Source organism: Heterocephalus glaber, unplaced genomic scaffold (genome assembly GCF_053883595.1).
Source record: "Heterocephalus glaber isolate CG9 unplaced genomic scaffold, H.glaber_assembly_v1.0 deba00001733, whole genome shotgun sequence".
Lineage (NCBI taxonomy): Eukaryota > Metazoa > Chordata > Mammalia > Rodentia > Bathyergidae > Heterocephalus > Heterocephalus glaber.
In genome coordinates, this window is record NW_028258444.1 from 17,843,993 (window position 1) to 17,915,196 (window position 71,204).

Sequence of the window (71,204 nt, forward strand, 5' to 3'; positions counted from 1 at the left end):
CAAAGATTCTGACCCAAGGATCAGTGGAACACATTAGAAGACTCAGAAACAACTCCAGACATACTCAGCTACCTTATCTTTGACGAAGGGGACAATTACCTCACTGGAGGAAAGATAGCCTCTTTAATAAATGGTCATGGAAAAACTGGATTTTAACCTGCCAAACACTAAAACTAGACCAATATCTGTCACCATGCGTTAAATTAAAATTGAAGTCAATCAAAGATCTAAATATTAAAACAAACACTAAACTTGCTGAAAAAGAGGTTAGGTAGAACTCTTGAAGACATTGGTGTAGGAAAAGACTTTATGAACAAAACCTCAGTAGCACAGAAACTAGCTCAAAGAATCAACAACTGGGATCTCATCTTATTAAAAAAAACTTCTGCACTGCAAGGGAAATCACCAACAGAGCTAAGAGACAGTTTACAATGTGGGAAAAAATTTTTTACCAGCTGTTCCTCAGACAAAGGACTACTATCTAGAATATATAAAGAACTTTAAAAAATCAGACCCCCACAAATTTAAAGACTCAATTCACAAATGGGCATCTGAAATGAACAGACATTTCTCAGACAAAGAAGTAGAAATAGCAAATAAACATGAAAAACTGTTCAACATCACTGGTCATTCCAGAGATGCAGATGAAAATAACACTGAGATTCCACCTCACCCCAGAAAAAATGGCTGCTCTCAAGAAATCAACCAACAACAAATGCTGGCAGCATTGTGAGGAGAAAGGAACCTTCTCCATTGTTGGTGGGAGTGCAGACTGGTGCAACCACTGTGGAAATCAATATGGAGATACCTCAAAAAACTAAGATTAGAGGTCCCATTTGACCCAGCTATTCCCCTGCTGGGTATCTTCCCGAAAGAATTAAAAGAATCATACCAAAACATTATATGCACACCCATGTTTATAGTGGCACAGTTTGTAATAGCTAAAACTTGGAAACAGCCCAATTGCCCATCAGCTGGAGACTGGATAAAGAAGATGTGAAGTTTTTTTTAATAAAATGGAGTACTCTTCAGCAATGAAGAGTGAGAAAGTAGAGACATTTATAGTTAAATGTATCCACATTGAGATGATACTCTTAAGTGAAATAAATAGGACACACATGTGTAAATACCAAACTGTCGGGAGCAATGCTACATAATTTTAGGGAAAAGCCATTTGATTAGGCCTATTTCTCCTGCCTATAGGCCAGTTATGGCATTTTGAGACATAATTCCATTTTGGCCCCCAGTCACAACTGAGACCTCAATGATCCGGTGATGCTGTGATTCTCCAGGACAAGATTACACCAGTTGAAAACATCCAGAGAGAAACACAATCTTCATCTACTCAGTTCCTCATTGTTCTTGGATTGTTACACTTTGTTTATCCTGATGTACTGAATAAAAGGTGCAGTAAGCTGGGGGCTTTCGTCTTTGCTGCCCAGAGTAGCACTGATCAGGCCCAAAGCTCAGCTTCTTCTCAAAGTCTCATTTTTTTTACCTTTCCTGTATAATAAGTTAATTTGCCTTGTGCTGCCATGGCTTTCAGGAGACTAGGACTCACAGCAGAGGTCCTAGTACTGTCTCCTTTCCCTGTTCCCTACACCAAATAGTTTCTCTGATATGAGAAACTGAAAGTGTAAATAAGGAATGAAATATATAATAGATAATGTGAAATAGGAAGTAAAGTTGCAAAGGGGAAGGGGATTTGGGAGGGGTAGGGGAAAGGAAAGAAGGGAAATGAAAAAATATGAGAAAATGAAAAAATGGAAACAAGGTCTTTGTAAATAGGGAGGGATGCAGGGGTTGAAGGGAGGGCAGGGGAATGGGGAAAAAATAAGAGCCAAGATACATTATGTAAAGGTACAAATTCCCAATGATGAATGTCACTGTACTGTGTACCTAAAATGTACCAATAAACCTAATGAATAAAAAAATTATCAAGAGTCTTATTCATCTTCTTTGTTACTTCCACTGCCACCATTTCAGAAAATTCAACTGGATGGTTTTTCATTTCTTCCACCTCAATGCACCCTGAATTTGTTTTGGGTGAGTTGGGTGTTTTGAGTGAATTTTGCTTCCATGTTTCTCATTTTCAATTTATTTTGTTTATTTTCTGTGTTGAGACTTATGCTTATAGTGGGTAGCTTTATTCCTAATAACAAGACCTCTTTAGGAAATAACTACTTTTCAGAGATGTCTTATAGATGAGCTTTGGCTTTTGAGTCTTTACCAAGATCCTGCCTCTTCAGTTTATTAAGGATGAGAAGTTGCAGTCTCTGGCCTACTGTCCAGTTCTTTGGCTGGACTATGTGGTATTGTTTATGACCTCCAGACAATCTCAGTATTGGCATACAGGGAAGGACAATTAATCACAATAAATATTTCACCTTGGCTAAAGTAGTACAATCAGAAATAATAATAGCATCAAGTACGGTCTAGAAAATGACAAACTATGGTAACTATTAATTTGCCACCTTAAACCATGGGTACCAGATTAATAGTTATGAGCCAGGAATGTAGCACAGCAGTGCAGCATCTGCCTGGCAAGCACAAGTCCCTGAGTTTGATTCTCAATACCCCTCTCAAAAAAAAAAAGGATTAATAGTTATATAATAAAATCTAAAACAAATCAGAAAACTATATACAGTTAATATCTCCTCAATAAAATTATTTCATCCTCAGGGGAGAGAGTTAAAAAGAGATAAGAGGAAAATAATAAAGAAATAAAAGAAGTAGATTAGAAGCAAGGCTGAAGGACAAAGGAAGATGACACAAGATTTGGGAAACTGGTGAAGAAGACAGGAAGGAAAGAAAGAAGGAAAAGAAAAAAACAAGAACTAAACAAAACCCAAAATACTAAAAGCAATATTTACACTCATGAAAAAGCAAAAATGGGAAAAAACAAAGAGAAAAAGAGGTAAAAGAAAAAGATTTCTCTGTGATTTCAAGCCTGTGGTTATCTTCTGGGCTCAATAGTTTTGTGGTAGTATCTAATTCATGGCATGTCTCTGCTGTCTCTGATAGACAAAGGAAGCAGACAGAGCCTAGATCTGTCCTGGATGATCTCAACAAACCTGAAATAGGATTGGGGTGGGACACTGGATTATCTCAAGAAACCTGCTGTCAGAATAGGGCAGGGTGCTGATTCTGTTACTCTCAACTTTACAGAAGTTCAGGCTGATCCTGACCTCTGGTTGTGGGATTAGAGGCCTGAGTTGCTCAGCCTACAACACTCTAGGTGTCTCTTACTGGCCTGACCTTGGCTCCCTGGCCCTGGAGGTCTCCTTTGGGAGTCTTACCCAGTCACTGAGAGCCCTGAGAAAGAGCCAGCCCACAACTGCTCTGAGTCCCAAGTTCAGTTGGCCTCTCCCTAAAATGGCATCTGGCCAACCTCCCTCTCCAGGGGACACTTCTACGAGAGTCACTCACCAGCTGTTGTAGTTCACAGCATCCATGGCTCCTTTCCACCAGTGCATTTCTCTGTAGAGGTCTCTGGAGTCACTTGCCTTCACTGTGTCTCTGTAAATTCAAACCTCCACTCACACAAAAAGCCAGAAGTCAGTAAGAAAGTACCCCTCCTTTTTCTGCATTGAGGTCTGTCTCTCCACTTTCCCTATGGGCTCTAATTGACCCTTCAGATCTTTCTTGGGTCTGAGGGATCCACTTTTTCTTCCCCAAGTTATATTCCAGGGTCTGGATTCTGAATCTTGGAGAGACTGACCCGCTGCTGCCTACTGCTCTCCCATCTTCCCAGAAGTCCTGTGACCATTGCTATAGTCATTACAATTTGGATTTCCATAATTCTCAAACAGATCAGCTGATCATCCAAATGATAGTGAATTAAAATTTTTGCTCCAAGAAAAGAGATGGTTGTCTCTCTTGGTCCCCACAGGAAAGTTCCTCGGAGACTAAAAGCAAAGGACGTATAGGGACAAATTGTCCATAATGTATACTGATTTCACTGAGTCCGCAACCCAAGAACATTCCCTATTCCTGGATTAGAAAGAATATTTCTGGATGTAAAGAGTGCACATAAGAGATTGGTAAAACTGTTAAATACCTAGGATATAGCATATCTTCTGAAGACTTAATTTGGAGGGTGAGCAAACAAAAATATCCTAGACCAATAATGGTGAACCTTTTAGAGCTTTCAGTGATAACAAACAGCCAGTTGAGCCACACATGTCATAGATTCGCTACCACTGGCCTAGACCAACTACTCAAAGATAATTAAGAAGATTATTGGAGCCAGACATGTTGTTGCATGCCTGTAATCTCAGCTACTCTAGAGGTTGAGGCAGGAGGATCTCAAGTTCAAGTCCACCCTGGTCAACTTGGTCAGAGCCTGTCTCAAATAATAAAAAGGGCTGTATACTAGAACACTTGCCTAGTATCCATGAGGCCCTGGGTTCAGTTCTCAGTACTACACAAAATAAAGAAGATCTTGGGAACTGAAAAAATACTGTCTCAATTGCGTTAATTATTCTTTGATTGCTAAGTCATTATTTGAAATGCTGCACATCTCTATGCCATACCCTTTAGCCTGGTCTACAGAACAGCTCCAGGCTTTTAAGTCTTTAAAGGAAACTTTGAGCAACCCACCAGCCTTAGCCATCCCAACTGTGATTTAAGTTTCTGCTTATTTATTCATGAATGGGATAGCAGCACTTTGGGGATATTTATCCAAAACTATAGAGGATTTCATCAGCCTCTGGAATTTAGGAGCCTTTTTTTTTAAGTCCTCTCCTCCCCAACCCATGTCAAGATGAGTAGTGGGGAACAGGAATCCCCACCCAACTCAATCAAGAATGCCTCTTGGCCCAATCCCCCTTTAGTCCACAAGGTTGACACTCACCACATCAGGCCTCCTCTCACTGTGCCCTATCACCTTCAAATTACTACTTGGACCCACACCAACTGGACCCTGGTGCATATGTACACCAGGCCACAACACCTCAAGTCCAGGGCCATGTAACCAATATGCAAAACAACCAGCCACCCCTAACAGCCACCTTGGGGCCTTAACAGCTGCACCAGTTGAGACCCTTCCAGTTCCTGGGCTTTGGTCTACAGAGAACACAGCTTTGGAGAGAGTTAATATTATATTAGAGAGAATGGATATTATAGTGATCAGCTACATTATTGTGACGGTGCCAGCCGTCACTAGTCGAACAGTACCTGAGAGGAGGGGAAAGGATGAAAGAAAAACAAAACCTCTGAGGAAAAAAAAAAGGAGAGAGAGGCGGAGGAGAGACCCCTCTTCCCACTTTATTGCCCTTTATATACCTTTTCCACAACCCCCAACCCCTCCTCTGCACATAATTCGGCAACTAATTATTTTCCAGGGAAAAGGTCAAATGTATCTTTACAACTCCGGGAATAACATTCCCTTGCACTGCAGACATTCGAACTCTTTCTATTTAACCACTCTCGTTACAAGTAACCATCCTTGCTTTTGTGCCAGCTGCATATCCAGGATTCATTATGTTCTCAAGAGACTCAGAGGTCTCTCAAGGTTATTTCAACCTTTCGCTCTCCACACATTATAGTGTATAGCACAGGGAAAGTCTTGCTAAGGAGCTGTTCCTGCTACTGTCCTTTTAGTAGATGACACTGAAGACGTTGTTGTAGGCATCCCTTTAGCTCTCCATGTTCTCTATGCAGTACTGTATGTAGAAGCCTCGCTTACTTTCATCACGCACACATCTCTCAGACAACTGATGACTTCACACAAGATCATCCTCTTTTTAGCAGTCCATACCACTATAATGAGATGTCACATACTCAATACATGTGTGAGATTGCATTTTATTAACTGACACCTTTTCACTTCCTATAAAAGATTTAACAGAAGCTCCCATACCTGCACCAAATGGGTCCTCGTATATTGAGGGTTCTTATTTAAAATATAAACATGAGAAATATACTACTGGTTATGCAATTGCTAATTTATTTAAAGTGACTGAATCTGATCACTTACCACAAGTTACCTTAACGTGAAAAGCTGAATGTTATGCCTTAACATAAACCTGTATTTGAGTTAAAGGACTAGTAGCAAATATTTACTCAGATTTTGTTATGTGTATGGTGTGACCCATGATTTTGGAATGTTATGAAAATAGAGGATTTATCACTGCCCTTAGGAACAAGATTGAGAATAATACTTTTGTATTGGAACTACTGAATGCTATTTTGCTGGCCAATTGGTTACCTATTGAGTATAGGGAATGGGAAAGGGGATATTACCAGATCCCCTATAATGGGTCCTAATCTCCTGTGAGCCACTACAACACACACCTGGTAAGAACAAAGACAAGAAATGAGACTTAGAGAAGAAGCTGGGTTTTGGGCCTGATCAGTGCTGCTCTGGGCAGCAAAGACAAAGACAACCTCAGCTTGCCACTATTTATTGGGTTCATAGGGAGTATCAGATGAGTCAGATGGCAATGATAATCCTAAACTGACAAGAATCTTATAATCAGAGGAAGTATCAGATATCTTGGAGATCGGTAATAATCCTATGCTGACGAGGATCTTAAATCAATGAAGAGTTTAAATTGATTAGGACTGTGAGATGAGCAAAACATTCTTATAATAATAGGTAGGATGAGTTAATCTGATAAAGAATGTGTCCCTCCTCAGGTGAAACCTTTCTCTTTTTGAATTACTACTCAGTTTTCAAAGAACCAGGATGTCTTCAGATGATATACTCTTGCCCTTGAGTGTCATAGCGTCACAAAACTACTGAGGCCTCAGACAGCCCTAAACATAATTTAATTGTAAAATGATTTTCCCCCAAATTATATAGAATGGCTCCTGACAACTGAGACCGAAAGACATTTGAAATTACAAAACAAGCTTCTTAAAGAAAATCAGTTAGCTGATACTGCTGCAAAAAGGGCAGCTCGAAATAAAGATACTGCTGAGACTAAAATCCCTGCCCTGACATTACATGTCCTAAGAAACCCTTGTGCACAATGAAGATTTACTGGAATCTATATCTAGAGCTCAATTTAGTGCCCCTAGTATTGATAATTCTTTGGCAAACTCAGAGAAAGTTTCTAGACTCCAAGAAGAACCTTTGGTATAGACTAATAAATTCCCTATACTTGTTTCTCTGGAGAAAAGAATGTTCCAAACTGTATACAATTTAAATCATTGGCCTAAAAATAACCTGTTGCAAATTTGCCAAGTAATATTGGTAAGGTTGACAGCATTCTGAAACTGCTATTTCAGAGTACATTGCATGCCCCACCTATCCAAAATACAGTTCAAGAAAACATAGCAAAAAGCATATTAGAAAAATTTAAATTGGGCCAGAGATTTAGCTCAGTGGTTCTGCCTCCTGCCTCACAAGTGTGAAGTCCCAAGTTCAATCCCCAGTACCAAAAAATAAAGAAAAAACAAGAAAAATTTAAATTTCTACAGACCCATTTGAAGTATAGCAAGTAAATTTTACATAGCTGCCTCCCCACAATGGGCATTGGTACATTACTGGTAATGGTACTGAATCTTGCTATGCATAGCTCTTAAGCTTATTTAATAGTTGCTATAATCATTTTATTCTTGGGAATATTATTAATTTTGACCATGCTACGTGAAGCCGGTCAGCTTCTTTGTGTTTTTAATCATCTATTTTAAGCCATTATTGTCTTAATCACTATAAAAGGAAAGAGAAAATCACTTATACATAGTTATTATACTTACTACCATTACTAAAGGTAAATGGAGAGATAATTTTTAGTCAGAATTTAACAATATCCAGAAACTGCTAGAAATTTAGCAAAATGTCAGATATGCCACCCCAGGCTTCCTACTTCCTATGATCATAATCATTGGAACATTCTGCTTTAAATTTTAACTATATTCCTGAATGTGTGGTCAATCAATCTCTGTTGGATATAAACTCCTCATCAGCTATCAGGTTCATCTAGCTTATTCCAGGCAGCCCACATCATGTTTTTACAAGCACACTTGTGTTTTTCCTCCAAATTTTATCCTCACTATCATTGAATAGGTCCATACTGAAGTAGAAAGTTTAATAAAGTTATACTACTAACCCATGGTTTAGGGATCATCATTAACAAAGTAGACAAAACTTTAATAAGACATAGGACTTCCTGTAATGATTTCAAAGGAGGAAATCCTACATTGGATGGCAAATTTGAATCCATGTACAAAACAGTAAATATTCCAGTCCTCATTTCTATAACTGGTAAGTGGTCCTAAATTCAGGTGATCACATCTCGTGCCATCCCTGTGAGGAAGAGGAGTGTTCATGTGTTTCAGAAAAGGTCGTGTGTACAAGTCAGGTGCTCCTGTGCTAAGGAGCTTTCTTGGACCTTGGTGAGATGATAAACCCAAGGATGGGGCTGAATCCTCCCCAAATTCCTGAAATTAGGCTGGTATGTTTGCAAAGTACTTTATTGTCTTCAGAGCACATTTTTTATTCTGGCTCCTCCACTTAGGAGCTCTATGATCTGCTTTGAATAGTACCCTGCTTCCAGGATTTTTAAGAATCAGTCTGTGAAGTTATGGGGGAAAGCATAGAACTCTCCTAGCACTGCACCTTGCTATTCTCCTTTGATTTTCATTCTTAAGATTCAGCCCCAACTTTGGGTTTATTAGATTTACAAACTGATTCCTATAACTTGTACGGTTTCATGGGTCATCACAGAGAGACTTAGAAATTCCTTTTGATGAATTCATCCACGGGTTAAGATTTGTTTAAACAAACTCAGGGTAATCAATTAATGAGAATTATATATAAATCAGAAAGGACTTTTTATATTATAATGGAGATGGGTTCAACTTTGCCATCCAATGCCTTCCAATTCCAAACGCAATTTCAAATGCAAAAAAGCCACATACTGCTAATAGCTACTATATAAGAGAGCAATGATTTAGATTCTCTAAGGCTTCTGGATCAATGTTCAGTCTGTAGCCTCCAACAATGTACTTCAATTAAACCAATCCATTCTAATACAACTCAACTCACTCATGTTTACTGAAGTATTGTTTTATGACCTCCTACCATAAGTTCAATGATCTGGTCAACATTTTAAATTCTAAGAGCAATACTGAAGAAGCTGGGTCAAGTATTTGACAGAAAGTATAGATCAGGAAAATATGTTTTATTAGTCTGATTTGATATGAATAGAAATGAGATATTGGGGCTGGAGATTTAGCTCAGTGGTTCCATCACCTGCCCCACAAGTGCAAGGACTCAAGTTTGATCCCTGGTACCAAAAAAAAAAAAAAAAAATGAAAAAATGAGATATCTTGACTTTGATAATCTGTTTCTTAAGGTAGATAGATGAGCCTTAGAAAGAAATAGGTGTTCACCTTGTCTCCAAATCATAAATTTCTCATCACTGGCAACACTGCAAGCATTTATTTCTCTAACCATAGCATTACAAAAGATTCACTTCAATATTCGTCTGTTTTCCATTGTGTTTTTCCCACAGAAGACCTCAAGTGTCTGGAAGACATCTTTCCCCAGATTCTGCACTTTGAATGACTACATATGCTTTGCACTGATGCTGGAGACCCAGAGGCTTCTGACGGCTAAGTTACAGCTAGATCTGCAAGTTACAGACCAGAATTGGGTCCAATACAATGACCATGGTTCATTTTTCTGATATTTACTTTAGGAATCTCTTTCCAGAAGGGCTACTGCTAAACAATCTGAAAAAGGAGCACAGTCATCTGAAGTTTCTCTCATTGAACCCTCTACTTCCAATCAGGACACAAAATTGTCGCAAGCAGGTACCATGGGTAAAGAGGACTCGGACTCGGATGGCAATTCACACACTTATATTAGCATAATTCATTTCAATACAATTACCATACAATATGCAGTTACCACACAATATTAAGTCTGTCAATTACCATGTCCCTGTACCTGTACTGCGCAAGTCCTTAATGGGAGCGCGACGTTTCCTCACGTGGGGTCAGAGGGTCCGATCCGTAGACGAAGGGCGTCGAGTCGGCGCTAGGCTGTCCGCCTCTCCTCTTGCCTCGTCCTCTGGTCTCGTCTGGTCCGCGGCGATGCTCCTCCCAGTGGGATCAAGTGTGCAGATGTCTCGGTCGGTAGTCAGATCATCAGATTGACTGGTCGACTGGTCGGTGGGACGGATCGTTGACTTGCTTGGGGTCTTCAGCTCCTTTTATACTATTCTAACTGGGCGTTTGTGGTATTGGTTTAGACTTATCACACTGTCCACTTCGGGGCACACCCTGTCCAGTTCCATACCGCTTAAGGTTCTACTTTCATATCTTAGGGTTACACATCACTCTTAGGATTGTGTTATACTTAGGTTACAGCACTCTTAGAGTCACAGCACACTTTAGGATTATACAATTTCATCTTATTTCAAGGTGTTCTCCACAAAATTATCACAGCAAAGCAGTGTTTGGATTGTTTCATTTCTTTGTTTGGGTTTTTCCCCCTTCCATCCTTTTCACACTAAGATTAAATGGCAGATCAAAAGAACTAAAGCAAAAAATAGTACATTTTGAGGCAGCAGTTTGGTAATGTTTATCAATTTTTAAAATGTGCTTATCTTTTAAATCACAAATTCACCCAGAGTCCACTGTGTACAAACATTTAAATAAGAAAGAAATGTTTATGCAAGTGATTTTGCAGCACTAGTTTTTATTTAAAAAAAAAAAAAAAAAAACCTAAGCATCTACCTCTAAGGAACCCATTGAATCTTACTTCTATTCTGTAAAACAATCTATTACTGTAAAAAGAATGAGATATATGGGATAGACTAACTGAAAAGATATCCTTGAACTAGAAATAATAAAGAAATTGATTCATGTCTGTTACATAATTTGAATTTATTTTTAAAGATGTTCATGTAACAGAATGCTAAATAATACTCTTCTCTTGCCTTAGAACTTCAGCTAAGTCCTGAAAGGTTTAAGACATTAAGAGATTGTGGAGAACAATTTGAAATAAGATGGAATTGTATAACCCTAAGCGTGCTGTAACCCTAAAGTGTGCTGTGACTTTAAGAGTGCTGTGAGTGATATGTAACCATAGTAACCATAAGATATAGAAGTAGAACCTTAAGCGGTGTGGAATTGATAGGGATGAACCTCGAACTGGACAGGGCGTGGCCCAAATGGACAGTGTGATAAGTCTGAACCAATACCACAAACGCCCAGTTAGAATAGTATAAAAGGCGTTGAAGACCTCAAGCAAGTCGACGATCCGTCCCACCGACCAGTCTACTAGTCAGTCTGTTGATCTGACTCCCGACCGGGACACCTGCACCTGATCCCGCTGGAAGGAGCATCGCCGCCGACCAGACGAGACCAGAGGAGGAGGCCAGCGGAGAGGCGGACAGCCTAGCGCCGACTCGACGCCCTTCGTCTCTGGATCGGACCCTCTGACCCCACGTGAGGAAACGTCGCGCTCCCATGAGGACTTCCGCAGTACAGGTACAGGGACGTGGTAATTGGCAGACTTAATATTGTCTTATTTAATATCGTGTGATAATTGCATAGAAGTGAATTATAATAATATAAGTGTGTGAACTGCCATCCGAGTCTGAGTCCTCTTTACCCGCGGTACCTGCTCGCGACAGAGATAAACATTCTAGTATTCTAAAAAGAACACCAAGGTGCTACCAGGTACCATACTCATGATTTAATAAAAGATAGAGAACAAGTCTGGAAGCATTGACCCCTCAACACTCCAATAAGCTTGTGTGAAAAGAAGAAAATTTAATTGAATTTGCTGATAGAGGTACAAAGCACTCTTTGGGGTAGGGAGTCCATGCAGGAAAGGACTCTAGCCTTTCTCTTCTCCTCCCCATGCAGAGAGAATTTGAGGGGAAGATCAATAAAATAGACATTTATCAAGAAATATTAAGATCAAAAATATGAAGTCCTACTCAGCCATAAACAATGAGAAACTAGAGACATTTGTACCTAAATGGATGCACATTGAGGCGATACTCTTAAGTGAAATAAATAGGACACACGTGTAAATACCGAATAGTTTCTCTGGAAAAACTGAAAGTGTAAATAAAGACCAAAAGGTATAATAGAGAATGTGAAATAGGAAGAAAAGGGGCAAAGGGGAAGGGAAAGGGGGAAGGGTAGGGGAAAGAAAAGTAGGAAATGGAATTAATATGAGAAAATGAAAAAATGGAAAAGTCTTTGTAAATAAGGAGGGTTGGAGGGGTTGAAGGGAGGGCAGGGAAATGGGGAAAAATAAGAACCAAGATATATTATGTAAAGGTACAAATTTCCAATGATGAATGTCATTATATTGTATACCAAAAATGTACCAATAAAATTAATTTTTAAAAAATAATTTCAAAAATACATACATAAAGTACAAACAGAAAATTTAAACATAATAAAGCATATGATTCAAAAAACTATATGCTAAGAATTGAAAACCTAAACCTATATCCCTGGGGTATAGCTCAGTGATAGAGTTCTTGTCTAGCATGTTCTTGTTTAGGCCCTGGGTTTCAGTCTCCAGCATGGGAAAAACAATAAGAACTGAAAACCTAAAAATGGATAGATACTTAGGAAAATTCAAGTGTCAACTTTGGCATAAAAGTAGATGATTTATTAGACTAAGGAGTATTAAAGAGACAAAGACTAGTCCTTAAAAACACATAAACATAGATGGCTATTCAGATGAATTCAACCATACTTACAGTAAAATAGGTATTTCCTCTGTTACTCCAGATAATTCCAGAAAATAGGAGAGGAATAAGTCTATCAGCCTTATTTTATGAGGCAATGGTAATCTTCATTTCAAAATTAGAGAAATGAAGTACAAAAAAGAAAATTAAAGTTCCATTCCACTTATGAATATAGCCACAATAATCTTACAAAATACCAACTAGTAGATGCAGCAAAATATTAAGAAAATAATACACTACAACCATGCAGGATTTATCTTAGGAATGCAAGGGAAGTTCAACATATGAATATTTATCACTGCAATTCACACTAATAGACAAAAGTAGAAATATCATATTTTCCCAATCTATACCCTAAATGCTTTTGATGAAGTTCAACAATTATTTTTTAACTCTAAAGAAACCAGGAATAAATGGGGAAAAAATAAGAACCAAGATGCATGATGTAAAGGTACAATTCCCAATGAGAAATGTAAATGTGTTATATACCTAAAATGTACCAATAAAAGAATTTAATTAAAAAAATAATAATAAAATTTTAAAAAAAGAAAGCAGGAATAGGGCCGGGGATTTAGCTCAGTGGTTCTGTCACCTGCAGCCTGCCTCGAAAGCTCAAGGTCCCGAGTTTGATCCCCAGTACCAAAACAGAAAAAGGAAAAGAATGGAAATTTTAAAACTTGCCAATTTCCACCTCCAATATTTAATAATATTATTATTACTACTACTTGTTATTATTGTCTGGAAAGTTTTTATGAGCTCATTATTACCCAGTGGTATAACCATCTCTTAGGAAACACAATATAACTCACTTCTAAAACTAAAAAGAGAGTTTAGCAAGTCTTATAATTGTAAAATCAAATTACCAAAACTAAAAATATGTCTTTACACCAGCAATAAGCAACTATAAAATGTCGGGAGCAATGCTACATAATTCTAGGGAAAAATCATCTGAGTAGGCCTAGTTCTCCTTCCTACAGGCCAGCTAGGACATTCCAGACATAATTGCATTTTGGTCTCGGGTCACAACTGAGACCTCAGTGATCCCGGGATGCTGTAATCTCCAGGACAAGACCACACCTGCGGGAGATGCCAGGGAGGAACCAAATCTTCGTCTGCATAGTTCCTCATTGTTCTTAGATTTCCACCGCCCCCCAGCCTTCTGTTACACCTTGTTTACCCCAATGTGAAGTACTGAACTCTGCATTTCACTTGTTACATCTGTTTCCCCATGGACTGAATAAAGGGTGCTGCAAGCTAGGGGGGTTTTGTCTTTGCTGCCCAGAGCAGCACTGATCAGACCCAAGGCTCAGCTTCTTCTCAGTCTCATTTGTCTACCTTTCCTGTGATTTGCCGTGTGCTGCCGTGGCCGTGTGCTGCTGTGGCTCGCAGGAGACTAGGACTTACTGCAGAGGTTCTGGTAATGTCCCCTTCCCCTGTTCCCTACATTAAAACATAATCAAAAATAAGATGCTATTTTCAAAAGTTATTAAATTTCTAGGAGTGAACCTACTATAGAGGTTATATGTATTATACTATAGAATACATAAGACCTCAATGGCTAAAAACTTTTCTCCTTTACATATTCTCATAAAGGGATATCAAAGATTATTTGAATAAAGAAACACCTCATGCTTTTGGATGAAGTGTTTGACCACTATAAATACTTCAGTTTTTCTCTCAGTTAGCCTATAATTTCAATATGAAACCAATGCAAATTTCAGGGGGGTCTGTTTGTTTGTTGTTTGTTTGTTTCGGTACCAGGGATCGAACTCCGGACCTTGCACTGCAAGGCAGGCAGCAGAACCACTGAGCTAAATCCCCAGCCCCAAAATTTCTGCTTTTCAAAGATCTAAATAAATTTCCTGTACTATTTATATAGATTTATAAAGACTAATTGTTGTGTTTTAGGTCTAGATATCTGCCCAAAGCCTCATGCGTCATAGGAGGGTGAATCTAGAGTGTGTAATGCTAGGATTAAGGGTGTGTGATCACTAAACCACTACTGTGAGGGATTGGTTTGGCACCACTCTAATCCTGGTAGTCTGAATAAGATAAAAGGAGCAGAAAGATGCTGTTAGGGTCTCTTGTTGCTTTTGCTGCTTCCACCACCAGGAGCTGTTGCCCCTCTGGCACCCTGTCTTGGAGCCAGTTCATTGTTGACTGACTGAAAACACTATGAACTGTAAGCCAAAGAAACCTTTCCTCCTTTAATTTGGGTATCAGGTATCTTGTCTCAGCAACAAGAAAAGTAACTAACACACTAATGATTAGTCACATTAACATCTTCAACATAAAAAAGAGTTATAGTAGCAAGAAAATAGCCTGCACTTTGGGAGATCTTACAATGTTATAGAAGATCTAGGTAGACAAATAGAAAAGAAAGCTTAGAGAGATAAGTTTGCCACCAAAATCAATTGGAAATGTGTAGGCTGTATAGGAGGTGGTAGAAAGTCTAGCTCAGTATATGAAGAAAATAAAATTAGATGCCTACCTTTTTTGGTACATTATTTAGACTGTCTTTTTGAAATGAAAAAGATTCCTTAGGGTTAACTAACACTTGTTAATTTCCAGACTTTTAAATGAGTAAATTTAAATCAAATTCTAATTGTTAAGTAAGTTTCTTAGCTCAGACTTAAATTTGCATTTGTCGCCATGAAAAAGAATCTCCCTTTTCTAAGAAAGACCCCTGGGTTAATTTCAAGTAATTAAATATAGACAAGCTTGACTTTATTTATTGAGGTTACAAGTGAGTGATCAGATGATGCACAGATTTAATTTTAAGCATCCCCTAGTAGTTCATAGGCTGAAGGCTTGATTCTCAGCTGATGCTACTTACTGGAAAATGGTAGAAACTTTAAGACATGGAGCCTAGTGGGCAATCTTTAGCTTATGAGAGCCATGCCTCAAGGAATTGTGGGAACCCAGTCTTCGTTTTTTCCTCCTTTTCACAATCCATCCTTGAGATGAGTGATTTTTGCTAGGCTATACACTCCTACCATGATATTCTGCCTCACCACAGGTTCAAAGCAACAGGGCCAATTGATTATGGACTGAAACCTCCAAAACCATGAGCCAAAATAACCCTTTTCTCTTTACAACTTGATTGTCTCAGATACTTTGTTATAGTAACAAAAAGCTGCCACAAATTAGAACTGGTCCTGGGTTTAGTGATAGTTATCTTGTCAAAAATACTGAATTTTGCTCCTTATGTTACTGAAGAAGTATGTGACTTGAGAACAGCAGGTTCTTCTGAGTTCCTGCATTGTTGCTATGCTTGCATAAATTCTAATGTTTGACCAACCCATAATCCAATTGATTGAAGAGATTGTAGTGTTATGATTGGAGTACTGATTTATTATTGCTTTGTTTACCACCACAAAAGTAATCTACAACAAAACAAATTGAGAGTTGTTTTGGCTTCTTAAACTTTATATTTGAGTAGGCTACATTGCTATATGTGTTCAACATGAATGATGTTTAAGTTGAAAATATTGTAAAATATTTTTTCAAAAGCACTTTTAGCTGGAGAAGATGTGGAACAACAGAAACTCTCATTCCTTGCTGGTAGGAATTCAAAATGGAACAACTTTGGAAGCCAGTTGGCAGTTTCTTAAAAAAAAAAGCTACCTCTAACCATATGATCCAACAATCACATTCCTTGTCAGTTACACAAAGGAGCTGAGCACTTATGTCCATACCAAAAAGGAAAAAAAACACACACACGCTGCTTTCATCAGCCTTATTCATAATTGCCAAAGTTTTGAGACAATCAAGCTGTCCTTTAATAGGTAAATGGATAAATTTGATACACAATGTCACACAATGACATCACTTTGCACTAAAAAGTTGCTGGGAACACTGTGCTCCAGATCACTATGGCCAGGCCTAACTCTCCTCCTTCTGTGGATGAGGCAGGGCCCCAAAGGAGGAGAGCAGGTGAAAAGAGGGAGTGGTGGAGCCAGGCCTGGCAGAGAAGAGGTCTGTCTTCCTCCCATCCCATTCATCAGAAAACCATCAAGCATGATGTTCTGCAAACCTTAGCTACTCTCCTGGCTCTGGTTACAGACCAGGCCCTTTTACCTCCCACTGCACTTTCCTTATCTCTACCACTATAAATAAACCACTCTGCCTTTGCCTGGGGTCTTTTCTCCCATCCGGAGTTAGAGCCCTACCTGGCCCCACCTTATTTCTCCTTCTTTTCTTAATCTCCCACTGTCATTTCTCACACCATGAATCCTTCAGCCACTTGGAAAAATGTCATGAGCCATCAACCATGAAAAGACATGGAAGACCATTAAATGCATATTGCTAAGTGAAAGAAGCCAGTCTAAGATGGCTACAGTATGTCTCCAAGTCTATGACATTCTAGAAAAGGTAAAACTAAAAGGACAGGAAGATCAAAAATTGCCAGGGGTTCAGGGAGGGAGGATTCATTAGGAAGAGAATGCATGATTAGAAGAGCAGTGAAACTACTCTGAATGATACTATAATAGTGGATATGTGACATTAGACATTTATCCAAAGTCACAGAAGGCCTGACACCAAGAGTGAGCCCTAATGAACATGAAAGACTTTGGATAACAATGATGGGTCAACATGGGTTCACTGATTATAACAACTGGACCACTGTGAGAAAGGATGCTGATGGTATGGGAGGCAGTGTATGTATTAAAATGGGGAGTCTCTGCATGACAGGGGGTATCAAAATCCCCAACACTTAACTATACTACAAAGCCACTGTGATAAAAACAGCATGGTATTGGCAAAGAAACAGACCTGAGGATCAATGGAATAGGTTAGAAGATACAGAAACAACTCCAGACATACCCAGCCACCTCATCTTCAACAAAGGAGCCAACCATCCTCACTGGAGGAAAGATAGCCAACCTCTTTAATAAATGGTGTTGAAAAAACTGGAGTTCAACCTGTCAAAGGTTAAAACTAGACCCCTATCTTTCACCATGTACTAAACCAAAATTGAAGTCGATCAAAGATCTAAATATTAAAACAGAAACAATAAACTTACTGGAAGATAAGTTCGGTAGAACTCTTGAAGACATTGGCATAAGAAAAGACTTTATGAACAAAATCTCAGTAGCACGGGAACTAGCACAAAGAATCAATTGGGATCTCATCTTATTAAAAAGCTTCTGCACAGCAAGAGAAACCACCAACACAGTGGAGCCGGGGTGCTGGGGCGCTCTCAGCATGGTGGTGTTTTCTGGTCCTGCCGCACCAATTCTGTCTCTGAACCCCCAGGAAGATGCCGAGTTTCAGAAGGAAGTGGAGCAGATTTGGCGTCGCGTGACCCAGCAAAAAAAGAAAGAAGAACTTATGCCTGGAGTAATTTTTGTGGGTCTCTTATCTCCAGTTCTTTTTGAATCCCAGATCAAAGAATATTTCTCCCAATTTGGCAATATTACAAGATTCAGACTGTCCAGAAGTAAAAGGACTGGAAATAGCAGAGGCTATGCCTTTGTGGAGTTTGCATCTGAGGATGTTACCAAGATAGTGGCTGAAACAATGCACAACTACCTCTTTGATGAAAGACTCCTGGTCTGTCGTTTTATGCCACCCAAAAAGGTACATAAAGATCTTTTTAAAGGCTGGCAAGTTCCATTTCATCATCCAGTATACCCAGCAGTGAAACGGTATAATCATAAGCGGACACTTCTACAAAAGTTGTGGATGGAAGATTGATTTAAAAAGAAAGAAAAATTACTAAGGAAGAAATTAATTGCAAAAGGAATTGATTATAATTTTCCTTCAATGGTTTTATCTATCAAGAAGAAAGAGGTTTCAGACAAAAAAGAGATTTCTGCAAAAAAGAATAAGCTTCAGGCATACCTAAGGAGAAGAAGAAAAGGGTTTCAGAAGGCTCTCTTGTCACTCCCGATAAGACTGTGGATAGCCAGAGGGCCACACCAGCTTGTACACCAGCATTTTTGGAGAAACGAAAATCTGAAGTGGCTAAAATGAATGATGATAAAGATGATGAAATAGTCTTCAAACAGCCGGTATCCAGTGTAAAGGAAACACCAGCGACTCCAACACCCACTCATTCAGGGAAGAAAAGACAAAGGCGAAGAAAAAGCAAACAGTGATTCTGAATGTATTGTGTGCAGCATATCTTACCAGAAATTGTGATTTGTTATAAGGGCTGACTCCTGTATTACACTAGATACAACCAAATCAACTATTAAGACTTTCAGAGGAAAACATACTGATTGTTCCAGGTCTGTAAGGAGAGCAGTGAGTAATTTTGGCTTATCTGCCCTTGATGAGATCTGGGAAACATTGCAGCCTGCAGTGCAGGCTCACAGTGCCTTTGTCCTGGTCTCCTACTTTTGTGTTTAGCTCCCCTTGGTTTACCTTGCCTATATGTCACTGTTGACCAAAGGTTGAAGTACTGAAGGGTTGTGGCCTTTTGTCACCAGCAAATAAAGTTCATCAGTCTTGCTTGAAAAAAAATAAACCACCAACACAGCTAAGAGACAACCTACAATGTGGAAAAAAAAAATTATCAGCTGTTCCTCAGACAAAGGACTACTATCTAGAATATATAAAGAACTTTAAAAAATCAGACCCCCCAAATATAAAGACTCAATTCAAAAATGGGCATCTGAAATGAACAGACATTTCTCAAAGAATTAAAAGCAGCAAATAAACATATGAAAAAATGTTCCACATCACTGGCCATTCCAGAGATGCAGATGAAAACAACACTGAGATTGTACCTCACCCCAGAAAGAATGGCTGCTATCAAGAAATCAATCAATAACAAATGCTGACAGGGTTTTAGGGAGAAAAAAACCCTTCTCCGTTGTTGGTGGGAGTGTGGACTGGTGCAACCGCTGTGGAAATCAGTATGGAGATACCTCAAAGAACTAGGATCAGAGGCCCCATTTGACCTAGCTATTCCTCTGCTGGGTATCTTCCCAAAAGAATGAAAAGAATCATACCACCCCAATATATGTGCACCCATGTTCATAGCAGCACAGTTTGTAATAGCTAAGGCTTGGAAACAGCCCAGTTGCCCATCAACTGGAGACTGTATAATGAAAATGTGGTTTTTTAATAAAATGGAGTACTACTCAGCCATAAAGAACGAGAAACTGGAGACATTTATGGCTAAATGGATGCACATCGAGGCCATACTTTTAAGTGAAATAAATAGGACACACATATGTAAATATCAAATAGATTCTCTGGTGTGAGAAACTAAAAGTGTAAACAAAAATCAAAATGTGTAATTGATATTGTGAAATAGGAACAAAAGGTCTAAAGGGGTAGGGGAAGTACGAGGAGTAGGGGAAAGGAAAGATGGGAAAAATATGAGAAAAGAAAAAATGGAAACAAAGTCTCTGTAAAGAGGGAAGGGTGGAGGGGGTGGAGGGAGAGCAGGGGAAGGGGGAAAAAATAAGAACCAAGATACACCATATAGGGGCCGGGGATTTAGCTCAGTGGTTCCTCTGCCTGGCTCACAAGCGCAAGGTCCCAAGTTCGATCCCCGGTACCAAAAAAAAAAGATACACCATGTAAAGGTCCAAGTTCTCAGTGATGAAAGTAACTGTATTGTATACCTAAAATGTAACAATAGACTTAATGTGGGGGGGAATGGGGAGTCTCTGAACCTTCCAATCAATTTTTATATGAACCTAAAACTATTCCAAAAATAATAAAGTGTATTACCCTCTTGAAATACTTTTACCTATAATAGAACTAAAAAATAAATTATTTACCAACCCAAAGCCCTCTTATATGATGTAACCCACTGAAACAAGAGTAATGCAGAGGAGGAGTAGCTGGCCCTGGAGAACCCACTCAGAACAGGGCAGGCCTCCTCCTTAAGCATTTCTCCAGGGACCTCCCTTACTCTCCAGGGTCTGGAGCTGAGCTCAAGTCCCTCTGGCCATTGTTATTTGGAAAGCAGAGTCAGAAAGACCATGGGGCTCTTGTTTTGCTCATAAGTTCTTTGTCTACATCCTCTAAAGGAAGGATAAAGTCAAGAGAACACCACAGAACCCTAGTCATAGCTGTGGTTTTTTGCTCCTGTGTTGGAAAAATGCCATACAAGAGTCCTTTACCGAGGACAGCTGTTGTTGCCCTAGAGAGTCCAGGAGAAGATAAATCTCATTGAAATCCATCTTCTTAAAAACTACCTACTCCTGGAACCTGTGAGTGTGCCCCATAAATAGAAATTATATCTTCATTTATAACCTCCCTGAGTTACCTATCATGGGGAGGGAAAGTGGCTACTTTACCTTCCTCTGATCTAGAATAAACCCTATAGCTGTACATTTTACCAGGTGTTTATTTCTCCTCCTTTTTTTTGCAAGGGGTGGGTGTCTCTGTAATGCACAAAAGTTGGTCCAAGTCTGATTTGGCTTTATCAAAACCCACTGGTACTAACTCAGGAAATAGCCCAAACTTTGTAGACTTGTGTTAAGTCCTGTGGGGTCAGGATGAAAATAGAAGGACATCACAGATTCACAGAGACCTGAAATGGAAAGGTCGTAGACTGCCTGTTGTGCACAGCCCTCACCTCTATTTTAAGGGCTTTCTGCTCTCTGGCTTCCATGAAAACGGAACAGTCAGGTGCTATGGCCACCTGTGTTAGCACAAAAGAGAAGAGGTTTATATTTAGTACCAGAGACACTGCAGGAAGATCATTTTCCCACCTTTAGAACTGTTAAGATAGAATGGACTTTGGAAAACATCAAACTTTCCCAATTGTATAAAATAAAAAACTCAAATGACTTATTCACACCTTTGTATGGAGAAAGGATTTACTCCATCATCAGGTGTCATAAGACCTCTACCCATCATTTAAACTTTCATCATTGTCTGTCAGGCAGAAGGTCAATCAAATGTTTGTTGTTGATTCACTATGCCAGTCAATGTGCCTGTGGGTTGAGCTCAGTTTCCTCCGGAAGCAGAGAACAGAACTTCTTTGGATCCTGGGGTCTCTCCTCAGCTCCTTCCTTTCCTCCTCCAGTTAGAGTAATCCTTGTTCTCATCTCTTTCCCTTCTAGGCCTAATTCTCTACCCTCTCCCTCTGCACCTCCTCCTCTTTTGCCAACAGGTAACTGCCCTGAACTAGGAGGTGATGACAAGGGCTGACATGCCATGGTGGCCTCTGCTGCACAATCTGTCCTGGGTCAGTCCTGAAGCTTTACTCACAATGCCTCATCTCCAGACATACTCTGATACTGGTATCCCATTTGAGCATTCTTGCCAGTTCTTGTGTCTCTGAAGGGATTCTTGAATGCTCCATGGAAGTTGGCAATGAGACTACTGTTACTGCGTTTGTTCTCCTAGGACTATCCAGCAACTCTCAGATAGAAGGACTACTCTTTGTGCTATTCCTCATAATTTACCTTTTGACCCTCATAGGGAACCTGCTGATATTGCTAATTATCTGTATTGATTCCCAGCTCCATACTCCCATGTACTTCTTCCTGAGACATCTTTCCTTCCTGGATGCTTTCTATTCCTCAGTCATTGTGCCTAAACTGCTAGAAACCCTTCTTTCTAAGGAGAAGACAATATCCTTCCATGGATGCTTTGCCCAGATTTCCCTGATCATATTTTCAGGGGCCACTGAAGCCTGCCTCCTTTCTGTCATGGCCTATGACCGGTTCCAGGCTGTGTGTCACCCGCTGTTGTACGTGGTGACTATGAACAGGAGGGTCTGTGCTGGCCTGGTGGGTGCATCCTGGGCCATCGGAATGAGTGCCAGCCTAGTTAACACTCTCTTACTAGCTCAGCAGCACCTGTGTGGTCCCAACCTCATCCGCAATTTTGCCTGTGAGCTACCTCCAGTGATCTCGTTGGCCTGTTCTGACCCCTACAGTAGTATCATCTCCATCCTGACTACCATGGTGGTCCTTGGCCTTGGCACTCTTGTCCTATTACTGGGTTCCTACAGCCGTGTCATCATGACAGCCCTGGGGATCAACTCTGCCACGGGTCGGGGCAAGATCTTCTCCACCTGCTCTTCTCATGTCCTTGTGGTCATCATCTTTTATGGTTCAGGAATTTCCAGGTATGTCATACTATACTTCCTAAATGTACATGTGGCTTATTTCTCACTCTAAGTGCCTTTAGTCTGTAGAACAGAGCACAGAGCACTGCAAGGTAGCAGGAAAAGAACCATACTAGAATTCAGGAAGCCTGAGCTCTAGCTTTGCCTCTCCTGTGGACTGGCTTTGTGGTGTATAAAGAAACCCTTTTCTTTTTGTAACTCAGTTGACTCTTTTGAAAAATGACTTTAGAAAAAGATTAAAGATTTTTCTTTTTTTTTTTTTGGTACCGGGGATGGAACTTCGGTCCTTGTGCCTGCAAGGCAGGCAGCAGAACGATTGAGCTAAATCCCCGGCCCCAGATTAAAGATTTTTCTACCTTATTAACCTCTGTTTTGGAAGTTCTCAAAGGGAAGTTAGAAAATCTTTGGTATGATTTTATTTAGTGCTAGGCAAAAATATAAAACAACATCCTTGGGGCTGGGGATTTAGCTCAGTGGTTCCAGCGCCTGCTTCACGAGTGCAAGTTTCTGAGTTCAATCCCCAATACCAAAAAAAAAAGCCAAAACATAAAACAACATCCTTGAAATAGATACCATCTGTCTTTCCTACTGGAAGATGATGTCCCCAAGGGTTATGTTATAACTATTTGTGAGGCATCTATTATACACCAACTTCTTAACATGTCAAACTCAATTTTAGTATGCATCTCACCATAAGAGTTAATATTATTAATTCAGATGTGGTGGTGCATGCCATGAACACAGCACTTGGAAGGCAAGAGAATTGTCATGAGTTTGAGGCCTGCCTGGGCTACATTGTGAGCTCAAGGCCAGCCTAAGCTACATAGCAAGACCAAAAAAACAAACAAACAAAGAGTAGTTAATATTCTTAACCTTGTTATTCTGTTTTCAGGTACAGAACTTCAGTTTTGGAAGTAATTAGGAAATTTCTCAAAGGTCCCAGAACAAGGTAGTTGCAGGGCCAGCCGAATGAAGTCTCATGCTCTTTCCCACCATGCTTCTCTCAAACATAAACGACTTTAGCTAAGCAGCCCTCCCTCTCCAGAAGAAAGAATAAATTATGTGTGTGCTCTCTATTAGGGAACTGGAAATGAACTTGGAGAAATTGCTCAATACTTTTCTCATCTTCTGTGACTTGAAGGGAAATAAGAAGGTAGAAGTGGAAAATAAGGAATAATTCAGGAGAGTTTATGTGAGCCAGAAGATTAATCTCTCTCTAACTTTTCATATCCCTTAAAGAGACAATAAGGCTTTTTCTACTACTTTACAGAAATATTAGAAGGGATAAATTAGATAATATTTAAAACTCAGGAAAAAATGAATATCTTTTAATCAAACACATTAGAATCCATAAGGAACATTCTTAGTACCATCTATATTTATTCCAATGATGATAGTACTACTGAAAAAAATAATAATAATGCTTCTTTGAGAAATAGCCCCAGTGCTATTTAACAGGATGGGTCCCAAAACTTAATCTTAACTTGGATCTTATCTTCTGCATGACACTTGTATTTCCTACTTTATTTACCAGCCATGGCTTCTTTTCCAAACAAACAAAATGCAACTAAAAGAACAAATACTTGGCCTGGGGATTTAGCTCAGTGATTCCTTCACCTGCCTCGAAAGCACAAGGTCCTGAGTTCAATCCCCAGTACAAAAAAAAAGAACAAATATTTGTTCCACTAAGTATTTCAAGTTGTTGTTGTTGTTTTCTTTTCTTTTTCTTTTTCTTTTTTGAGACAGGGTCTTACTATGTAGTTCAGGCTGGCCTTGAATTCACTATATAGCCCAGTTTGGCCTTGAACTCACAGTGATCCTTCTGCTTTCCACACCCAGCATTCCACTAAATATTATAAAAATTGTATGTTACAATTCTGAGGGTAGTTCCCAGAGCCATAAATGTTGGGGAAAATGGCAGCATTGTGAACTAAACATATGGCTGTGCAAGGAACAATCATCACAAGATCAGAACATAGTATATCTTTACAAATGAGTACATAGAGGGCAAAAGAGGAAGTTTCATATTGCCATTATAACTATTGGGCAAGAAGCTGTGAAAAGTATGGAGTGCCATAGAAATGCATGAAATTATTTTATTATTTCTGTTCTAACCTGTAGCCCTTTATAAGCTGCAGAACTTCTCTTTCCTTATGGCAGTTCCTATAGCTTTCTGCACAAGATCACTTGTGTTTGGGGGCATTTGAGAGCAGAAATGACTGATTTCTCACTGATCAGTCATTTCCATATGCTACCACCAGTGATGGTCAGCTCAGCTCCGAGGATTGCCTTTGCAGTCAGCAGGGATGGAATGATCCATTGCTGCCAACTGTACTGTGATGATTATCCTGAGCTCGGTGTGCTCTATCTACTGTGCAACTCCCTACAAGGTACATGACTCCAGCTCCTGGCTCAGCGTTGGAGCAAGTGTTATCCATGCAGTACAGTGTGGTGACCCCCCTGCTCAACCCCTTCATCTACAGCCTGAAAAACAAGGAGGTGAAGGCAGCTCTGAGGAGAGTGCTGGCCAGAAAGTCCAGGCTGATCTTCTAACCCAGACTCCCCTGCTTCACCAGGAGGAAACGTTACAGGGGGAAAACAGGAGCAGGGAAGAGCCAGGATGAGCCATCACCACTCAGCTGTCTCAGTGTTCATCACTTCTGAAACAGAAGATTTGTCTTCTCTTTATCCGGGGACCTGTCCTCAGACAAGAGAAACGAGGAAACCTCCACAATAGAGTGGGTGACATTCACTGCACAAGAAAATCTTCAGGGCTTCACTGGCCATTTCTACAGCTATTGATTTTATATATTTTTTCTTCTCCTTTATGCCATTCCCTTTTCTCCATCTCCATGTCCCTTTTGCTGTTGTCTATGCACAAAATGTGAATGAACTCATCAGACCACTAATATCCCACTGCATTCTGGTGAAGTTCCATCTTGATACTGTGAAAGCTAATTCCCTTTTGTCCCCGTTCCAAAGGATCCCTGGCAAAATCTACATCTCCTTAATAACTTAAAAAGAAATAGAATAAGGTTGTCTCCTCTTGTCTTCATTCTTTAAAAGTAGCCCCTTAACTTTTAATTCTTTAAAAGTAGCCCACTTATTCTAGCAAGTACTCACTGTTTGTGGACAACTTAAGGAATGAATGAAGGAATAAGTCATTAATCCATCTGAGGAGATCTTTCTGTTGCATGATCCTAGGAACAGGAGGAGGTGAATATCCCCCCCTAAAAAGTGCCCTGCAAGCAGAACCTCTGGCTGATATCTTCTGTGTCCCAGCATCTAGTACATCCTGCTAACACGTTTGTTAGGTAAATGAAAAAGAAAATGAATGACTGAAAGGGAAGGGGAAGTGAGAATACATATGAAAAGGAACATTTAATAATATGCAGTTAAACTCCTGCTTTCACAACAAGGTGTCAGAGAAAAGTAGCAGGGAGGAGAAATCAAGAAAGGAGAAAGAGACTGCATATTTGTAGAGCACCATTCTGAATCTTCCTCACACAAATCTTGGTCAATGGACTGCACTCTGACAGTCTTTTCCTTGAAGTGTCCCACATTAAGGTAGAGCACTTTTGATCCATGCCTGGCTCAGGACCTCATTCCAGACCTAGAGAAAAGAGGAGTTGGAGAATATAAAACAAATGCCCAGCTCCCATCCTACTGGATATTCCATTTCCAGTAAATTCTCAGGGAGAAAGCATCAGTTACCTGTCCTGTTTCTATACAAAGGCCAAGAGGTCTGCAATAGTCAAAACTACTTCCATTAGGACTGAGGATGCAGCCTCAATGGGAGAGTGTGCATTTAGCATGCATAAAGCCCTGGGTTCGATCCTCAGTGCCTAAAAAAAAAAAAAGAATGGTAACTTCATTGTGGTGATCATGATCAGTTTACATCTTAAATGTATATAATTTTTACTTGGAAGAAGGTAGAGGAGAAGGAGGAAAAAAGGAACTACTACCACTGACTGTCATAAAAATAATCTAGCTACACTTGACTGGATAAAGAGGGGGCATCTTATTTATTAAGAGAATTCATAATTCAGAGTTCTTTGGAACAAAAGAAATTTATAAGCTAGGAAATAATAAGTATAGACTAGGAATAGTAGTTTGCCTGGAAATTACTAATGAAGACTCCAAATGACTTCAAATGCTTGTACCAAAGAACACAGCAAGTTGTTTTGTTATTTACTTTACTTTCTACATTATTTTACAATTGAAATGAGTAAAAAATACATGAAAACTGCTTCATAGTACTGGTGCACAGTAGGAATCCACAAATATTTGTATATAGATACCCAATGTAAAATAATTGAATGAACTTTTTTAAATTTTAAAGACTGCTATCTTTATGACAGCTGCCTGGCTTCTGTCTGTTCTTGATCCTCCAATCAGGCTAAAATCTTCTCTAGCCCCTTGTTGGAGCTGATCCCTCATATTTTCTAGAGCATGTGGCTGTGGCAGGTTAATAGGTAAGAAGTAAATATGCAATGTCAGTGGGCTTGTTGTCTATCCAACTCTGCCTCTTCACATACACAATACATAATACACAGGGAATATATAAATCCTGACGACTCAGGGGAAGCTTACTGTCCCATAATTAGAAAGGGAAAACATGAAATGCTATTTCTTTTATTTATAAAGGTATTTCACATTGTGTTTAAATTCACACTAAAATTATATGACTAAGTTATTTCCTGAGAGTTTGCTTTCAGTAAGTATAGAGGGAATGGCGTCCTCACTCTATGTCTACATCTACAAGTTTTCTAAACATGGGGACTTCATTTGGGAGTCGATGGTTTGTTATGAAGACAAGTGAAGCACGACCTAACTGGTGAAAGCCCCAAAAGGTATTGGGGTAGGAAGAGAATAAGCAGCAATATTAGACATCTTAGGAGGACAAAGAAGGTAGGAAGAAAATGTGAATTTTATTCCTCAATAATTAATAAATGTGGTAAATTAAACTGTAGTTTTCTAATACTTGATTGTCAAAGCAAGAAATCTCAAAAAACCTTCCATACAAAACATTCATTTTAAGATAAGTAAATTGAATCTCAGAGGACAGAGATGATCTGCCCATGAACCATCAATGAGTGGCACAAACTTTAGGACCCAAATCTCCCGATTCTTCTTCCATACTTCCCATAGCTATTAGAATAAAGTTCTGCAAACATCCTCCATAAAAACAAGCAGTACAAGAAATGGTGGAGCAGAGGGTCCAAACGAAAAGGCCCAGGTACATAAATTCTTAGGAATCAGTGAATTACTATAAAGGTCCCAATTATATATCTGTGACATCCAGAGAGAGAATCCACAGATCTTCTTGACAGATAATGAAGTGTCTCAATCCTCTGAATCCATCCATTTTAGATCCTTGGATCCCCTGCACATTCTATGCTCCCCCCTCCACATCTCCTTCTGTCAAAAATCCCATCTATACTTTAAAACCAGCCTAAATTCCAGCCTTTCCATTGATCCTTTCTTGATTTTTTCCATGTCCCCCAAAATATAAATTATCTTTCTTTTTATAAGTGCCCAGGGCACATTTCTAATTCCTCTCCTGATCCTTATACTATTCCATGTATTATGACTATTTATTAATATTTGTCTTGCTTCTATTAGTCCTTGAAAGATAAGGCCCTTTTAGCAACTTTGAGACCCTCTGTGGTTTCTTTTACTTACTGGGTAACCAATAAAAGTTGGTTGAATTGCTACAGAAAGTAACCTGCATCTTTCTCCAGTAAGTTCAGCCTACTTCTTCAATGGAGAAGGAATATGGCTATGAGCTACGGCTTCAGTGTCCCCCCATCCACCCTATTTCCTCCCTTTCCTTGTAGAGAAAAAAATACAGCCAAACACTTCAAATCAGGCTCTTTATTCATGACAGAGGTGGAATTTGTTGGTGCAGTTAAAGTGCCATTGGGAGCACTGAGCAAGTGTCTAAAGTCCAGTACACCAGACATGCATTGTTAGACAACAGTCATCAAGAGTCAAACAGTGTCACTACAGGATCCAGGGCTCAGAGACAAATCATCTTCAGGGGTAAAAAGAGACAAATTGAGGTAGCAAGAGGGAAATGGGGTTCTGGATGTGTGGAAAGGGCAGCAGTGACAAAAGACAGCAGACACTCACAACACCTTGCAGTACCACTGTTCCAGCTTGTCAGAGCAGAGTGGTTTGTGGGCCAACCTGATAATGGAAAAAGGGACAAGGTGAGTGGGCTGACTAGGTCTTAGGTTGAGTTTTAAATGAATTTAGCTTCAACCTCAGGAGGGCTAAGGTGGATGAAAATCACAGAGACATTTTCCTAGACAGATGGTAAGGGATACTAGGTCATCTAAAAGAGTAGAGTCCATTTTTTTTAATCCAAGAAAATTGTAGGGTAGTTGAAAACCAAGATATGCAATGATACCAAGAGCTTGCTTTAGGGTATAAGTTTAAATAATTGGTGTTAGAAATCAAAGGTCAGGTGAGAAGAAGCCTGGGTACCAGCCCTCCACTAGGAAACTTGTATTAGAAAAGTTGTCCATATAAGAGCAGAGCAATGGAGTGCTCACTTCAACAGCACATATACTAAAAGCAGAGCAAGGGAGGCTTAAAAATGAAAACTGAGTCTGCTAGATGACTTTTGTTTTGGACACTATTCCAGATTAAATGACCAAGGGATAGAGGGGAGAGTGGTGATGGACCAAGGGGGTAAAGGGAAGGAGAAGGTGGAGGATAACAGAAAATAAAATGAGGATTCACCAGTGGTCAATTCCTTTGATATCCAGGATCTTCTTGGCACACATTATGTCATCAGTAAGGTCATCATCCAAGAACTCTGGCAGGAGTTGTAAGGAAAGCAATGAGAGAGCTAAGAGGTATTACCCAGAGAGCTAATGAGTACCCCTATTCCCTGGGTCTAGTTCTTCTCTGAAAGGAAGGATTATACCTAGTATATTTCTATATGAAAAGGTCAATATGCCCCCTTCTGAGTAAGGACTTTCTTCAATACTCTGCACATCTCTGGAGAAATCAAGTCTATCCATTGAGACCCAGAAAATGCAGAGTATCTGACTTCAAGACTCCCAGAGAATTCCAGAATGTCTACCTCTGAATGTCAGGGGACTGTCTGGGTATTTGGTGATCATGAAATAACCAAATATCTTCTTACTTAGCTATGTTACTCTAAGACACACAATTTTTATAGATTCTAACCAAGGCACTGAAGCTAGAGGTATATTTGACCCCATAAAAGAGATTTCCCTCAGTGAAGGGCTCCAGAAAAAACTGAGAAACAGGTAAAAGAGTCTACTTACTGTCACAGGAAATGTCACAGATGTTCCTTGACTGAAGGTTCTGGCTGCTGTCACAGAAATCTTTATCATTTATCTGGAAAAGTCCATACTCCGTATTGCCATTGTTTCTTATTATGGTTTGTGTGTCATAACCACTGATATGAAATATGATACAGATCCCTGAGGGAAATATGAGGAAGAGTATCATGGAGATGCCTAGGATCAGCATAAATTAGGAACTGTAGTTCATATATATAAAAGGTTTCTAGCCAATCTCCAAAGGAGGTGGCAAAGGATATAAAATCTTGATGAGTTGAGAAGGACATTTCAAAAAAGGATCAGACACTGGCAGAAAGGAAAGACAGGGGAACAAATTGAATAAAAGAGCAGACAATAAGCTAAACTATAAAAAAACTATTAGATAACTAAGTGAAAGTGGAGGAGAGAAAATGAGAAAAGGATGGAGGGAAGACAGGTGAGGAGGGGGATGAAATGAGGGAACAGAGAACTCACATTCAGGCAAAGTGATGTTTCGATAGCCAGCAAGGTCATTCAGCTCCTGAGACAGTGAACATTTTGTGAATTGCTTGGCCTGCAGGGCAGAAAACAAGATGCTCACCAGTAACAGAGGGAAAGGGGACATCATTTTGGCGGCCCCTAAGAACCTGAAATGGAGACAGCACTCAGCTTCACCTCCTTTTATCCATGGAGAACACTTCAGGAACACTGGCACCAAACCCTACCTCCAGGAAGATGATGAAGAAAGACTAGTCATGCCAAGAAAGAAATCATGAACCTGCCAGCTTCCTTCCATAATTTCACCCTACTTCTCATTCCCCTTCCTCAATATCTAGTCAATACCAAGAATTGTTCTCTGCCTATAGAAAGTTTCAAGCATAATTCTGTTTCCCCCTTAGCTTTGCTTATACCTTTGTTTCTTGTGAGGCTAGTTCTAGGAAGCAGAATGTACCCAGCCTACTTTAGGAACAAAGGGATCTTCAGGGCCAATACAAATGAAGCAATCATAAAACACAATAAGGGTCCCTAGTCAATTCCTTCTCTCCAAAGACCTACAGAATGTGTAAAGAGGGTATATGTCATCATATTCAGAGGCCCTTGTCTAGCCAACCCTGTATGGAACAAAGTCCAGGGAGAATCTCTTGGTATGGTGGTTCCAGGCTAAGAGCTCAAAAATAGGTTAGAATGTGGGGACATGGACTGTGACAATCAAATATAACTTGAATCCCAGACTTCCAACTTAAGAAGATGGCTAATTTGAAAAGCATATATGAACATATCTAGCTATCCTATAAGCTACTTCCCACCCCCAGTGACCTCTGCCATAACTGGATAGGATACTGGCATTAACTGAGACATTTTAGATATTCAAGATGGATAACTTGTAATAGATTTGTTCATGACGTGGGTAGAGTAGCCTCAGAGTTGACCACTGAAAGTTATAAGGAGGGTGCCACAAGCCAGTGAGAAGGCTGAACTTTAAGCATTTTAAGATTGCACAAGGATATATCTGAAGCCAGTAAAACACATTCACAACACATCATCGCTCAGTCAGCACTCCTGAGCAAGTAGACTTGAGGCTACTAACTAAATAATTCCTTTAATTTGCTGATATCAAGTTTCATGTCCTGGTGCCAACAGCTGTTATCCTCCTCCATGTCAAGGATCATCCTTTTTCTTCCAATTTCTAAATCTAATTTCTTACATTTCAGGAAACATCTGTCTCAGCCAAACTGCTATTTAAGACTTACAACTGAAAGTCTTCCAAGCTGTTGTTACCTACAAGTCTTCAAAGATGTTCATCTCAATTTAATCCCATCTTCTATACTATGGACAACCAGTATATGAAGTGGCATGAGTAATACTAGTGTGGAGCATGTGCAAGATCAAGAGAGATAAGCAGAAAACCCTGATAGGAAAGAGATTCATGTTCCAAAACAGCAAAAGTGCTGCCACTGAATTTCTCCTTCATTCTACCCAGAAGCATTGGAAGGGTGCATGACAGGAATAGCAATTCTATCACATGAGCAAGTTTTGTAAGCAATATGTCTAGAGATGATGATCTTGGGCCAGGGATGATCTTGGGAAAGAGACATTTAAAAAGTTTGTTCTAAGGACTAGTTTTCCAGGTAGTGGTGTTTTGGGTAAAATGCCTGGGGGCTGTGGACTAAGTACCTATGCTAAGTGGGAGGCCAGGGTCAATACCTAAGACAGCAGCCAGCTTACCTACAATTTGATTATATCTCTGCCCTTTCCTGTAAGCAATAAAAAGCAGCATACAGGCCAGGAACCACAGCTAAACCCAGAAAAGAAAACAAGTGTGCCTCACGGAAGAGGAACCATTATTTCCCTAGAAATGTTTTTCAGTAGGGCATCTGGGTCATCTATAAAAGGACAGAAGATGTCTAATGGAAACAATTGCAAACATTCAGAGACAGACATAGATTCTCAGAGACAATCCAAAGAACAACAAACAATGACCACATCACCGAAAGAGGAAGTATGTGGAAAGACATAGGCACCACTAATGCTCAAATCTCCCTTTCTGGAGAAGTTTAGTAGGATGTTTCACTTGGATGCTGAGATCTGAATCAAAATGGTAAAGAGGCATTTACAACTCTTTCCTGAATTTTTTCAGAAATACACTAGAAAGATATGTTCATTCTCTCAGAGGTTCCAGTAAAAGTCAGGGTTTCTAAAATCAGAAATAATCTTTTCAGAAGATTTCTAGAAAACACAGAATCAGAAGCATCTGCTCCAAAATAACTTTGCCATTCAAACTGTAGATGAGTGGTAGGGGTTTTTTTAAAGGAAAACATATAATTATGTCCCCAAAAGACAATAAAGAATTTATAACAAAACCATATGTGGAAAATATATTAAATTACATCCTGAATACAACAGATCAAACAAAAGAATGACATTTTTTTTAAAAACATGCAATGTGTCACAGAGAAACTGTGTGATAGCTTTTTATTATCAGCCATAGTAATAGTTTAAAGATTAGAATCAAGTTGTGATTTGAGCACTTATATCTTAAAATAGCATACACACATCTTACTGTGTCTGGTGTTTCAGTAGTCTGGACAGAGGTGTTGGGTGAGGTATTGAACATGATGGTCTTCTGTTACTTAAAGTGTTAATTTCAGGAAATTCACTCTCATTGAAGGTTTTCATAGCAATCTATAACTTCATGAGACAAATATCTGGATGTAGATGCATTTCATAGATCATTTACTGCTTTTTTATGAGGCATCCAGTTTCCTCTTTCCCCTTCCCCTTCCTAACAATGCTGCTGAGGCTTGAGCATCGCCGAGGAGTGGCTGCACCAAGTGTGGTTTGGGAAGAAGCAGATCAGACTCCTGGAAGTGGCCACGTATGGCAGGAGCACTGTCGTCCGTTTTCCCCAGAAAGCAATATACACTCCAGTCATTTGTGGTTCAATGTAAGTTACTTGTATATAAACTGTGGTCAGAAAGAAGACATTATCCCTGGAAATAAACCTGCTTATACAATCCATGGTCTCATTTTTTTAAGATGTAGTGAAGAGAAAATCATTCTTGCTATAGTAACACAAGAGGGCACAGTTCAAGGATGGTAAGATCTGCTTGTGTCCATACAGCTATTAATTATCCTTGTTTCTTCTGGTTTTAGAAATTTAATCACCTTAAGAAAGTCAAAAATTTTATTTCTAAAGTGCCGTTCAATGATTTCACAATCCTTTAGGAAAAGCATCACTAATCCTCTAAAGAATGAAGAAAATTGAGTTTAACTACATTTTGCTTAGATATTCATTGGATATTTCATGTCATAGTAGAAAAAGTAATTTTTACACAAGAAGTCAACAGACTTATAGTTCAAACTCTTTAAACATGTGTAAAGATTGCACTATAACACAATCTTTGTGGGAGGGTCGAGAGAGAACAGTGGCTCTGTGTCCTTGGTGAATTATGTGAGCTAGTCTTTTTAATTTACCGTTCCTATTGGCATCTAGTATCTACAATTTTAATTCGGGGCTCAAGTATGTGGTCTTGCCGTTCAAAGAGTCAGCATCTCTGACAGTTAATAGCAATGCTTCTATTTTAACATATTATATATTACAATGAAAAACCAAAAGCATAAATGTTATGTGAAATGCACGATCCTAGAGAGAAAAGTCTAAAAAGCCTATGCATCCTATAGAATTACTTTCTAATATCTTTATGTTTTGTTTTGGTTTTTTTGGTACCAGGGATCGAACTTGGGTCCTTGTGCTTGCACAGCAGGCGGCGAAACCACTGAGCTAAATCCCCAGCCCAATATTTTTATGTTTTAAAATATAGTACCTACATATTTCTCTTTCTTACATTCATATTAGCCTTGGCAATTTCATGTCTGTACAAATCTTACAACTATTCTTTAACAAATATAAAAGAAAAATCCTTATGAAATTTGGACAAATATATTACCACTCACTATAACCCACTAAGAGTCTTAGTTTAACTTATTACATAGACCTTTATAGAACCAAATCTGTTACTGTACAATAGCACATCAGTGTCCTCTGACAGTACCCACTAATATATAAATTCAGCAAAGAAAACTTTTATTATATTGTAAAACATAATGTTAATTTTATAAGGTATAAGAATAGACAATAAATTAGGAGAAATTCAATATTTGCTTACACATCTTCATTACTTCGTAAATTATGAAAATTTAGTGTTTCTTCAGATAAGCCCTTCAATGAATTTTCACGATTTTCCCTGATGATCAGTTTAAAGGCACTAAGTGTTTTTTTTTAAGGCACTAAGTCTTTAAGTGTAAGCAAAAGTCTTCATACATAGTGAAAAAAGCCAAACACAAGGCTACGCAGCACAACTATAAATAGCGAAGATATTTTAAAGGAGGGAAACATAATTGCAAGTTTAGTATTAGAAATGTATGCTGGGTCTTTAAACGCCATCTGTGTATCCTACTTAGTCCATATTTTAACTATGAAAAAATGGCAAATCACTTACTTCCTGCAGAAAAGTAAGTGCCGAAACGTAAGAATTTAATGAATGGTCTGGCCATTTTCTGTCTGCAAATCGAATTTTTTCCCAATATGTTCAATACAGATTTAGCACTGCAATTAAGGGCACTATCAAAAGTTGATTCTGTGTACTCAAGGAGAAGAAATTAAATGGAGGAAGTCCATTCGATAGCAGATGCTGGACAAAACTGGCAGTAGGCTCTTGCATTCATGTTATGCTTTATGAAAGTGTCCATCTAAGTCCACCTGCTGGTGGAGGCCCAGATGTGGCAATTTGTTTTTCTAGTTTTTCCTTTTTCTTTCTTTTCTCTTCCACAGATTGAACATCTAAAATCCCCCGAGATGCAGCCTCCTTCTGTCTTCTCTCTGCAGCCTCTGCAAGTTTTGCTCTTTTCTCTTCCGGGCTCGGCGACCCCGGCACGGGCTCCGCGGGGCACGGGAAGCACAGCCCCAGCCCGACGGCGAGCTAGGCTGGACGACTCGCGCATAGGCGCCGCGCAGCCCCCAGTGGTAGCTTTTGGACAGAGACTACAGCTGCCATTTGGAGAATCACAATAATAGAGTTGCTACTTCTAGCAGTCAACCTCCCTTGTTCTCCTTCATCTCATAATTCCAGAAAATTATCACTACATAAAGAATGAGGCTAGATCTTGGATTTGATACCCATTTTCATACAAATGCTTAATCAAGTTAGTTAATTAAACCAATTAAATTTTAGTCATTTGTGGGAAAATGGATGCACATTGAGACCATAATGTTAAGTGAAATAAACCAGACATATAAACAGAAATATCACATAGTTTCTCTTATATGAGAAACTCAAAGTATAAATAATTTAAAGAACAAAATAAAAGATAATATAAAAAAGGAAGACAGAGACTTTGTAAAATGGGAAGGAGGATCTAGAGATGGAAGAAGAAGGGAGGAGAGAGCAAGGGGAAGTAAAAATTAAATGTTTTGAAAATGCACCATCTCCCCATGATGAATGTAATAATTTTATATAGCAAATATGTACTAGCAAACATAAAAATAAAGCAATTTAGATTGGAGGAAGTGATTTCTACGGGTACTTTTCTTCTTTATTACTTGGACAAAAGTCACTTAGCACTATGGATTCACATTCTCTTTCTACATTGAAGGACTACTCTGAATTCATATATGATTATTTTTAATTACTATATTTGCATTCCTATTTCTATAACTGTTTTATGCTTAAGTGACCCATTGATTTTTATTAATTGAGAATAATAACAACAAAAATTTAAATACATATGTAAATTTAAATCATTATACACAAATAATTTTAAAATAAAATATATTTTACCTTTTTAATTGAACATTGGCTAAAACAAACTGATACAGATGTAATTACCAAGAAGGTAATGCCATTTCTATTCAGATCTTAATGTATTTTTAATTTATGAAATGTTTGCTTTAAAATAAGTATATCTTTATGTAATTGAATAATATCTTAACTAATATCTTAAATCTTACATCTTTAATAATATTTTACATCTTTTTTTTTTGGTTAATGCGGTACTTTTTCTTTTCTTTTCTTTTCTTTTTTTTGGGGGTGTGTGTGTGTGTGTGTGTGTGTACTGGAAATCAAACTCAGAACCTTGTATTTTCAAGGCTGGTGGTGTGCCACTGAGCTAAATCCCCAGCCCTTCCTTTCCTTTTTGAGTCAGCTTCAGCAGCTACAGCAATGCTTGGGAGGAAATTTATAGCAATAAATGCTCTATTAGAAGAGAAGAAATGTATCAAATCAGCAAACTAAACTTCTAGATTGAGAAACAGGAAAAAAGAAAAGAAAATTAAAGGCAAAGCAAGAATGTAATTTCTCAATAATTGATAGAACAAGACCAAATTTAGTCAACATAAGATTTTTAACAAATCAATATAATTAATAAATATATACAATTAATAAACATAAACTAGTAATAAATGTGCACCAAGTAACTTCAGCATACATATTTTTATATCAGAAACAGAATATTAGAAACATACAAAATTATAAAGCAGTTAAAACAAGATGTATAAGACAAAACACACTCCTAAACGCAAAGGACGTTAAAGAAGAAAGGCCAAAAATTGAAAGTTAATCACCCATCTCAACAAGTTAAGAAGAAAATAAATTCAAGTAAATAAAGAAAGCAATAAAGAGCAGAAAATAATAAAAATAGAAAACACATAAAAGCCAGACTTATTTTAAATATTAATAAAATCAGAATATACATGGGACTCACAAATCAATAAAGACAGAAAGTGCCCTTGAAAATGAGTGAAAAGCTTGAGCTACCACTTCACAAAAAGGAAATCCAAGTGGCCAATAAAACTATCAAAGGGAATCCAACCTCATTTAGTAATCAGAGAAATTTAATTTAAAGTCTCAGTGCTACCACTACTCATCCAGAAAATTAGCCAAAAAATTTAAAAATCTGACAAAACGAAAACATGGATGGCTTTCATATCCACTGGTAGGAATAAAACTGGTGCAAATATTTTGGCATTACCTTGCAAACATGAAGATATACAAGTGCCAGGACCCAGAAATTCCATTCCTGCATATACACACTAGAAAAGCTCATGAACATGTCCCCTGATATTACAGTCATTCACTTTTTTTTTTTTTTTTTGGTAACAGGGATCGAACTCAGGACCTTGTGCTTGCAAGGCAGGTGGCAGAACCACTGAGTTAAATCCCCAGCTCTCCCCTGATATTGTAGAAAACACTTCCCAGGCCTGCATTGTTGGCAGTCCCTAACTATTCTCCCAAATTGCCCAGTAAATACTCCTCTGCCACAAAGAAGAATAAACTTGAGTCATTTGTAGGAAAATGGATGCACCCTGAGACAATAATGTTAAGTGAAATAAATCAGACACACAAGCTTGAATACCACACAGTTCTTATTACATGAGAAACTCCAAATGTTGGTAAATTAAAAAGCAAAATAAAAGATAGATAATAAGAAACAAGGAAATAGATCTTTGCAAAAGGTAGGAGGATCAAGAGTTTGTAATGGTGGGAGGGAAGAGGCAGAGGGGAAGGGGATGAAAAAAACAATTAAAATGTGTTGTATAGATGTACCAACTCCACACCATGAATGCAATCATTACGTACTACAAACATATATTAATTAAAATAAATATTTAATAAAGAATATAATGAATTAGCTGGGCATGGTAGAGCTCACTTGTAATTCCAGCTACTCAGGAGCTTATCGCAGAAGGCTGACAAATTCAAGGCCAGCCTGGGCTACATAGTAAGACTCTATGTTTAAAAATAAAATGGGCTGGGCCAGGGATTTAGCTCAGTGGTTTCACTGCCTGCTGCGCAAGCGCAAGGACCCGAGTTCGATCCCCAGTACCAAAAAAAATTTAAAATAAAATAAAATGGGCTGAGGATGTAGCTCAGTGGTGGTGTCCCAGGCTCAATCCTCAGCACCACAAAAAAACAATAATAATAATAATGGATGGGTTGTTTTGTGGCTTCTAAGGGTGACGATTGGGGCTTTATGTCACTGCATGAGATGTGCTTTGACTCACACTTGGTTATGACATCGGCACATTATCCCATTTGATGCGCAAAATAATAATAAATAAAATTTTAAAACAGTATAAAATCATGGCACAAATTCCACAACAGAATACAGCACCAAAACTGAAAAAAGCTGCAGATACACAGGTCATCAACATACGATGTTGAACCAGATAACTCTGGTCATAAAGGAAAGCATAGAGAAATTCAATTTCAAATCAAAAGCAAGGAAGACAAATAATATTGTTATGAATGCACATCTAAGTTGTAAAAGGTAAAAAACTGTAAGGAAGTAATAAGTACCCTAAAAGTGAGGCTAGTGGCTTCCTCTGGAATAGAGGGTTGCCGGCAGGAAGGCACCTCCTAGAGGTCTGGCTGTATTCTCTTTTCCTGGCCTGAGTGCTTGTCATAGAAGTGTTCAATTCATAATGTTCCATTTCATGGCACACTAACATTTTGTGTGCAATTCTATATTTGTGCTATATTTCATATCCATTCATATGCTACCCTTTATTTAGGGTCAATTAGGGAGATTTAATTTGATCCTTTTAATAGGCAATGTTTTACTGTTTCTTTGTATGTTATTGTTTTATGTTGGAATTTCAGCATTTAAAAACCAACTACTGCCGGGATTTAGCTCAGTGGTTTCACCGCCTGCTGCGCAAGCGCAAGGACACGAGTTCAATCCCCAGTACCAAAAAAAAAAAACCCTACTACCATTTCCAGTCTTTAAAGACTGGTTTCATACATAGAAGACTTCTTAGAGAATCTGTACACCCTTCAGGGTTTTTCTAGGCTTGTGTATGTAGTGTCCTATTTGAAGAAATTTGCTGATGTCTCCTCTGGAGCTCTTTCTGGGCAAGTCTGTGATACTGCAACTGTGCCGGTGCTCTAGAAAGCTGTAGTACTGGAGCTCCACCTAGGGTCAGTCTGTGGTACTGCAAATCTAGTTCTGGACCAAGGCATATTGACTGCATTTGTTTTTCATCAACAACCCACGTGCACTGTTTCTATCAGTGCTTAGTTTCACCCAACGCAAACACCAGAGACACAGCAGAATCCCAAGAGGTCAGCGTGTTGAATGTACATTTCATTCCTTCGCCTTCCCAGGAAGAAATCAGAAGCTAGATATTTCCTCCTGATCCTGCTTTGCCACGCCAGTGGGAAGGGCTCTGGTGAGCGAATGCCAAAAATTTTCCTACGGCGCTTTGATGGGATTGGCTTCAAACTAGGGCCCAAGAAACTCTTAACTCGTTTCTGGATTTTTCACAATAGCAATTGGCTTCTATAGTGTTAAATGTACGTTTATATGGAGGAGGGAGGATGTGTGGTCCTCCCTGCCATTTTGTTGATATCCTTTATTGCTTTTTTTCTCCTCTAGTTAGTGGCCACATCTATCTGCTACTAATTGTTTCACTGGGTAGCGGATATGATGAATGTTCTTTTGCTGAGTGTCTGTATTTTGTTGTTTGGGCTTTAATAAGGAAGATGGATAAGACTGAAATACACACATTGAAACCTCCCCCAAAAAATTTGAAACTGCAGAGAGGGTGAGACAAAGGGATTGAAGGAAGGGTGAAAATGAACAAAGTATGTTATGTGCATATGTAAATCTCCAAAATGAAACTCATTAATCTGTATAACCAATATTCTTTAATTTTAAAGAAATACGAAACAAAAAGAAAAATTTGAGCTTTATACCTGTAGACAGTTAGTATGATACACTTGAAGTTCATTTTCATTTTTTCAAGTCTTTTTTTTAAATTTGTTAAACAGATCTAAATCAGCCTTTATTTTCAAGCTAATTTATCCCTAATTGTCAAGGTGTGGCTTTTCTGAGGTGTTTACTGAATGCCTAAGGCTTTCAGTGAGATTTCTCCACTCTGACTGCTTGGAACTCAAACATCTCCCGCTCTGTATGCATCCCAATAGTTACCTAACTAGCGGCTCCTAATAATATTCGGTCAAAGTCCCATGGGTATCCTTATACAGGTTTCCAGAATTCCTTCCCTAGATACCTTTCCCTTTGCCCTACAAATTTAAAGCAAACTCTGCCTTCCCAACTCTGTCCTATGTCTCCAGTTCAGCAAGACAATCATGTTGAGTCTCTTCTCGATCTCAGATCTGGAAAGTGTATTAAAACAGAAAACTGATATGATGGTAGAGCTCACTATAACAGTTTCCCTTTAAAGGATTATGGTCCTGTGCTATATGTTTTCCAGTGACTGAAAACAGATATTCTGTATATTTTGTCCATTTTACGGTTGTTTACATCAGGAGGGCTAGTCTGATACTCATCACTCCTTCATAGGTGAAACCTGAAGACCCTTACACTCATTTTTAACCTATTAAACATTTACTACCCTCTAAACTCTGTTTAATATTTCACTCTCTCCATTAAATCTCATTATTCCCTTCTCTGTAATCTCAGTGAACTATATGGCTCTCTTACAATTACCACATATTCAATATTGTACCAAATCATATTAATATTATCTTAATATTGTACAAGATCTTATGTCTTCACCATCCAATGACATCTAACATGTTGTGGGATTCAAAACTGCTTATTTATTGAATGAATAAAATACCCAAAAGATAGTCTTCTTTTAAGTGGAAGTGTGTAAGAGTAGGATAAATTACCTACTCACTTAGTAGAAGGTTAGAATATATGCAGTTCAAGGTCTCTCCCAGCTCAAAGATTTAATGAAAAAATAGGTAAATTGTGCCACATCTATATAATAAATATTATATGATTATTTTAATGGATGATATTTAAAATACCTACAGAAAAATGTTAGGTAAAATATAAAGATTCAAACTGTATACATAACAAACACAACTGTATAAAAAACATCCATATAAGATACTGGAAAATATATTTTTAAATAATACAATTGTTTTAATTTATATGTACTGTTGACTCTTTTTTTTACCATGCTATGAGACTAGTCTTGAGAGATCGCTGGCCTGACTATCTAATTATCTTCAAGAAGACTGGCTTATAATAATTAGTTATCCCAAAAGCCAATCTTTACTTTTACTTAATATCTTAATATCTTCCAACATCTTACTAAATTTAATCAACAGCCTATTGAGAATATTAGTTCATGTAGTTATCTGCAATCAAATATTACAACTAGTTTATCCTTCAGGGATCACCAGAAAGTTGTACTGCTCATAGTGAGGTATTGTAAGGGTGCTGTATTGAGACTTTGTTAATGACTGAAATGTTTGATAACATCTATTTTTTATTTTTCCAGGATGAAATGCTGATAATCAATAGAAGCCAAGTTAGGGTAATCTTATGTAAATCTGCACATCTGTGTGTCTGTTCTATAATACTTTTTTTAAATTTTATTTCATTGGTACATTTTAGATATACAATATAATGACATTCATCATTGGAAATTTGCACCATTACATAATCTCTCTTGGTTCTTATTTTTCCCCCTGCCCTGCCCTCCCTTCAACCCCTCCATCCCTCCCTATTTACAAAGACTTTGGTCCATTTTTTCATTTTCTCATATTAATTCCATTCCCTTCTTTCCTTTCCCCTACCCCTCCCACCTCCCCTTCCCCTTTGCCCCTTTTCTTCCTATTTCACATTATCTATTATACCTTTTAGTCCTTATTTACACTTTCACTTTCTCACACTAGAGAAACTATTCGGTATCGATACATGTGTGTCCTATTTATTTCACTTAAGAGTATCACCTCAATGTGCATCCATTTAGCTATAAATGTCTCTAATTTCTCAGTTTTTGTGGCTGAGTAGTACTCCATTTTATTTTTTTAAAAGACCACATTTTCTTTTTCCAGTCTCCAGTTGATGGGCAGTTGGGTTGCTTCCAAGTTTTAGCTATTACAAATTGTGCTGTTATGAACATGGGTGCACATATATCACTGTGGTATGATTCTTTTAATTCTTTGGGGAAGATACCCAGCAGGGAAATAGCTGGGTCAAATGGGACTTCCAGTCCTAGTTCTTTGAGGTATCTCCATACTGATTTCCACAATGGTGGTACCACTCTACACTCCCACCAGCAGTGGAGCAGGGTTCTTCTTTCCTCACAGCCCCCCCAGCATTTGTTATTGGTTGATTTCACGATAGCAGCCATTCTTTCTGGAGTGAGGTGGAATCTCAGCGTTTTCATTTGCATCTCTCAAATGACCAGTGAAGTTGAACATTTTTTCATATGTTTACTTGCTGTTTCCACTTCTTTCTTAGAAATATCTGTTCATTTCAGATGCCCATTTTTGGATTGGGTCTTTAAATTTGGTCTGATTTTTTTTAAGTTCTTTATAGATTTGAGATAGTAGACCTTTGTCTGGGGAACAGCAGGTGAAAATTTTTTCCCACATTGTGGATTGTCTCTTCACACTGCTGGTGGTTTCTCTTGCTGTGCAGAAGCTTTTTAATAAGAAGAGATACCACTTGTTGATTGTTTGTGCTAGTTCACAGGCAACTGAGGTTTTGTTCATAAAATCTTTTCCTACACCAATGTCTTCAAGTGTTCTAACTAACCTCTGTTCCAGCTGGTTCAGCATTTCTGTTTTAATATTTAGATCTTTACTCCATTTTGATTTTAGTTGAGTGCATGGTGAGAGATACAGGTCTAGCTTTAATCTTTGGCAAGTTGAAATCCAGTTTTTCCAGCACCATTTATTAAATAGGCTATCTTTCCTCCAGTGAGGGTGTTTGGCTCCTTTGTCAAAGATGAGGTGGCTGAGTATGTCTGGTGTTGTTTCTGCATCTTCTAATCTGTTCCACTGGTCCTCAGGTCTCTTTCTTTGCCAGGACCATGCTGTTTTTATCACAGTAGCTTTGTAGTAGAGTTGCAAGTTGGGAGTTGTGATTCCCTCTGCCATGTCTCTGTTATCTAGAATTGCTTGTGCTATTCTGGGTCTCTTCTTGTTCCAAACGAATGTTTGGATTGTTTTCTCAAGGTCCATGAAGTATGCTGCTGGGATCTCAACTGGGATTGCATTGAATCTATATAGCAGTTTTGGAAGTATGGCCATTTTCACTATGTTGATCCTTCCTACTCAGGAGCAGGGGATGTCTGTCCATTTTCTATCATCTTCAATCTCTCTTTTCAGAGTGCCATAGTCTTCAGAAAAGAGGGCTCTTATTTCTTTTGTTACGTTGATTCCTAGGTACTTCAGTTTTTTGGATGCTATTATGGAAGGAATTGTTTGTCCTATTTCTCTCTCATTGACTCTGTTGTTCGTGTAGAGGAAAGCTATTGATTTTTGTGTGTTGACCTTGTATCCAGCTACTCTACTGAATTTGGTTATTAAGTCTAGAAGACTGTTGGTGGAGTTCTTGGGGTCTTCTATATAGAGTATCATGTCATCTGCGAATAAAGACAAGTTGACTTCTTCATTACCTATCTTTATTCCTTTTTCTTTCTCTTGTCTAATTGCTGTGGCTAATGTTTCCAGAACTATATTGAACAAGAGTGGTGATAGTGGACATCCTTGTCTTGTTCCTGATTTTCGTGTGAAGGGTTTCAGTTTTGGACCATTTAGTATGATACTGGCTGTTGGTTTTTCATAGATGGCTTTTATCAGATTGAGGTAGAGACTATCTATTCCAATTTTTTGAAGGGTTTTTATCATAAATGCGTGTTTGATTTTGTCAAATGCTTTTTCTTCATCAATTGAGATGATGATATGTATTTTGTCCTTGACTCTATTGATATAGTGTATTACATTTTTTTTGGTACTGGGAATCAAACTTGGGTCCCTGCGCTTGCAAGGCAGGTGGCAGAAATACTGAGCTAAATCCCCAGCCCCCTGTCTTACATTTATTGATTTGTGTATTTTGAACTGTTCTGAAAAATCGCAGAAATACATGGAGACATAGAATTTGGGTAAAATAATAAAAGTTTACTTGCAAGCAGGCAGGACCACCAGAAACTGGTCTGGTCAGTGTCCGCATGCCCCTTTGTTCAACATTTCCTTTTATATCTTCTTTAGCTATTATCTCATCCCTGGTGGTCTTTTTAAGTAAATAAAATTCCAATTCCTGTTTAATGGTTAGACAAAGGTGGTTTCTATCGCTGATTACAGTCCTAAATACATGACAGTTAAGGCATATATATCACAAATTTGCTCAAGGATTGCAGCTTTGTTCTTCAGAGTTAAGATGTTATCTATAGTAGAGCTACAGATCAAAGGAGCTATATAACCTTCACTTTAAACAACACAAGCAATGGGCTAAGGCAAGTTTTTAAAGGGATACACTACCTATTTTGTTTCTACAACTACCTTAATATCCAACCTACTAAGCTATCTCAAACATTTTCCCTACCAGAACCATCCCTGCATCCCTGGGATGAATCCCACTTGGTCAGATCCTCTTGGTATGATCCTCTTGACGATCTTCTGCATTCTATTTGCCAGTATCTTATTAAGGATTTTTGCATCTATGTTCATTAGTGAGATTGGCCTATAGTTCTCTTTTTCAATTGGTTCTTTCTCTGCTTTGGGGATCAAGGTGATGCTTGCTTCCAGGAATGAATTTCAGAGTATTGCTTCCCTTTCAATTTCACTGAAGAGTTTAAACAGTAGTGGCAGTAGTTCCTCTCTAAATGTCTTGTAGAATTCAGCAGTGAAGCCATTAAGACCTGGGCTTTTCTTACTTGGTAAGTTCTTTATTACATTTTCAACTTCATTGATTGATATTGGGTCATTTAGAATTTTTAGGTCTTCTTCATTCAACTTTGGTAATTCATATGTATCTAGGAATCTGTCCATTTCTTCTGTGTTTTCCATCTTATTGGCGTATAAGTTCTCGAAGTAGGTATTGATGATCCTCTGGATTTCTGCTGGGTCCATTGTAATTTCACCCTTTTCATTGCATGGATTTGGGCCTTTTCTTTCCTTTTTCTGATAAGGTTGGCTAAGGGTTTGTCAATTTTGTTTATTCTTTCAAAGAACCAACCGTTGGCTGCATTGATTTTTTTTGTATTATTCTCTTAGTCTCCATTGCATTGATTTCTGCTCTGATCTTTATAATTTCCTCTCTTGAATGAGCTTTGGAGTTGTCCTATTCTTCTTTTTCTAGAAGCTTGAGGTTCAGCATCAGGTTGTTTAACTGGGCTCGCTGTTTTCCTAATATGAGTATTGACTGCTATGCATTTCCCTCATATGACTGCTTTCATTGTGTCCCATAGATTCCAATATGTTATATTGTCATTGTCATTTAATTGAAGGAACTGTCTGATTTCTTCTTTAATTTCCTCTGTGAAAATTTCCTCTTAGTTATTCAGAAGTATGTTGTGCAGTTTCCATGTGTTTATGAAATTCTTGCGGTTTCTTTTGCTATTGATCTCTAATTTCATTGCACCATGGTCTGACAATATACAGGGGATAACATCAATTCCTTTGCACTTACTTAAACATGTTCTATGAGTGAGTATATGATCTATTTTGGAGAATGACCCATGTGCAGCTGGAAAGAATGTATATTCTGATTTTGTGGTGTGGAACACTCTGTAAACATCTGTTACATTCATTTTTTCAAGAGTTCGATTGAGTTCTAGTATTTCATTACTTATTTTTGCCTAGTTGATCTATCTATTTGTGACAGTGGAGTATTGAGGTCCCCCACTATTACTGTATTAGTGCATATATGACTTTTCATGTCCATTAGTATTTGTTTTATATAGTTGGGTGCACTAGTGTTTGGTGCATAGATATTTATGATTGTCATCTCTTCCTGTTAGATGGTTCCCTTTACAAGGATGTAATGTCCTTCTTTGTCTCTCTTAATCAGTGTTGGTTAGAAATCCACTTGATCTGCAAAGAGGATAGCTACTCCTGCTTTTGTTCAGTTTCTTGTCACATGGAGTATTGTTTTCCACCCTTTAACTGTCAGTCTATGAGTTTCTTTTTGAATTAAGTGTGTTTCTTTTATGCAGCATATTGTTGGATCTTGCTTCTTGACCCATTCTGCCAGTCTATTTCTTTTGATTGGTGAATTAAGACCATTAACATGGATGGTTATAACTCATACATATTGATTTATCATTGTCATGACTTTTTCTTTTTGTTGGATTCTCCCTCTTTGCATTTAACTTCACACCCAATGGATTCATTCTGCTGGGCTTCCTGGGGTTGTGATCCTCATTGTCTTTTTCTAGGATTTTGTCTAAAATTTTTTTGGAGTGCTGGTTTAGTATTCATGAAGTTCCTAAGGTGCTCTTGGTCATGAAAGTATCTTATTTCTCCATCAATTTTGAAAGATAATTTTGCAGGGTACATCAATCTGGGTTGGAGGCTGTTTTCCTTTAGGGCTTGGAGTACATCCAAGCTCTTCTTGCCTTGAGGGTTTGCATTGAGAAGTCTGCTGTGATTCTGATGGGCTTTCCTTTGTATGTGATTTGTTTCTTTTCTCTAACTGCTTGTAGAACTCTGTTCTTCTGTTGGGTTTCTGGAATCTTAACAAGTATATGCCTATGTGTAGGGTTTTTTTTTTATCAAGGCTAGCTGGAGTCCTATATGCCTCACTTATCTGTATGTCAAATTCTTTTCCCCTGCTTGGGAAGTTTTCTGCCATCACTTTTGTGAAGTTTTTTTTATGTCATCTGCATTCTCTCCTGTTTCTTCATTGACTCCAGCAGTCTTATGTTATTCTTCTTTGCATCATCTAGCAGCTGCTGGATTGATTTCTCATGGTCTCTTACAATTTTAAAGGAATTTTTCTTTTCCTGGTCACTAATTGCAATCTTATCTTCTATATCTGAAATTCTGTCCTCACATTGATTCATTGTGCTATGTAGACTGTCAATGGAGTTTTTGATCTCCTAGAAATCTGTTTGCATCTGTTTTATGGATTCCATTTGTTTCCTATGTTGAGATTCCATCATGTTCCTCAGCTCCTCTCTAGATTAATCATGTCTTGCACTATGAGCACAATCTCTGCTGTTATCTGAAAAATTATTTCTGATTTCATTTTTTCCAGATCCTCTTTTGTTACCAGTTCAGTGGGTCCAGGTGGTTGAGTATCAGAATGTTCCATCTCATTTCCCTTTGGGGTTGCTGTAGGTGATCCAAAAGTCTGTTTTTGAGGCTTGTTTATGTGTCTTCTCATTTTGATGAAGGGGTGGAGTGGGGGGGCAGTGCTGCTGGCACCTGCACAGCTCACCTCCTCTGCACTAGGAGTGGTCGTATGGCAGCCTGGAAGCCTCCTCTGGGCTGGGAGCAGTGGTATGGTGGCCCGGAAGCCTCCTCTGAGCTGGGACCAGTGGTACGGCTGCCTGGAAGCTTCCTCTGGGCTGGGAATAGTGCTACAGCATCCCAGGATCCTCCCCTGTGCTGGAGGCGGTGCTATGATGGAAGCCTCCTCTGGGCTGGGAACAGAGCTATAATGGCCCGGAAGCCTCCTCTGCCCTGGGAGCAGTGCTACAGCAGCCTGGAAGCCTCCTCTGGGCCGGGAGCAGTGCTATGGTGGCCCACTGTTCTATGTTACTCATAAACATGAGGTAGCAAGCCTCTGAAAATAGTTTTATAGAGGCTGGGGATTTAGCTCAGCAGTTCTGCTGCCTGGCCTGCAAGCAAAAGGACCCGAGTTTGATCCCCAGTACCAAAAAAAAGAAAATAGTTTTATGAATCAACTTAAGCATATTTCCAAGCCAACCCATCCCATCACTTCTCCTTAATATCTTCTATTTACCTTTCTCTATTAGCCAAAGGCAAAATTCAAATCTGAAATAGGAGAGACATGGAATATATAGGTATTCTGAAATAGGGGAGGCAGTCACACCCAGATACAGAAAAGCAATCTGAAAGACAAATCCTCTAGATCAACCATGTATCTGAATTGTTGAAAAAAGGGTAGCGGTGCTGCCACTGGTCTGCACCTCCCCACCCCCTTTCCCGGAGAGCACCCCATCCCTCGAGAGGTCTCACAGCCCTAGGGAAGGAGACAGACTTCAGGACAACTTCCTACATTCTCTCCCACCCACCTGGAAGAGGAAACCCAGCATGGGAGTAAAGCGCTGTTGGGGTCCCAGAAAAGCCACAAACTGCAACTGGAGAAAAGTAGAGATAGAAACGTGGAAATGGGCAGCCTCTCCCACCCCATCATCATCATCCTGCCTACAGCCCACCATCGACAAGGGAAGCCTCCCTGTTCTAAGCATAGGCTGAACACTGCCTGCTGGGGGCAGCACTGAGCTCGCTGGAGGGACCCTTGGCTCACATTCTACCCTGGAGAACTGAAGGAGACTCAGCAGTCGTTCCACAGTGGGCACTTTCCTATTGTTTCCTCGGACACCAGAGATCTGAAACAGAGGGAAACCCTACCTGCCGCTTACCATCCCAAGTGGGCACAGCAGACTTCTCCCAAGCACGGGGACTGTGCCAAGTTCCATGGGTTGGAAAGCAGAGGTCCTGAATCAAGGATGGTTAAGGATATGAGTGGGGAGGGGGTGTGATCTAGCACAGAAAACCTTTGGAGGGAGAACATGAAGATGAACGTAGATTTGCCTGGCAGCAAGGACAGTGGGGGAGAAAGGTTATTGGCAGAAGTCAGTGGAGAGCCTGGTGCTGGCCAAACTATTTCACATCCTCTTCTCCCAAATTAATTGAGGTGGTTGGGTCTTGGGACAGAGACCAAGGTCCCTCCTTAGCCATGCCCAGGGAATGGCTTGCAGCCAGGATGTGGGTCTAGAGAGACTGATGGCCCTCAGGACTCCCAGACAGGGAGTTAAGAAGCCCAAGATGGAAGAACAGACTGACTCTTGCAAGTAGACTATGTCCACAGCAGAAAGGAAATTGTGTGGACACTCTGGCTATATGGTATAGTGGCCATGTGGGGTCTCTTTTGTGTGTTTTCCTGCTTGTGTGACTGTTCTGGCTTCTCTGTATTTTTTCTCTTTTTTTTGGTTCTTGCATTTTTATCAGTATTATATTTTATTTTGCTTTTTTTTATTTTTCAAGATTTTTCTTTATTCTGCTCTGCTATGACTTGTGTCTAGATGTCCTCCCAAAGCCTCATGCAGCCATAGGTGGGGCTTTTTCAGAGGAGGCTGGATCTGGAGTGTATGATACTGGGATTGATTCATGATGCAATGCTAGGCTTAAAGGCACTAGGATTATGGATGTGAGTGCTACCCACCCTAAGTAGCCTGGATAAGACATAAGGGACAGGGGCTAGGGATTTAGCTAAGTGGTTTTGCCACCTGCTGCACAAGCACAAGGGCCCGAGTTCAATCCCCAGTAGCAAAAAAAAAAAAAAAAAAAAACAATATATGAGGGACAGAAAGAGCTGTGGTTGTCCCTTGCTTGCTTTGCTACCTTCTGTCCACCATGAATTGTTTCTCCTTTGTGATGCCTGTCTACCATGCCACCCTGCTTTGCAGCTAGCCAATTATGGACTGAAACCTCTACAAATTGTGAGCTAAATAGACCTTTCCTCCTTTAACTTCGGGTGTCAGGTATTTTGTCTCAGCAACAAGAAAATCAACTATGACATGTACTTTTCTCTTTTTAACCCTCTTCTCTCCCTATTCTATTCTCTTCAGTCATCCTCATTTTATCTATTCCCTTCCTTCCCTCACTTCTCCACCTTTCATTCAACATATACATAGCAGGTGCCTGAATATGTGCAAAAGAAAATAAGAATAGACCAGTGCTTTAACTTGAATGGTATCATTCATGGTCATGGCAGGGCAACCCTTAAAAGAACTGTGCTTAGAGAATCCAAACAAACCTAACCACAAATATATTGGCAGATGTCAACAACCTCACAGCTTCCCTCAGTCACTAATTGCATTTCCTTCCCCATTCATCCCTCCTCCTGCCTCCACAAATATTCTCTTAAACCCCCATAATATAACCGTTTTCTCCAGCTACAGAAATACTCCAACAAAGTCTATTTTTTACCTATTAACATTTTTTTCTTGTCTCTCCTCCTACTGACTTAACCCTTTCCTTTTCCTCTTTCTTTTTTCTTCCCTTTGCCTTCTACATCCTAGACTAACTGCTAATAACAGTGTAGTATAGTCTGTGAAAGGCACTGATAAAAGGGTAAAAATGCCAAAACAAGTTTTAATGTTTGTGATTGACATATGGTTGGATCCATAGATGCTGTTATAACTGGTAGGAATTCTTTTTTTCTTTTTGTACCAGGGATTGAACTCGGGACCTTGCACTTGCGAGGCAGGTGCCAGAACCACTGAGCTAAATCCCCAGCCCTAGGAATTCTATCATTACAACACAGAAACTGGGTCCAACCCAATTAATCTAAACAGGGTGAAGTAGTCAGCAATACCTCTCTTGATAAATAAAGCCAAGATCACATCACTGAAAAACAGAAACTAAAAAGATCTTCTTACCAATAACAAAGTCTCTTCATTCTATTTAACTTTAACCCTCAGTGCACACATGCATGCGCACGCACGCACACACACACACACACACAAATAGGAGCATGGAAAACAGGGCAGCAGAATGCCTCAAAAGACTCCCAACTCCCAGCTCTCCCAGAGCGAATCCAAGGGCCATCTATAGAGAGGAAATCAAACATCAAATATCTGAGCTATGTGAAATGATTAAAGAGGAAGCAAAGAAACCCATTGACCTCAAAGATGATATAACCCAAAAGATGGAGAAACTAGCAAAAAAATTAGCAAATGTGATGACAGAAGATCAAATAAAAAATTAGAAGAGCTGATGAAAACTATTTAAAACATGAATGACAGATTTAATAAATTCCATGGAAAACAAAAGAAATAAATTCCATGGAAATGTGCCAAACAGAAATCCCAGAGATAAAGAATTCTATTAAAGATATAAACAGCAAAAGTGACCAATCTAAAGGAAGAGCCTCAGACCTTGAGGAAAGAATGGAAGCACAAGATTATATACACAGAGATACCTTAAAAATGATGAGAGCAAGGAAAGTTGATCCAACATTTACTACATGCTGCTAAATCCCCAGCGTACATATAAATTATTGAAACTTAACCAAGAAGACATAATAACCCTAAATAATCCAACAGGCATTGAAATTGAGGCATTAATTTTAAAACCTACCAACTAAGAAAAGCCTAGGACCTGATGAATTCACAACTGAATTTTACCAGAATGTCAGGAAGAGTATAATGACTGTAATCAACCTTTTCAATGAAATTGAATTATTCCAAATAATTCCTAGAACCTAGCTTTCCTTAATTCCAAAACCAAACAAGAACCCAACTAAAAAAGAAAACTATAGGCCAGTCTCTCTCTCTCTCTCCTCTCCTCTCCTCTCCTCTCTCAAATAGTATCTCCCTCAGACTCTTTATGTAATTCAAGACCTGCATGTCTGTATTTAACTCTCAGCTACTTCCTCAAAGAAAATATGCTAGTTACTTTCTGCAGGTTACCTTTTCCTCATCCAGAGCTTTCTACTCTGCTTCTTTCCTGCCAAGATGAGACTCTTGTCCAATTTCTTGTTTCTTTCTTCCAAGAAAGACCAACCTAGTCTATTTTTAGGAAAAATCAGGTTCAGACTCTGTGCTGTCCTTCTTCTCATCTAGATATGCTCTCTGCTTTTTTATGGAAAGGATTCAGTGCTATATTTCTGCAGCAGTGTTTCTTATTCCCATTGTCATTCAGCTGCCTTTTACTATCTACATCCATTATTTTCAAAGGACCTGACCAGGATTTATGTTAATCTATTGTACTAAACCATCATTCTAAATGAACAAGTTCTCCATAGAATTATATAGCAATTTCCTCCTGCCTTCTCCCTGCTAAAAATAAAGGAGATAAAGATTAATCTATGGTAAAGTTCAAGGGCTGTTAACCCAAGCCCCCTTAGATATTGCTGATTCATCTCAATGCTGCAAGAACAAATCACGACATGCTCACATTTCACCTTAGGGCTCATCCTGAAAATCAAATATTTATTAAAGAAGTTAATATTTATTTTGTAAATCATAAGGTATTAGATAAGTGCTAGATTTCATGGTGACTCTTCATATTTCTTGCCAGCCTTTCCCTATTTCATACAGGGATGGTTATTAGATTCATGTGAAACACCAGGATGTGGTCTCTTGTGGACCAGAACTTTCCCCTGGAACCAAAACACAATGCACCTGCTCCAGTTGGCTCCAAGCTACATCTCCTCTCTAAGGATGGTCTCCAACCTTCACAAGGGAGGGAAGCTACCTGCTCTATAAAAGGCAGTAGAGTCCATAGCACCACGTACAGAACAAGAACTTCAGTTTCCTGTGACCACCCTACAGTGAACCAATGCCACGGAGCTCCACAGGAAAGAATCAAAAAGTCACACTTTGCCGTAGAACTTTAGCTGACCAAAGAATTTAATTCAGGGGCAAAGATATCCGGGAGAGAAGTTGAGTCCAAGCCTGAAGCAGGTCAGCAGCCCTCTTCACTGAGTCTGAGCATCTAGAGTTCATCTGGGTTGATATTGCCCTCTGCCTCCACAGAGGACCATCTCTGACCCAAACTGAACAGGCACAAAAAGGAGCTTACCATATTTCTGTAATGTCCTGTGTTTTGGCAGTTCCATGGATAATGCCCATATTTACTGACAAACCTCTGGAGGTTTGGGAAAGAAACCATTCCACTCATGTTCCCTGAGCCTTGCCTTATTTTCATACCCCAAAATAATGCTGTAAATAACAATAACTAGCCCTTTATTAATCACCTTTATGAAATCAGCATGGGTTGGTAGTCAGGGGCTTTCCACCACTACCTCCCCCTTAGTCCTTATTCTATTCTCTGAGCACCTATAGATTCAATCCATCACTTCTTTGTTGTAAGAGTCTCTTAAATATTTGAAAGCAGCGCTTGTATGCCTCCATTAATTTTGTTTTTTACAGATTAAACATCTCTACATTCTTCACATATTCCTCATATTTCAATTCTCAAGTCCTAATTCATGATAGTCAACAACAACAACAACAAAAAAGAAACCCTACATAAATGGCTAAGTCAGGTCTTACATTTCTTGTACTTGTTCAACTGACTATTAATGCCTCATACAGATTTCATATGTGCCCCCGTTCCATTTCATCTTGTTTGTTTGTAATTTCAAAAAGCAAGATTGTTTGGAATTACAATTCTGTCACCTAGAATATTGATCCCCCTCTTCCTTTTATATCATCTGAAGTTTGATGAGCCATGCATATTTATATTGATAATTAAAGCCACTGTTAAAATAGGTGAAGGAGGACCAGGGATTTAGCTCAATGGCTTCGCCGCCTGCTGCGCAAGAGCAAGGACCTGAGTTCGATCCCCAGTACCAAAAAAAAAATAAAATAGGTGAAGGAAACATGTGCACCAGCTTCTCTTTTTTTTTACTAGTCAGCTTCCTCCAGATTTTTAATCATTAATGAATAATTTTGGTGCACAGTAGCCAAACTAAGAGTTACGTTTAAGCACATAGTCATCATCTTTTCTATAAGTTTTACTAAAATTGATATTTTCCTTTTTTTCTTTTTTTTTTTTCTTTGTTACCGGGAATCAAACTTGGGTCCTTGCGCTTCCGAGGCAGACGGCAGGCAGCAGGCGGCGGAACCAATGAGCTAAATCCCCGTCCCAATGTGTTCATTTCCTATTCCTTTCACCTGATCTATTCAATTATTAATGCTCTCAGCAAAGGACATTATGCGAAGTTTCACATTATGATTAGCATTACAAAAATCCTGATACTACATTAAGAGACATCCAACTATTCTAAGAAATATCTTCTTAAGAGTTTCACCAAGGGAGCAGCGGCCGCGGGAGCTCCGAGGGGCGGCGGCAGCAGGGCCGCGGGCCAGGGCTAGGAGGCCGGCCGGCGGCGATGTCAGGCTACACGTGCCGCCCAGGCGCACCCCCGCTGTCCCGGGTGCGGAGCCTCGTGGTGACGGACAATGACAAACCTGAAGACCTTGAAGAGGCAAATCCATTCTCCTTTAAAGAGTTTCTGAAAACCAAGAACCTCAGCCTGTCGAAAGATGACACGAGCAACACTAGAATTTACCCAAAGGAAGCCTCAAGGCGCTCCCTGGGATCGGATCCCGGCTCCCCGACCGCCCAGGCTGTGGGCTTCAGCCTAGACTATCAGCAGCTGTTCCTTGAAGACCTGACTGGGGCAGGTGACCTCCTGGATGAGGATGAAGACGAGGAGGACCTATCTGCCGTCCTCCGTGGAGCAGACACGCTCGTCCCAGGCCACCACCAGCACTCCCCCCTGTGGCACATACCTGTCCTTCTCCACCCTGTCGGAGCTGGCAGGGCCCGAGTCTCTACCGCTGTGGACAGTGAGCGACACAGACTCGCGCGTGCCCCCAGCATCCCCGTCTGGGAGTCCAGGCCTGGACTTCGAGGCTCGGGGAGAGTCCCTGGGAGACAGACAGCTGCGGATGCTGCAGATAAGTTACGAAGCCCTGAAAGATGAACATTCTAAGCTAAGAAGAAAGCTGAATGAGGTTCAGAGCTTCTCTGAAACTCAAACAGAAATGGTGAGGACGCTTGAGCGGAAGCTGGAAGCGAAGGTGATCAAGGAGGAGAGCAACCACCAACACCTGGAATCGGTGGTGCAGCAGGTGGAGCAGAACCTGGAGCTAATGACCAAACGGGCTGTGAAGGCAGAAAATCATGTCACGAAGCTGAAACAGGAAGTGAGCTTGCTCCAGGCACAGGTCTCCAACTTCAAGCGGGAGAACGAAGCCCTACGGTCAGGCCAGGGCACCAGCCTGACCGTGGTGAAGCAGAACACCGACGTGGCCCTGCAGAACGTCCTCATGGTCATGAACATCACACACACATCTATAAAGCAGCTGGTTTCCGGAGAGGAAAAGTTGAATCTTGTTGCCGAAATCCTTAAATCTATAGACAGAATTTCTGAGATTAAAGACGAGGAGGCGGACTCTTAAGAACCACTGGGTGCTCTCAGCTCCCGGCTCAGTGTGACCGGATCACCGCCGCCCATCTGAGTGTGCAGCTGCACCCAGCTATGCATCCTCCACCGGAGTCGAGTGTTTATCATGAGACCTAACACAGTAATGTCGGCCACCCCTGTAGGAGCGGAACATGTGTGTCGCACCAGTGGTTTATAAACGGTCCTTGGTGAAATTCTGCTTTATAGAGTCAATAATCTACTGGGAGAAACTTTTATACAATCTAGTGGTTTTTAAAAAGAACACTAAACAGCCACTGCACTAAATATCTCCATCATCACCTCAGAACACGTAACACTGCAGAGCGCCCTCAGCAGGTCCTGCTTGGCATTGCGAGTTGACCCCCAGTGGCCGGGATGTGATTCGTGCCTCTGTGCTCAGTGGGCGAAGTGCGCAGGCACCGCCTGGTGGACGCTACTACCCTCCCACTAGGATTCGGGGGCCGGGGGCGGGGGGGGTCAGGCCACAAATTCCATGTTAGGGAGCTGTCTGCTCTCAGCTTGAAAAGCCGTTTTTGGCTGGAGGGTTTGGTCCACTTTTCAAGTGACATTTTGTACAGTGACGTGTAGGATTCAGGAACGTAGTATGCAGAGCTTCCTGGGTGGCACAAGGCCTGGGGGCTGTCTTCTTTCCTGGCTGGAGAGGGACAGCAGGGACCCTATGCTTTGTTAGCTATTTTCCTATACATGGTTTTGTTTTAATATGTTTAATTCTATAGCATTCTTGTTTAAATAAATCCTGAAGTTAAAAAAAAAAGAATTTCACCAAGGGCCAGGGATTTAGCTCAGTGGTTGTGCTGCTTGCCTCAAAAGCACAAGGTCCCGAGTTTGATCTTCGGTACCAAAAAAAGAAAAAAAAAAAAAAAGTAATTCCTGTACTCTGGAAAACTTAAGCAGGAGGATTGCAAGTCTGAGCCCAGCTTGGACAACTTAGTGATTTGTGAGACCCTGTCTCAAAACAAAATATTTTTAAATATTAATATTTTATTAATATTTGTAAAGGGGGCCTTGAGGATATACTTCCATGTGAAGGCCCTAGGTTTAATCTGACTACTGAAAAAAAATTTTTTAAAGAATGTCACCAAAGACCAAGGCTGAATGGTCAAATTCACTAGTTAACAAAGGCAATGGTGAGTCAGGGATTTAGCTCAGTGGTTTTGCCACCTGCTATGCAAGTGCAATAAACCCAAATTTGATCCCCGGTACCAAAAAAAACAAAAAAACAAAGGCAATGGTAACTTTTTGGTCATACAAATTAGTTCAGAGTCTAGATCTGAGAAATTTGGAGTCAGTTGGTTTATTTGTTGGTTTTACCGGGGTTTTTTTCTTTCTTCCATCACTCTACTAAATCAAGTGTCCTACTTCACTCTCAATTCCAGTATCTTCCTGACTTTAAGAGTATCTTCCTGAGCAACCAGATGTCCCAGGGTTCCTTGTGGCCTCAACGGTGGAAGAAAGTGAATGTTGTTTTCAGCAGGCCGCTCTGGGTGCTGTGGGAGCCAGGCCACCTTGGTGGGCTCACCCATGAATAAGTAGCACCTGGCCACTGCAAACAAGTATCGGTGAGACCCCATTTCTGGGACAACCCCAGGACAGAGATTTAAACTGTAGCATGGAAGGTGAGCCGGTCCCAGCACCCAGAAGGAAGCTCCCCCACCACCATCCCAAGCTCCTAGGGCAGAGAAGCTGAGCCGGTCCCAGCACCTGGAAGGAAGCTCCCCTGACGCCATCCTAAACTCCTAGGGCCAAGAAGCTGAGCTGGTCCCAGCACCCAGAAGGAAGCTCCCCCGCCACCATCCCAAGCTCCTAGGGCAGAGAAGGTGAGCCACATGGGTGCCAGAAGCAAACCTCCACCCCCACCCCGTGTAAATGAGAAGACACATAAACAAGCCTCAAAAACAGACTTCTGGATCACCTACAGCAACCCCAAAGGGAAACGAGATGGAACAATCTGATACTCAACCACCTGGACTCTCTGAACTGGCAACAAAAAAGGATCTGGGAAAAATGAAATCAGAAATAATTACTCAGATAATAGCAAAGATTTTGCTCATGGTGCAAGACATGATTAATAAATCTAGAGAGGACATAGATAAAAAAATAGAGGATCTGAGGAACTTAATGGAATCCCAACATAGGAAACAAATGGAATCCATAAAACAGATGCAAACAGATTTCCAGGAGATTAAAAACTCCATCGAAAGTCTGCACAGCAGAATGAACCAATGTGAGGATAGAATTTCAGTTATAGAAGAAAGGATTGCAATTAGTGACCAGGAAAAGAAAAATTGCTTTAAAATTGTAAAGGAACACAAGAAATCAATCCAGCAGCTGCTAGACGATGCAAAGAAGAACAATACAAGACCGATTGGAGTCAATGAAGAAAGAGGAGAGAGTGCAGATGACATAAAAAAACTGTTCACAGAAGTGATGGCAGAAAATTTCCCAAGGAGGGGAAAAGAACTTGACATACAGATAAGTGAGGCATATAGGACTCCAAATAGCCTTGATCAAAAAAAATCTACACATAGGCATATAATAGTTAGGATTCCAGAAATCCAACAGAAGAAGAAAATTCTACAAGCAGTGAGAGAAAAGAAACAAATCACATACAAAGGAAAGCCCATCAGAATCACAGCAGACTTCTCAACACAAACCCTCAAGGCAAGAAGAGCTTGGATTGATGTATTTCAAGCCCTAAAGGAAAACAGCCTCCAACCCAGATTGATGTACCCTGCAAAACTATCTTTCAAAATTGATGGAGAAATAAGATACTTTCATGATAAAGAGCACCTCAGGAACTTCATGAATATCAAACCGGCACTCCAAAAAATTTTAGACAGTACCCTAGGAAAAGACAATGAGGATCACAACCCCAGGAAACCCAGCAGAATAAATCCATTGGGCATGACAAATTAAACGCAAAGGGGGAGAATCCAACAAAAAAGAAAAAGTCATGACAAGGCTTTTAAAACTTGTAACTTCATCTCCCTAGTGAGTGTATAATTCAATCTTGTTATTGTACTGATTAGTATTTTTCTGATTCTAGAGTTGCACACCATTCCTTGTGCTGTACTGGCTATCATCTTCTTATATCTACTTTTTAATTGGGTTGTCCATTAATGAGCTCTAAGAATTCTTTATATATTCTGGTCATAGGTTATATGCATTGTAAATATGGTCTGTTTAAGGACTACTTTTCATTTTAATGATGTCATTTAAAGTTCTAAATTTTGATGGAATCCCATTTATCAATTTTTTTCTTTTATACATCATGTCTTTTGTATACCAGGTAGTTCTTGCCTACCTTGAATTCATAAATATTTTCCCTTATAATTTCTTCTTAAAGTTTTATATTTTTAGGCTTTCATATTTAGGTTCATAGATCCCTTTAAGTTATTTTCATGTATAGAAATAAAGGGTTGAGGTTAATTTTTTATATACGGATACCAGGTGTTCTAGTGCCATTTGCTGAAAACACTAACTCTTCCTCGGCTCTTGAATTGAGTTTATATTCTATAAAATGCTAATGTTAAAAAATCTTTCAAAACTCAGTGGACTATATATGTGTGGTTCTATTTCTAGATTCTCTGTTTTATTCAAATGATCTATATGTCTTTTCCTTACACCAACAGTGCCTTGATTACTGTAGCTTTAGAAGAAGTCTTAAAATTAGGTACTAAATGTCTTCCAACAGTGGTTTGGTTTTTTTTGTTTTTTCAACTTTTCTAGGTCCTTTGTACTCCTACATAACTTTTAAATTTCAATTTTCCAATTCTTCATTTATAGCAAGTATACACAGACCTGAATTTTTATATATATCTTGTGTTTTCTAATCCTGCTAAATTCAAATACAAGTTCTAGGGGGGCCTAGAGATTTCTTAGTATTTTCTCTATAGATGATCATTTCATCTACATATAAAGATTTTGCTTCTTCCTTGCCAATCCTATCCTGCTTGTGTCATTTTATAGCCAGACTATTTTGGTGGGGCCTAGGTTTCAAAGTTTAATGGACAGATAAAGAGTAAGCATATCTGCCCTTGTTCCCCACCTTAAGGAGAAAGCATTGTATCTTCTCCATTCATATAAGGCATTCTCACTGGAAGTATGGAGTACATGTCTTTAATCTGTTGAGAAGGTTCTGTTCTACTTCTAGTCTCCTGATAGCTTTTACCATGAACAGCTCTAGAATTTAGTCCAATACTTTTTCTCCAACTAGTGACAGGATCATATGGCTTTTTCCTTTCCTCTGTTAAAATGATGACTTTTGGGGGTGGATCTTCCAATGCTGAACCAACACTGCCATCTCTATAACAAAACCACTTTCTACATACTGCCAGATCTGACTTCTAATAGTTTGTTTTGTTAAACAAATTTCTATCTATGTTCATACTTTTTTCTTCTATTATCTTTATCCAGTTTTAGGATTAACACAATGTTGAGTTCCTAAAATGAGGGGAGAAGTGTTCCTTCTTCTTTCTGCTTTAAATGTTTGACAGAATTTATCAGTTAAAATGTATATGAACCTGCTGTTGTCATATAGGTAGGTTTTCAAGCTAGGAATATACTTTCTTTAATAGGTGCTATTCAAATTTTATATTTCCTCCAGAGTTAGTTTCATTAATTTGTCTTCCAAGGTACTTCTTAGAAGTTGTCAAATTTATTTCAAAACAGATTTTTGAAATATGCTTTCTATATCCTTTTAAATTCTGTAAAATCTGTGGTAATGTCTCCTAGATCTTGATATTGTAATTTAAAAAATGTATAACTGATATTGTGTAACAGGAAGAAAAGGTCTAAAGGTGCAGGGGAAGTGGGAGGGGTAGGGGAAGGAAAGAAGGGAAAAAAATATGAGAAAAGGAAAAAAATGGAAACAAAGTCTTTGCAAATAGGGAAGGGTGGAGGGGGTGAAGGGAGGGCAAGGGAAGGGGAAAAAAATAAGAACCAAGATACTCACCTAAAGGTACAAGATCCCAATGATGAATGTAACTGTATTTTATACCTAAAATGTACCAATAAACTTAATGGGAAAAAAATTTAAAAAATTAAAAAGTTATTAGTAGGGCTGGGGATTTAGCTCAGTGGTTCTGCAGCCTGCCTTGCAAGCGCAAGGTCCCAAGTTCAATCCCTGGCACCCAAAAGAAAAAAAAAGTCATTAGTATATAGAAGGCAAAATATGCTCAAAAACAGAAGAAAGCATTCAATTTGCTCTGTCTCTGTACTACCATGTGATTGAATGTACGAATGAGTGATATAAGCCCAAAACAAAGGAAAAGGTAAGGCCAGGGTAGGAACAAAAAAACCCTATGTTCTTGCTGCTATCTGAAAATGTGAATTCCATAATTTTTAACTTCAAAAGTAGAGACTTTGTTTAATGTTGGGCTTTCTGATTTCTTCCTCCCATCACACACACACGCACCTCTCTTTGACTTCCATCTCAACCCCCCCACCCCCACCCCCACCCCATGGTACTGAAGAAGTGAGTGCAGGGTCTTCACACTAAGCTACATCCCCAGCTCTTTTTTATTGTTTTTTATATTGAGACAGGGTCTTAATAAGTTGCCCAGCCTTGGCTCAAATATGCAATACACCTACCTCAGCCTCCCACAGTGCCGGGATTACAGGTATGTGCCACCACACCTAGCTCTATGTCAATTCTTTTTGGGGGGGGGATGGTACTGGGGATCGAACTCGGGTCCTTGCACTTGCGCAGCAGGTCTATCTCAATTCTTAATTATATCCCATCTCAATCTCTGAAGGGTAATTTTCCAACATTCCTTGTTAAGGGAAGATCTAGAAATTCCTTATCTCTTAGTAATCATTTAAATGCTTCTTTCTCTAGCCCAAGTATTGTCATATGCTGCAATTTTTCCACGGCAATTTGCTTTTGGAAAAATTATTGTAATTAGTTCATTCATTTATTCACTCCCTCTACAAACACTTATCAAAGTCTTCCTGTACACCTGGTGTTAAAGTAATACTGCAGTTATGATGAGAAGAAAACTTACATTAGAGTAGAAATTTCAAATGAAACTTCAGTTATGTGAGATAGATTATTTTATCTCAATGGAGAATATAAAGGACAGGAGAATCAAGAAAAATTTTTTAAATCCTCAGCTTCCAACCAATTGACCACAGACAGAGCAAATTTTGGAGATGACTTTAACAGTGGTCATCAGGCTACTTGTTCAAGGGGAAAGAATGGCTTTGGAGAGGACTAGAACCTGGCCGAGGTCAGCCCCTCTAGCAGAATAGATTATGTATATTGCTTATCTGGGTTTGCACACTGGACTTTCTTGGACAGGGAAATGAGTGGCTGCCTCAGGGCAGCACCTGACTTCAGAATAAAACTACCTCCCACCCTCCCCAACAATTTGGCAGGAGTGTTCTCCTGTGGGTGCTCAGCCAGGATACCGGGTAGACAGTTCCCTGCTGACAGGAAGAGAGCTGTGATGCTCTCTGATTCTGACATTTCTGTCACTCAGAAAGTACTTTAAACAGTATGCTATGCAGGAGCTTTGGAATCAAGCAAACTCAGGTTTAAATCTCAACTTCAGACCCCCGCAGTGGGGTGTGCTTGGTGTGTCCGGGGTGATCGCAAGCCTCCTGGGGGCCATGGGGTCTTTCTGCTGTCACCATGGCAAGTGGTGGCTCCATTCATTCAAGGCATCTTGGAGCTTCTCAGAGTGGCACTCACTGAGGCCTCTGGCTCCCAGTTGAACAGACTGCAGCAGTTACTTCGATGCCGAGACAGCTGCAGTTGTTTACCCAACTTATCAAAGATTGTATGTTAAAGATCATGGCAATAAAGCTATGGTAAGGCTTCACATCCAGAAAGACAAACCCAAGACAGTAAGATGCCCTTTTGGCAAGGAGGCTTTGGGAAATAAAGCTGTCTGCTGCCATAGTTGGAGGTCCAAGAAGTTCCCATTCTCTGGTGGGTCTCACACCAAACACAACGAAGAGACAAGACAATCTGGAACCTCTGGACATCAAGAAAAAAAGAAACTTAAATGGACAGTTTTGATACTGCAAACCAACTTGTTACAATGTTACCTGTTAGAATACTACCACATTTGCCTAATTCACCTCACCTGGATTCTAGATAGGCATATTACAAACTTCGGTTTTCACATTCATGGCATTTATCTTGTTGAAACATCGTGGTGCACATTTATTTAAACAGGAAAAAAGGAAAAGGAAAAGCCAACTTCATGGCCTGTGGGTTATTTTACTATTCTAAGGATCTATTTTTTCACATTTAAAATAATGGTATTAGGATACCTTGACATTAAATTATTCTCAAAATCATGTATATGCAGATTGTACTTATAAGTTTCAAAGAAAATTATCCCCTTTTCACATTACTTAGTTAACCTAGAAGATAAATAGGGTGTGAATAAACTACATTGGTTTCTTAACAAAATCTAGGAAAAAAATTATGACTTCACCTTAGAGACCTTGAGTAATTAGTTTAAACTCATTGGGTTGAGGTTTCTCTTCTATAAACAAGAAACAATAAGGCTTGTCCCTAATGCCTGCTGTGCCATCTAAGTGAATAAGCCAATGGCCACAATAGGATATTGGTTAATGTTTATAACTTTTCTCTTTTCCCTTGGGCTCAGATCTAAATGAGGAAACAGTCCAGTGGTGACAGTGAGAACCAGACCATGTGGCTGACCCTCTTGGGCTTCGGGGAGCTGCAACACCTGGACTTTCTCCCCTTCACCCTCTTTCTGGCCATCTATATGGTGACAGTTGGGGGCAATACCCTCATCCTCCTGGCTGTGGCCTCCAGTCGGACACTATAAACACCCATGTACTTCTTCCTCTGCCACTTCTCCCTGCTAGAGATTGGCTATACCTCCAACATCATGCCTTGGCTACTACAGACTTTCCTGGAAGGGAGAGAAGTCATCTCACTGACCAGTTCTACATGTTTGCCTCACTAGCTGCAGCTGAATGCCTCCTGCTCTCTGCCATGTCCTATGATCGCTACTTGGCCATCTGCCGTCCCCTTCACTACCCTGTCCTCATGAGCACCTGGTTTTGTAGCTGCCTGGCTGCTGCAGGTGCTTAGCTCAGTGGCTTCTTCTCTGCCTTCACTCTGCCCCTGGCAGCCCCTTTGTCCCTCTGTCCTGGCAGCAGGGAGATTGACCACTACTTCTGTGACTTCACTCCAGTTGTAGAGCTGTTCTGTGGAAATGCGAGCGTCATGTGGGGAGCTGGAGTGAGTATCTCTGGATTCCTCACACTAGCCCCCTTCCTGATGCTTGTAACATCCTATGCCTTCATACTGAGGGCTGTGCTGCAAATACCTTCAGGCCATGGGAGGCAGAAAGCCTTCTCCACCTGCTCCTCCCACCTTAGTGTGGTAGCAGTGTTTTAGGGTACCCTCATTGTGGTCTATGTGGCCCCAACAGACCACATGGTGCCCTTGCTCGGAAAAGCCTTCTGTGTCCTCTACACAGTACTTACTCCCATGGTCATCCCCATCATCTACAGCCTCAAGAACCAAGAGATAAAGGGAACTCTGCATAGACTCTGGGGCCAGCTCATCCTAGGGCATGCCCCACTGAAGGGGACGGGACAGCTATTGACTTCTGCCTCAGTTTCAGCTTAGCCCCTTCCTTAAAGGAGTCTCAGATGGACTGGAGACCACTGAAGTAAACAGATGGAGACTGTGGGACTGAAAGTGGGTCTAAACAAAACAGGTAACTTCAATTTTCCCATTGTAACTGGGTAGGGATCAAAATCATATGCCTAATTCAGGTCCCGAAACCTACAAAGATTCCATAAATAATAGCTGAAAAAAATGAGTGGATGGAATAGCAAAAGAACGCAAGAGGGAGCAGGGTAGTAATTATAAGCGGGGAACATTTGCAAATTCTTAAGCCAAGGTAGCTAGGTCTTCAGGCAGGGAAAAGGTGGCTAAGGAAGACTGTAATGAGAACGAGAATTAAGATAAGGTCTTATAACATGCCTCAAATGGAATCTCAGAAACAAAAAACTAAAACTCTTAAACCTAAAGTCTGTAGAGCAGGCAAGTACAGGATGAGAGGCATCCTCCACTGCATAAAGACAGCTCTGCTTTGGGAAAGTGACGGTCAGTTAGAGAAGAGGCAGGAGCCCAAACCACTCATACCTGGATCCCAGGAGACCAATTAGGCCACTGCTCTATGAGTTCCATTAGTCCTCCTGTCATTGATGTTGGACCAGTAAATAACAGAGGAAAAGAAGGAAGCAATTAAACAGAAAGGGAAGCTCATCAAACCCAACTAACAGATTCTGAAATTTTGCCACTATCAGATAATCTTTGAAGGCTTTAAAAATGGCAAAAGCTGGGCACAGTGGTGAGCAGCTATAGATCCAGCTACTTAGGGCACTGGGATAGGAGCATCATTTGAGTCCATGAGTTCAGGGCCAGCTTAGGAAATATAACAGTAACCTGTCCCCCTCCCCCCCCAAAAAACTAATGGTAGAGTGTATGTTTATCATGCATGTGACAATGGGTTCAATTCCTAGCACCAAAATAAAATTCTAATTTTTATTTGGACTATATCAGTGTGATTTTCAAGATATGTTATATGATCCACTGATACTAAAATGATATAAATAGAGATTTACAAATGAAGGTTTCTGAGTAACCAGACCTACAGAATCTGGCTCTTGAGATATGGGGCCCAGAGATCTGCACTGTTAAACACCACAGTTGGTTCTCAGTCTAGGAAAAGGGCATGATTTCTAGATGTAAACAAGATAATAAAAAACCCAAGGAAGAAAATAGGAAATATAAGTGTTTGCAGCTGTAAAGACATAGGAACAAAGTAGGAAGACATTTACAAATGGCAAGTTAGGGCCGGGGATTTAGCTCAGTGGTTTGGCTGCCTGCCCTGCAAGCGCAAGGACTGGAGTTCGATTCCTGGTACCAAAAAAAAAAAAAAATGCAAGTTAGAGGACCTGGAGGGCATTAGAGGATCCAGGATAGACAACTTTTCTCATCAGTCTCACTCTTTCAAGTCACTTGCTCAGTTGCTCCCAGTACTTCTGATTTTATCCCACTGAGACATTCAGTTCTTTGACAGTCACTTCTAGTATATTTCTATCAACACCCTTCCTTCTCTTCCCTCTTTATCCAGATAAGATTCCATATCCAAAATTTAAACCATTTTGCCAACATATTCAATTTCCTTGCCTATTATTTTTTCATCACACTTGCCTGCAAAGGCCAAATTCCTAAAATGGCTCAGCCCCTGCATGCCTTTACAGACACACTGCTTGACTCTCACAATCTCAGGTTCTATTCCTTAACCATAATGACTGCAACCAATTTTATCCCCTTGAATGCAACCAATTTTTAGGCATTTTCACTTTTTTTCCCCCTTCTTGTAACAATTTTCCATCAGCTATCTTAAAACTTGCATGGCAAGCAGGCAATAAAGATTTGTTGAACTAATTTAATCAGTGAAGGCAGCATGAGTAGATGGATACCTGGACCAATTAATTGTCCTAAACAAATATTATAAATAACATATGCCCAGTACTTGATTCATCTCTCCTACAAGTCAGCATCATATAATGCCTTTGCACATATACTAACTCACCAGGTAATTCAAGATGATCTAAAGGGTCTTCCTTCTAAGATAACCACTATTATCCTTGTGCACCTTCTCAGAAAGTATTGATCTAATGATAACTTCCACCTTATAATGTTCATTCATCCAACTAAAACCATCAGCTCATGCTCTCTAATAATAATAATAATGAACTTTATGCTAAACACTTGTATGTGTATTATCCCACCTGGAACTCTCAACAACCTGTGAGTTAGATATTATTAACTGTATGTTATACTTGAAAAAAATGAGGCTCAGATAAGTGAATTTTCAAAGAAATAAATCCAAGAGGGCTGGGGATTTAGCTCAGTGGTTCTGCCATCTGCCTTGCAAGCACAAGGTCCCAAGTTTAATCCCCAGTACAAAAAAAAAGAAAGAAAGAAAGAAATCCAAGACTCAAAGCAAAATAACTCCAAGATAGATAGATAGATAGATAGATAGATAGATAGATAGATAGATAGACAGATAGATAGATAGATAGATACATATATATATATATATACACATTTGGGTTTTTAAAACAAGGTCTTGCTATGTAATCAAGACTGGCCTGAAATTCACTAGCCCACGCTAGTCACAAACATAATTCTCCTGCCTCAGCCTCCTAAGTGCTGAGATTACAGGCTTCGATGTGCCACCATGTGTGGCTCACAATTGTTTTTAATTTCAAAATTGATGCTGTTTTCAGAGTGTCATCATTCTTGTCAAAAATTGATTTTAAAAAGAAGAGGAAGAGAAGAAGGGGGAAAGGAGAAAAACACAGACTTTTTTTTTCGTTTTTTGAGACAAGGTCTCACTATGTAGTCCAGGCTAGCCTTGAATTCACTATGAGGCCAGACTGACCTCAAGCTTGTGCGATCCTTCTGCCTCAGCCTCCTGAGTTCTAGGATTACAGGTGTCCACCACCATGTCTGGCTTAGACATTAATTTTATGTGATAAAGAAGAAGAAATCAGATTTGTAGAGAACAAAGAAACAGAGAAGATGCCTGAGTGAGAATGAATTTTTTTCGGTACCAGTGATCGAACTCAGGACCTTGTGCTTGCAAGGCAGGCAGCAGAGCCACTGAGCTAAATTCCCTACCTGAGAATGAATTTGAGATAAGGCATAGATACCAGAATCAAGGACAGCATACATCCCAGACTTGTTGGAGGTTAATGAGTAAAAGAGACCTTTATTTTCTGTGTTTCTGTTGGGAGAACTGTAAAAAGTGTGGATGTATCTCCTTATCCCCGAAGGGAACAGACAACAGGGAAAAGGAAAGAGTCTGGCATTTTGACAATGCCAAGGAATAAGAAGGTAAAAAGACAGATATCTGACCTAGATAGGATCAACCCCAGCAACCTTTCCCAACCTGACTTCCTTTTCTTCTCCCATAAAGTACCTGCTGTCTATCCTTGGGATTTCATATGAATAGTTCTTTTTTTTCTTCACTCAACCTCGGTCAGAATCAGCAACAAGAAAATAATGCAATGACAGAAATAAGTCAATACCTGTCAGTAATAACTCCCAATGTGAATGGCCTCAACTGCCCAATCAAATTGGCAGAGTAGATTAAAAAAAAAAAAACTTTGGGGCCGGGGATTTAGCTCAGTGGTTCCACCGCCTCCCTTGCAAGTGGAAGGATCCGAGTTCGAGCCCCAGTACCAAAAAAAAAAAAAAAAAAAAAAAAAAACCTCAAAAGTCTATTGCATTCAAGAAACACATCTAATATAAAAAGAAATTCATAAACTAAAAAATCAAAGAATTGTAATAATATTCCATGCAACAGGAGCCCTAAAACAAGCAGGAGTATTTTCAAAGTAGACTTTAAGCCAGAAAAGGCAAAGAAGAGCATTACATATTGGCTAAGGGAACAATGCAACAGGAAGAGGTAACAATTATAAATATGTATACACCAAACACTAGCACACCCAACTTCATAAAACAAACACTCATGGACATTAAACATCAGATAAATAGTGACATAAAGAGGGACCACAGTACCCCCATAATAACAAATAAATCAACTAGACAAAAGGCAACCAAAAATATCAGGGATGAAAGACATCTCTGAACAAATGGACTTGATAAATATCTACAGAGTATATCACCCAAGAGCACTAGAATGCACATTCTTCTTAACACCACATGGAACTTTCTCCAAAACAGATCACATTCTATGATTAGCCTATGTATTAAAATGAATGCAAAAGAATTGAAGTTATCCCATGCATATTATCAGATCATAGTGCAATGAAACTGGAAATCAATGGCAAAAGAAACCACAGAAATTATGCAAACTCATAGGAATTAACCAATACACTCTTAAATGATCAGTGGGCCACAGAAAAAAATCAAAGAAGAAATTAGACAGCACCTAGAATCAAATGACAATACCAGTACAACATACCAGAACCTACAGGACACAAGGAAAGCACCCTTAAGATGTAAATGCCCACATCACAAAAGCAGAACGCCCAAATAAATAACCAAATCATGCACCTCAAGACTGTAGAAAAACAAGGACCATCCAAATCCAAAGCCAGTACAAGCAAGGAAAGCAAAAGATCAGAGTGGATTTTAGTGGAATTAAGACTAAATAAATAAATAAATAAATCAGGAGCTGGCTCTTTGAAAGGATCAACAAAATAGAAAAACTTTTAGTCAATTTTACCAAAAAAATAAAAGAAAGAAAAGACCCAAAGCAATACAATTAGAAATGAAAAAGGTAAAATCACAATAGACCCTACTGAAATCTAGAAGATTATTCATAACTACTTCAAAAACCTGTACTCCAATAAACTGGAGACTCCAGAAGAAATTGAAAAATCCCTAGAACATGTGAGTAACCAAAACTGAGCCGAGATATAAAAACCCTAAGTAATCCAATAACAGGCAACAAAATAGAGTTAGTATAAAAAACCTACACATTAACAAAAGCCCAGGACCCAACGGATGCACCACTGAATTCTACAAAAACTTCAAGGAAGATATAATACCAATACTCCTCAAACTATAATAAAATTCAATGGGAAGGAGTACTGCCAAACTTCTTCTACAAAAACTGGGATAGTCTCTACCTCAATCTGGTAAAAGCCATCTATGAAAAACCAACAGCAAATATCATACTAAATGGTCAAAAACTGAAATCCTTCACACTAAAATCAGGAACAAGACAAGGATGTCCACTATTGCCACTCTTGTTCAATATAGTTTTGGAAACATTAGCCATGGTAATTAGACAAGAGAAAGAAATAAAAGAAATAAAGATAGGAAATGAAGAAGTCAAATTGTCATTATTTGCAGATGACATGATACTAAGACCCTAAGAACTAACCAAAGTCTTCTAGACTTAATAACCAAATTTAGTAAAGTAGCTAGATACAAGGTCAACACACAAAAATCAATAGCTTTTCTGTACACAAAAAACAGGCTCACTGAGAGAGAAATAGGGCAAACAATTCCTTTCACAATAGCGTCCAAAACACTGAAATACCTAGGAATCAACCTAACAAAAGAAATCAAAGACCTCTACTCTGAAAACTGTATCACTCTGAAAAAAGAGATTGAAGAGGATATCAGAAAATGGAAAGACATCCCTTATCCCTTGCTCCTGGGTAGGAAGAATCAACACAGTGAAAATGGCCATACTTCCAAAACTGCTATATAGATTCAATGCAATCCCAATTGAAATCCCAGCAGCATACTTCACAGACCTGGACAAAATAATCCAAAAATCCATTTGGAGACCTAGAACAGCAAAAGCAATACTAGGGGCCAGGGATTTAGCTCAGTGGTTCCACCACCTGCCTTGAAAGCACAAGGACCCGAGCTGGATGCCCAGTACCAAAAAACACACAAACAGGCTGGGGATTTAGCTCAGTGATTCCGGCGCCTGCCTCACAAGCGAAAGGTCCCGAGTTCGATCCCCAGTACCAAAAAAAAACCCAAACAAACAACAAAAAAAACCCAAGCAAAAGCAATACTAGGCAATAAAGACAAGGTAGAGGGTATCACAATCCTCAACTTGAAACTATACTACAAAGCTACTGTGATAAAAACAGCATGGCACTGGCAAAGAAAGACCTGAGGACCAGTGGAACAGATTAGAAGATGCCGAAACAACTCCAAACACACTCAGCCACCTCATCTTCGACAAAGGAGCCAAACACCCTCACTGGAGGAAAGATAGCCTCTTTAATAAATGGTGCTGGAAAAATTGGGCTTCTACATGCCAAGGATTAAAACTAGACCTATATCTCTCACCATGCACTAAACTAAAATCAAAATAGATTAAAGATCTAAATATTAAAACAGAAACACTAAACCAGCTGGAAAAGAGGCTAGGTAGAACTCTTGAAGACATTGGTGTAGGAAAAGATTTTATGAACAAAACCTCAGTTGCCCAAGAACTAGCACAAACAATTAACAAGTGGGATCTCTTCTTACTAAAAAGCTTCTGCACAGCAAGAGAAACCACCAGCAGTGTGAAGAGACAACCCACAATGCGGGAAAAAATTTTCACTTGCTGTCTCTCAGACAAAGGTCTACTATCTAGAATATATAAAGAACTTTGAAAGATTAGATCTCCCAAATTTAAAGACCCAATCCAAAACTGGGAATCTGAAATGAACAGAAATTTCTCAAAGAAGTAGAAATAGCAAATAAACATATGAAAAAATGTTCAAAGTCACTGGTCATTCAAGAGATGCAAATGAAAACAACACAGATTCCACCTCACCCCAGAAAGAATGTCTGTCATGAAATTAACCAATAACAAATGCTGGAGGGGGTGCTGGGAAAGAGGAACCCTGCTCCACTGCTGGTGGGAGTATAGACTGGTGCAACCACTGTGGAAATCAGTATGGAGATACCTCAGAGAACTAGGACTCAAAGTCCCATTTGACCCAGCTATTCCCCTGCTGGGTATCTTCCCCCCAAAATTAAAAGAATCATACCACAGTGATGTCCACCCATGTTTATAGCAGCACAATTCATGATAGCTAAAACTTGGAAACAACCCAATTGCCCATCAACTGGAGACTGGATAATGAAAATGCAGTTTTTTTATAAAATGGAGTATTACTCAGCTATAAAGAATGAGAAACTAGAGACATTTATAG

At 39.4% G+C, this 71,204-nt stretch overlaps 2 protein-coding genes, 1 non-coding gene and 4 pseudogenes across 3 annotated transcripts; 5 read left to right on the forward strand and 2 right to left on the reverse strand.

Annotated features, from left to right (window-relative positions):
* Positions 1–17,882: 17,882 nt before the first annotated feature.
* On the forward strand, positions 17,883–18,778 carry LOC101701929 (MKI67 FHA domain-interacting nucleolar phosphoprotein pseudogene; annotated as a pseudogene).
* A 3,171-nt stretch (positions 18,779–21,949) lies between these two features.
* Positions 21,950–25,275, forward strand: Or5bs1 (olfactory receptor family 5 subfamily BS member 1). Its single transcript, XM_004863184.2, has 2 exons — positions 21,950–22,722; positions 25,113–25,275. The coding sequence occupies exons 1-2, from the start codon at positions 21,950–21,952 to the stop codon at positions 25,273–25,275; spliced, it is 936 nt and encodes a 311-aa protein (XP_004863241.2).
* A 3,248-nt stretch (positions 25,276–28,523) lies between these two features.
* Lalba (lactalbumin alpha) lies at positions 28,524–32,893 on the reverse strand. The gene is made up of 4 exons (XM_004863086.4): positions 30,519–32,893; positions 30,027–30,185; positions 29,473–29,548; positions 28,524–28,914 (listed from the first exon to the last, which is right to left on the reverse strand). Exons 1-4 carry the CDS (start codon positions 30,649–30,651, stop codon positions 28,854–28,856), a joined length of 429 nt encoding a protein of 142 aa, XP_004863143.2. The 5' UTR covers positions 30,652–32,893; the 3' UTR covers positions 28,524–28,853.
* A 2,344-nt stretch (positions 32,894–35,237) lies between these two features.
* Positions 35,238–48,699, reverse strand: LOC101709107 (small VCP/p97-interacting protein pseudogene; annotated as a pseudogene).
* On the forward strand, positions 38,515–38,620 carry LOC147821510 (small nucleolar RNA U13). Its single transcript, XR_015446993.1, has one exon. It is a non-coding gene; the product is annotated as a small nucleolar RNA U13 (small nucleolar RNA).
* A 5,687-nt stretch (positions 48,700–54,386) lies between the features above and the next one.
* Positions 54,387–55,461, forward strand: LOC101701220 (endosome-associated-trafficking regulator 1 pseudogene; annotated as a pseudogene).
* Positions 55,462–63,115: 7,654 nt separating this feature from the next.
* Positions 63,116–64,745, forward strand: LOC106010938 (olfactory receptor 11A1-like; annotated as a pseudogene).
* The last annotated feature ends 6,459 nt before the right edge of the window (positions 64,746–71,204 follow it).

Bases quoted from the DNA above. Each gene is read 5' to 3' on its own strand.
- Or5bs1 (XM_004863184.2), top strand. From the start codon at position 21,950: ATGGAAGTTGGCAATGAGACTACTGTTACTGCGTTTGTTCTCCTAGGA. The intron at 22,723-25,112 runs GTATGTCATACT...ACTCCCTACAAG, and splicing joins TATGGTTCAGGAATTTCCAG to GTACATGACTCCAGCTCCTG.
- Lalba (XM_004863086.4), bottom strand. From the start codon at position 30,651: ATGATGTCCCCTTTCCCTCTGTTACTGGTGAGCATCTTGTTTTCTGCC. The intron at 30,186-30,518 runs GTGAGTTCTCTG...TATTTCCCTCAG, and splicing joins AAACATCACTTTGCCTGAAT to GGATCTGTATCATATTTCAT. The intron at 29,549-30,026 runs GTAAGTAGACTC...AACTCCTGCCAG, and splicing joins CTGTGACATTTCCTGTGACA to AGTTCTTGGATGATGACCTT.